This window comes from Anolis sagrei, chromosome 3 (genome assembly GCF_037176765.1).
Source record: "Anolis sagrei isolate rAnoSag1 chromosome 3, rAnoSag1.mat, whole genome shotgun sequence".
Lineage (NCBI taxonomy): Eukaryota > Metazoa > Chordata > Lepidosauria > Squamata > Dactyloidae > Anolis > Anolis sagrei.
In genome coordinates this window covers 234,274,303-234,345,301 of record NC_090023.1, presented here as the reverse complement: position 1 = coordinate 234,345,301, position 70,999 = coordinate 234,274,303, and the positions used below count along the sequence as shown (strand labels likewise).

Genomic DNA, 70,999 nt, shown 5'->3' with positions numbered 1-70,999 from the left:
GTGTGGAAAGGCCCCTAAAAATTCTGGAAGTCACCATCTAAAAGAAAAGCAACTTTTCCTACTTCTGGACAAACTGTGACTGTAAGTAATGAGACAAACTAATCCCTCTTATTCTAGTACAAGGGGGCAACTTGTGGCCCTCTGGGTATCATAGGGCAGCAACTACCATCAGCCTTAGCCAACATATATTTAAAGGGCCACTCATTTTGATCACTGATTAATTAGACCAGGGGATAAAGCAGCCTTTCCCACTCTGGTGTACTCAAGATATTGATAGATGACATGTCATCCCAACAGTTGGCCATGTTATCAGCTGATTATGTGAATTGTAGTCAAACAATGATAGATGACCCTAGGTTGAGAAGGGCAGATGTGAAGTATTCCAACTCTCTTGTTAAACTCAAACATAAGATACCCCAGAACTATTCCAATTGAACAATGCAATTAATCCTCTGCCATTTCACTTTCTGTTAAAATATCCCAGAGTTTCTTTCTCCTCTTCCCACTTTCCCCCTTATCCTAGCTTATTTCAATTGCTGCAAATTATATTCAAAGTTCAAAAGTGAACTGTTGCAGTTTCTCCTAGTTTGTGTGCTCTTCTCATTAATAACATTGGCATCTGGATCACACTCTGTTGCCTGACCATTCATGTCCTGGTTTCATCTATGAAATGTTAGAAGGTATGACAAGTCTTCACAGCCCAAATTCCCAGTCTTTCACATGAGAACCATAGCAATCCAATGCACATAAACTCTTGTGATGATGCACATGCTAAAAAAGTAATAGAACTTCTATGGCATAATAAAAATCCATTAAAATGCTGTAAGTATTAGGCAACAATCCAAAGGTTATTTAAAAATTACAAAAAGCCACCCACAAATCAATATCTGGCTCACAATTAAATTAGTGTAGCTTTGAAAACACAATTATCTTGAGTACAATTTGAAGAAATAAGGTACCTTAGTTCCAGTGCTTGTTTGTTGATAATCTTATATTCCATCTATTTCCAAGATAGAAGACTCAAAGTAGTAAAGAAAGTCTCCATAATATTTAAAACAGATTTTAAAACATTGGTTAGTAAGTATTCTCTGTCAGCTACACTAAGTAATTAAGTTACGTCATCTGGCCCAACCTTCACAAACCTAATAGAAATGTCATTCATCTGTGCTCCATGTTTCCAACAGGTCTGGGGAGGTCAGTCCAGAATAGTTAACTTACTTAGGTATACTTACTTATATATATTTAACTAGGTAGCTAACGGAGAATATTGGTCATAAAAACAAAAAAAGGTTTGAGGGAAAATTGTTAAATTACATCCAAGGGCTATTCTTTTCTTTAAGAACACAAACTGCCCTAAAAGTTTTATCAGCACTTAGAACAATTACTTTTGGGAGGATTATGATTTCAAGAGTCCTCCAACAGTTATGGGAATATAGGACCCATCCACACAGCCCTATATTCCAGAATATCAAGGCAGAAAATCCCACATTAACTGCTTTCAACTGGAATATATGGCAACATGGACTCAGATAACCCAGTTCAAAGTAGATAATGTGGGATTTCCTGCCTTGATATTCTGGGATATAGGTCTGTGTGGAAGGGCCCTCAGGTTACCCTAAGTAACTTTTACAATTCAGAATCTATTACATAAGACAATGGGCTCTTTCTAGGACCTGATGAATCTGTGTTGTCAAAACAGCTTGCAGAGTGGCATAGATACTGAAGAGTGACAATAACTAAATATTATGAATGCACACCTAATACCATCGGGTCAGAAAATCTGAAGTCAGACTGCAGGTTGTGACAGGAACACTTTGGGAGCAATGGATGGGAAAATTATGTTCTTAGGGTACTCATTTCATAATCTTTTGAGGTTTTAATACTTAAACTCTGTACTGAAAATGGAGCCCATGAACAAAATGGCTACCAATTAACTGAACTAACATAGGGGTAACCAAATCAAAGTGGATATAACATGATCAAAATGGCACACCCTTGGCACCAGCCCAATAACTATGTTTTGCCCCGTTGCTATTTCCCAAAACATCTCAAGGGAAAACTCATCTTGACCGTGTAGTGTAACCTGAAGAATACCAGTGAATTAATGACAGTGGAAAAGTACACCTTTGCCAGATAAGTAAAATACATCCAGCAAGTGTTCTGAATCATTGGTATACCCTAACAGAAATGCCAAAGCACAAAAGACAATGCACAGCTGATCTTTTTGAGAGAATGTAAGATGGGTTGTATACTGAATCCCCAGTCAGATAACATACCTACTCGAAGTATTTCTGTCTGGCTTTTATCAGGATTAAGTTTCAGTGTGTAGCATGTTGGCTCCAGAAAGTCTAGATGCTACTAACCTCAACATTCAGCTCCCTTGAGGCTTCACCTAGTGGTTTCATGTATATGTTAATAGAAGGGAGGACAAAGTAATACATTACACAACATCCTATAAACTTCTAGTCAAGAAAAAAGCACTGGTCACCCACCACCACTTTCCGATTCTGTTTACTCCAAACCAAATGAAAGCTGTGCACTAGTCCCAATTCCTTCAAAAACTACATCATGATTGTTGATATCAAATGCTATAATCCACACCACACTAGAGCATGGATCCACTTTAAATCTTATTGCTGCCTCCTGCAGAATTCTGGGGTTTGCAAATTAGAGAGGGGCCTTTAAACTGCTCAGCCAGGCAAATCCTGGGAGTCAACTACAAATCCCAGAATTCTGCAGGAGACAGCAACCAGATTTAAAGTGGATCCATGCTCTAGTGTGATGAGGCACTTACCACCTTATCACCCAAGGGGCTTTTGGCCCATTGCTACTCTTCAGCCACGTGGCCTGCTGAGCACCATCACATGATGCTGGCTGGGTCCCACTCCATTCATGGCTGAAGTAGCGAGGAAGCATTGCAAGATGCTTCCTCACCAATGACGCTAAAGTAAGTGACATTGGAGCTATCCACATTTTTGGGTCTTTCCTCCATGAGATGGGGGAAAGTGCAACATGGCAATGCACATTGCCACCCTTTCCCCATTCTGATGGGTACAGTGTGCTGTGTCTTGTCCATATGCCCCCGTGTGATAAGGGAAGGAGGGAGGGTGCTCGGGCTGTCGCAAGGTGCCCCATGTACCTCCTGCTTGCCGGCAATCTCTGGCAAAACAGAACAAAATGGAGGGAACATCTGTTTCATGAGATCTTTTGTCATCTTCAACAAAACTGCCATCATGATGCACAAATTGTGAATGATGTAATTACTTAACACCTCCATCCTGATCCTAGTGTTGCACACCCCAATTTCATTCAAAAATGGCAACCTAAAATGTGATTATCAAGATTCACTATAGCAGGTATGCATGCATAACCAAGAGTCATGCATTCATAACTGCTTCCTACTCAAGATTACTATGTATTGTCTAGTTTATGGGATATGTAGAGAATATGAAAGTCCCCCATTCCCCACTTACTAGACAGCAGCTGCTACAACCAATAGGGATCTGTTCTCCTGTTCATTGGGAAGTGACAGACCAACATTCCTATCCATCCTCGCATGCAAACTATCTGTATGCGAGAGGGAATTTCAACAGAGATATTGCTTCTGGCTATCACATTGAAGAGTGTTCATGGAGGAGATAGAAATGTCAGTCAGCTGCTTCCTGACTGGCAGGGGAACAGACCCCCATTGATTGCTGCTTCTGCCTGCAAAGTGCAGATGGGAGGAATCAGATTGGGAGATACCTTGTAGCTATAAATCTAAGGTGATTACATATTCATACCTGCCTTAGTGAATCCACTAAGGAAGAAAAGGTAAAGAAGACATCTATGTCAAGAGTAGACCAAGGGCAAGATGGATGGATGGCATCCTTGGCATGACTTTGTAGGAGCTGAGGGTGGCTGTGGCCGATAGGGAGCTCTGGCGTGGGCACGTCCATGAGGTCACGAAGAGTTGGAAGTGACTGACCAAATAAACAACGTCAAGAGTTCTAGATGTTCGCCTAAATATATTAATTCACAAATTATTGCAAGAAGTATGCCAAGCAAAACGTCATGTACAGTTTCATTCCTCTAAAGCTGTGGTTCTCAGTCTTAGGTTCCTAAATGTTGTGAAACTACAGTAAAATTGCCTACGCTGTTGAAAGCCGATATTATATGGAAGTTCATTGATGTACCATTACTGCTATAAAGTTCTCTGCATCCAACAGGTTTTTTGCACTTCTCATCTCCAGTCAATCTTAATTATTCCACATAACTAATTTATGGCTGACTTATTTTCATAACTTTGGATTTGGGGCTACATTTAATTTCACACAAACTAATCTTCCTATACATCCCATTTTTAATGGGATGTTCCATCCTTGAGGGGCCAATATCTGATCCCATACTAAAGTTATATGGATGCACCCATACTATTAATTACATTCTTTGTACAGGTAATATTATGACTGTCAGACGTTATTCCATCTCTTCATCTGTGCCTTCACTTACTGGCAAAAAGCATTATAAATCCGAAAAGAGGAATCCATTCAAGGGAGCTCTTGAAGTAAAGGGTATAATCAAACCACCAGCCTTTCCTACAGATGTGCAAATAACCAACAAAGAAGAGAAAGGATATTCAAAAGTACCATCGGATTGCCTCTCCAGTATTGCACCAAATAAAAGGCGATCTTTCCAAGACCATGTTTACAAATGCAGGTAAGCCAAATGAATGCTGAAATAATAATAATTAAACTGTCAAGAAAACCTCTTTTAATATTATTTAAGAACATTAAAACCTTGTTAAGTGGAACAAGGATCGCTATTTACATTACTTAACTTTATGTGTACAGTTGGCCCTTCACAATGGCCAGCTTTACTTTTGAGATTGCTTAATATGTTTTTTCAGTGTCCTCCAGAATGACTCATAAAATCACCTTGGAAGTCCTAGAGCAATGGGTTAAACTCTTGTGCTGGCAGGACCGAAGACCAACAGTCAGAAGTTTGAATCCAGCTCCAGCTCCCCATGCGGAGACATGTGAGAAACCTCCCACAGGGATGGTAAAACATCAAAACATCCAGGCGTCCCCTGAGCAACTTCCTTGCAGACATCAAATTCTCTCACACCAGAAGTGACTTGCAGTTTCTCAAGTTGCTCCTGACACGAAAAAAAGGGGGCCCTTCCAGACAAGCCCAAAAATGCAGGATCTGTTTACTTCTATCTAAGACATTCAAACAATTCCTCAGGTAGAAGCAAATTAATTCAGAACAAAGCAGAGTTTACCTGCTTTTTCCCAAATTAATTAGATACCCCATTAGATCCAGGTCTTCCTGAAAGGCCTGGGCCTACTGAGATATTGGGTCTGTGGGGACTCAACCCCGGGTAGTCCTAGGACTACCCAGCGGTAAGTCCCAACAGCCATCTTGCTTCTTCCGGATTCCTAAAATCCAGGGGAGTGGGATAGTGCTTACCTTTTTCCCCAAGCTCCTGGAATAAGCCTGAAAAGTCTTTTAAAACTTACAGGGTCACCATTATGGTGGTGCTTCCATCCTCCTGGCACATAGAAATGATGCTCCTCGCCCTGTCTCCTGGCGAGTTTTAAAAAGGTTTCAGGCTTGTTTTGGGGGCTTCGTGGTGGCTGGATGCCATCCTGGTAGTTACTGGGATGGCATCTAGACACCCCACTCGGGAAAGCCTGGGATTTTTTTGGGGGGGGGGTGGATTTAAACCCACGCTGAAGCGGGTTTTTAAACCCGATTTGGCACAGGTTTAACTCTTGTCTGTAAGCACCCTCAGTTTGATACTAAAGAACACTTTTCTAAGAATCTCTAGGTCCTACAGTGCAATTCTGTAGTCAGCTTCCCACAGAGGTTGACTATACAGTCACGCGAAAAGATCTAGTGAGTAATCCTGGAGGACCTAGAGAGTACTAGAAAGTTGTTCTCTTAGGTATTTTTCATGGTGATTCCATTTTTGTTGGGACTTTGCACTGCAACCCTCAGGAGAGTAGAAGGCTTACTATACATACCTATGTATAAGAGATCCTAAGAAACCCTATTAATGAATTGTAAAGATGCGGAAAGTACACTGGTGCTCTATTTTTTTAAACAGACACAATTTTAGGCCCAAGAGTGGTCATGGCTTCACAGAATTGATGTGTTTATTTAAAGGACTTATGTCAGGGTGGGAGATAAGCACTCCAGTGTTCCATGGATGGCCAATGTAGTCCCATATCCCTGGCAGTTGCCTATTCCATGTTGATACAAATACGTCAGGACAATTTTGCAGAAACTCAGGAGTGTGAGGGAGAGATTTTGACCTTCCAGATGTTTTAGCCTTCAACTTTAATAAATGCTAACCAACATAACCAATCGTAAATGATTATGATACTTGTGCATTAAAACATCTGGAAAGCAAAATGTCCACCTAACCCTGGTGTAAATCATTGGAAGTGTGCAAAATTCTTTGTCATTATTATGGGAATAAAATGAGCTACAATCCTAACAATATACCCCACTGACAATATGACTTTCTATAAGGTAAATACATAGAATTTTCAACTTCAATCCTGCATCTGGATACATATGAAGCTATGAGACATAAGCTACAATAGAAAACCTACGTATTCTCTTCTCAACTGATATTGCTAGGTTGTTGTTAGATTATGTCTTGTAATTTGCACCTTATTCTCTCCATGTTGTACACCGCTGTGAGTCGCCCCTGGGCTGAGAACAGCGGTCTATAAGCACAGTAAATAAATAAATAAATAAATAAATAAATAGCTGCCCCCCCCCCCCGAACTTAAGCCATTTCTTAGTTGCTGGAGAGTGAAAGAACATGGCAGATAAGCATCCCTCTATTTTCCTATAGCTGAATGCACAGTGACATGCAACCACAGGGTTCTCCAGAGATCTCTGCAGATAATGTCATTGTTCTATGTCCAGTTGTACAAAAAACAATTGGATGATTGTTTGCTCTGTACTTGCAATTTTCCACTAACTAGGAAATCACCAGGTTCCGGAGGCTTCAACTGGAATAAGGTATGTTTTGGTGGGATACCATACCAGCAATTACATGACCAACAGTGGATTCTGAGCTCTGCATTGACCAAAAAAAGGAGGAATTATGATAGTGCATCTAGTTTATATCAGAGTAAATTTATAATTATGCCATTGTAATTCACCAACAGGATACTAGTCTCCTTTGCTGAATGGCATTTGAGAGAATCCTTCAATCAGCCCTGGTGATTCTGGGAAGTGTAATCCAAAAAATGAACTTTTTTCAAGATCTAGAATGGCAAGATGACTTTATGGCTAGAAATAACTATCATTATATATATTGCTTTGTCTTTGGTCTGTCTATTAAGAGCATTGAGAGACATTTCATCTTAGTTTATGCTAGTCTGGCCAAGGACAAAGGAATATATTCCTGATTATCATGCACCCATGTGTGTTAGTTATTTAAATTTACTACACATGTCACATTCATTAGCTGGCTATAGAAAGCATATGTGGATCCTCTTCAAGATTAAGAGCATTTGCTCGTACTCTATGTGGACCTGTTGGGATACTTCAGTTCATTATATATTGTACCAATTATATTGTGTGGTTCTGTTGAAATACTAATGCTACTGCAAACACTGGAAGCTACATTTAGAATAATTACAGTCTACTCAGAGTTAATGAAAAAGGAATCATTCATGTTTCCCTTGAACATTGTTGCCTAGATTACAGACATGTTTCCAAATTTTGTTTTTCTCCAAATTGTGGCTGACACTCAGGAATGCAGTTACAGATTAATGACCTAGAGTTAGGGATCTGTAAACGTTCTGTACTCAGGTAAGTCTATGCAGTCTTATATAAAACATGAATGCTATGTCAATCCAGTTGGTACCAACATTATCAACAAATGGATTTTGTTTAGCTTCCAATCAGGGTACAAAGAATGGCATTTCCAGAACTCTCCCATCAGTGAATGAGGCTATGACAATCAGAAGTAGGACCTCTACTGTATCTTCTTGCTTATTGTTACTATTTATTTATTTATTTTATCCCACGTTTCTCCCATGGGTGGAATTCAAAGCGATGTACGTTCTGGCTGGTAGGAGGGGTGAGAAATGTCATCCTCCTTGTGTCCTGAATGAAAACTCCTCGCCGAGTCCACCTGAGAGCTCTTAACATGGGCCAAGGAAGGTCAAGTCAGAAGACATTGCGTAGTTATGCAGATGTAACTAAATAGCCAATGTATAATATTAGTGTGTGCCACTCACTAGACTGTACTACAGCCTTTTACTAGACTCTACTAGAGCCTTTATTTATTTATTTACAGTATTTGTATACCGCTTTTCTCACCCCGAGGGGGACTCAAAGTGGTTTACACATAAGTAATGGCAAAAATTCAATGCCAGTATAAACAATTACAATTATACACTACAATTAGACATAAATTAAATTAAAAAATCACTAGACTGTACAGTTCTTATATGGGTAGATTTACATTGATAGGCCACATTGTGCTGATGTGTTTGCAAACAAGAAAGAAAAACATTTTATCAAAGGTTGTTCTGACAATATTTTGTATGTTTTCCCCTTAGGGGTAAAGTAAAGGCCGTCAGTTTTCTGTTACCAGTGGACATGTCACATTATTCGGAAAATCAAGGTTCTTTCACATGCCCACAAAATCAGAACACAAAACAGTTAAGCACCATTATTGAAAAAGACATGTGATCTGGTGAATTTTTAAAGGACCATCGTTGACTCCAGAGATAAACTAGCCTCAACCAATAGCCCTGCCTAGGATTACATTTCTGTAAAGTGACTTGGCAGAATGCCTTCGGAGACTCACTCAGGCAGCATTTCAGATCACTCATTCATTGCTTAGCAAGGAAATAAAACCTGTGTCAGCAAGATCATCAAAAGCCTATGCAAGTAGTATTGGAAACCAATAATAACATATACCTCTCCATTGTATATTTTTGTTAATTCCATAGTTTTTCTCAAAGATTGCATTAAACAGCTTTTAATATAACAGTCTTCACTGTGGTCTTTTTAGGTGTGCTTAATATAATATATCCTCTTCATATTTTAAACTGCCAGAAATATAGAAAGTATAAAGACTATAAGAGAGTGTTCATGAAAAGAATATGAAAAAATTATTTGAGCAAATCTGTTTAAAGGTTTACAGTGCACATTAAACGTAAAGGTAAAGGTTTCCCCCTGAAATGAAGTCTAGTCGTGTCTGATTCTGGAGGTTGGTGCTCATCTCCATTTCTAAGCCAAAGAGCTGGCGTTGCCCGTAGACACCTCCAAGGTTATGTGACCAGCATGACTACATGGAGCAACGTTACCTTCCTGCCAGAACGGTACCAATTGATCTACTCACATTTGCATGTTTTTGAACTACTAGGTTGGCAGAAGCTGGGGCTGACAACAGGAGCTCACGCTGCTCCCCGGATTTGAACCTGCGACGTTTTTGTCAACATGTTCAGCAGTTCAGACCTTTAACCCACTGCACCATCAGGGGCTCCACAATGCAAATTAAAATATAGTAAATTTCAAGTACCCAGTTTTCATTATGTACATTATTCAGTCTAAACCAGGTGTGGGGGAAACACAGCCTGCATTTTGTGTACAACCCCCGGGGTCATTTGGGACACCAAGGGCCCATTACGAGCCAATAAAAGTTGCACTAAAATGCCTCAAAGTGACATCTATAAAGTGCATTTCCACTGTATTTGAAAACCTCTTTGGTCAAAATTATTTTAGCACTTTTAATGCCTCAACATTTTTCAAAATACCCTTTAGGAACCCAGGAAGGACCAAATACAGGGAAATAAAGTCCCCACAAGGGCATGTGGTAGGCAACTATTTTGAGGATCTCCCCAGTCTTGCAGAGTTGCCCACTCCAGTCTAAAAACTGGTAACCTGTGCATTTTATATGCTATCTTTAAAATGTTAATTCATGGAAATAATTGTACCTGCGTAGATGAATATGTATATTTAATTGCTTGTTCAAATGGAGTAATTCACTGCAGGTAATAAATGAGCCTCTATGCAAAGATGCCTCAATTTTTAAAACATAACATTCCATGATTAAGATCACCTGACACAGTAGTGAATATTCATAAAACTGTAAGAGCTTCCCTCAATTAGAGCTTGAATTTATCTAGAGTGAGTTGAACTATGATCCTTACCATTGAATATGTTGTGTAAGTTCTGTTGGGAATTCCTGGCCCCAACATTTAATGGGTGATGGCTATAAGTCAATGAACATGCTGGCTGGAGGAACCCTGGAAATTTAGTTGGTAACATTTCCAGGTTCTAATCAAAGGGATACAATCTTCATCCTGAAGCTAAGCTGGCAATTTCAAGAAGCTCAGCCAGGAAGATGGTAAAGAAATGGATTTCTCTTGTTTCTCCATGATATCTGTTGATAAGAGACACACAACATCTATATACTGAAGTTCAATTTACAGCTAATAACCCCTGACAGTTGGATCCTTTATTATGAGCCTTCATCAGTTACTCTAGTGACCACACTTTGTATAGTTCATTGTCTCTCTAGGCAAGAAGTTCAGTCATTAATAATTAAAGATATCACATCAACCACTTTAGACAATGTATGAACTAAATCTAAATTAGCTAAATGAACCCTAGGGTGATGTATAATGGATACAAACATTTAAAACATTACATATACAGCAAAAATGCAGTTATGTGGAAGAAAGAAGACAGATTACTATTAAGGTAAGGTTAATCCCTCTCAATGTCCAGTCATTTTGAATCAAACTTGCAGTTATGCACCTGGATCTAACTTGACAAGAGTATGATGGAATTATTGAAAACCATTCAGCATTGACCACTTGGTGAGATATTTGGGAAGTCATGATATCCAATTTACCACAGCTAGACCGGGCTGTGGCACAGCTAGTTAGTAGCCAGCTGCATTAAATCATTACTGACCAAGAGGTCATGAGTTCGAAGCCAGCCCTGGTCAGAATAAGCTCCTGCCCATTAATAGTCTAGATTGCTGTTGACCTATGCAGCTCAAAAGACAGTTGCACCTGTCAAGTAGGAAATTTAGGTAACGCTTTATGCAGGAGACTAATTTAACTAATTTATGACACCATAAAACCTTCCAGCAGCGTGCGGAAGAATGAGGAAGTACTCCATCAAGGACTCGGTGTCATAAGTGGATAGTGAAGTGACAGCTCCCTCTGTGCCCGGAATCAAACATATCCTCATGAAGCTGGAAACCTGGAAAATTAAATTGCCTCTGTATGTCTATATATGTTGTATGTCTATGACATTTAATGTTTGCCATGTATATATGCATTGTAATCTGTTCTGAGTCCCCCGAGAGTGAGAAGGCCAGAATATAAATACTGCAAATAAATAAATAAACCTGAATGTACCTTTGACTTAAACCAGGTACAGTAACACCTGGTGGTCTTTCTAAAACAGCTCTTCATAAGTAACAACTGCTTGCTTTCATATAAAAATAATGCTAATACAATTTCATAAAAAACATTTATTGCCCAAATATAAATGATACATACACCATGAAGGTGCATTCACAGTGACATTCATACAGATAAGAAGACCATACCTGTATATACTGAAACTTGTTGGGATCTACACTAATCCCATCCAGTCATCTACACATTACAGGTAGGGCTGCTGATCTTCCATGACTTTTACTGTCATTGGTTAAAACTAAGTTGTCAAACAGCTGTGGATGCAAACAATCTATTCACCTTCAAGATGAACCACGGTTATTTGTAGTTCTATTTCCATCTCAACACCTGTTTCCATTATCATACAAAATTGCAGTAGGTGGTTCGAGTCTTATTGGAGGACTTAGGAGGAGATGGAAACTATTGACTCTTTATTTCCCACACTGCTTTTCTTCCTGAAACACAATAAACATAGGCCCTGTATTTTGTTTCTTTCGGTATAAAAGTATAAGAAAGGAAACTATTGACACATTGCTGATCTACACTGAGAACAAGATCCTAATTGAAGTCGGTGAATCATAAAGTTGATCCATCCTAATGTGGATGTTTGGGAAGAAAATAGTGGCTATCTGGATGGCAGGCACATCTACTCACCCTTTGGCCAACCAGTTGCTATTTGGGAGCCGTACCTGGGAATTATCCAATGGCCATTTTGCAGCCTGTATGAGAAGGTGCGGAAATATAGAAAAACATCAGAAAAAGAGTCATCTTAACATAGCCCCTGGTTACATCAGCAAAAAAAAAAAAAAAAAAAAACCAAGGGCTTCTGACTGAAATATTTTCTCCACTAGTCACGGAGAAGGGTCAGAATCTGGAGGCCGGTGGTCCTGGACAAACCTTAGCCAAGCTCATATGCACAGTTGTCCTGATTGCATCCAATCACGCTTTCCTGAAATGTCGACACAACACACTTTGGGATAAGACGACCAACCTTTTTTAAATATGCTGATGTGTGGAGGACAAACCTCCTTCTCTCACACATTACTAGATGTCTCAAGTTCATACACATAAGATGAGTCAAGACTGATGGTCAAAATGCCAGCCTTTCTTTCATTATTGCTACCAGTGATTTCAAAATATTTCAATATCAGGAGCACATGCTGTACTACTTGTACACAAAGTCAAGACCCCAAGAGAGCAACAGCAAAATACAACATCACAGAACACACTTCCACCCTTCAGTTTGAAAATTCAAGAGCTGTTTAAAGCATAGTGCAGAAATTGGATCTGATGTTCCTGATCCGTGGTGTTTCTGCTGCTGGTTTGCTTCTTCCTTGCATATGATGAGGATGGGGCTCTTGGTTTGACAGCTGGTCACCTTGAAGACTTGCATAGGATTCAGCATCAAGTGCTCTGACTGTAAAGACACAGTTTTATTCTATAAGAGTGTACCAAAATCATGAATGTCATGAGGGAACATACTAAAGTTTTTGAAACCTGAGTCGCTGTAAATAATGGAAAGGATAATAACTGAGCCCTCTTCTACACTGCCATATAATCCAGAATATCAAGGCAGATAATCCAAATAATCTGCTTTGAATTGGATTATCTGATCCCCCTTCCATACATCTGTATAATATCCCACATTATCTGCTTTTAAATGGATTATATGGATTATATAACTCAGTTCACAGAAGATATTGTGGATTATCAGCCTTGATATTCTAGGTGATATGGCTGTGTGGAAGCGCTCCGTGTCTACACTGTCATATAATCCAGTTCAAAATGGATAATCTGCCCCCGGTGGTGCAATGGGTTAAACCCTTGTGCTGGCATGACTGACAGGTCAGCTGTTCAAATCAGGGGAGAGTGGATTGAACTCCCTCTGTCAGCTCCAGCTCCCCATAAGGGGACATCAGAGAAGCTTCCCACAAGGATGACAAAAAAACATTTGGTGGTCCTCTGGACAATGTCTTTGCAGATGGCCAATTCTCTCACACCAGAAGCGACCTGCAGTTTCTCAAGTTGCTCCTGACACAGAAAAAAAGTCTGGATTTTATACAGCTGTGTAGAAGGGGCCTGAGGGTTCTTCCACACTGCCATATAACTTAGAATATCAAGGCAGATAATGTGCAATATATGCTTTGAACGAAGTTATCTGAGTCTCCACTGCCATATAATCCAGTTCAATGTGGATTTTATACAGCTGTGTGAAAGGGGCCTTGGTGTGATGGTAAGCCCTTCTATTCATGGCTGAGGAACTTCAAAGTTGTGCTATCAGAAAAGACACAAAGGACAGAAACACAACTAATACTCTCAACACAGCTTTTATGCAGCAGCACCTTGAAACATAGACAGTGATAAGATAAGTTCTAGACCTGGTTTCCAAACTGCAAACAGATATGAGACCTTACTTGAAAATCTGAGTGTTGGGACTCCATTTTGCCTTTTGTGGTGCTCCCCTTAGGCTATAGGAGACTAAAGGCACCCTAGGCCCAATCCCATTGAGCATCAGCCTTCTTGATACCTGCTAAATCCTTTGTTCTTGTTTCATTCTTTTCTTTAATGGTGGTATGTGCTTCTGTAGAACTATCTGCATATTTCATCGCTATGATAGGAAGCGATTCTTCATTTGAATTTGGCTGTATATCTTGAAAAAGAGCAGAAAACAAAAGAGCGTAACTATAGAAAAAAAGATTTGTAATAGAATATTGCAATGGAGTGTTGTAGAGGAGGCATTCAGACTGACTGGAATATTAAATATTATTTAATATTCCAGTCAGTCTGAATGCCTCCTCTACAACACTCCAGAAGAACATAAGAAGAACATCCTGGATGAGACCAAAGGCCTATTTATCCTGACATACTATTAACACTAGCCTCTTCCACACAGAGGTATAAGATCTACATGGAACTGGATTATATGACAGTGTTGACACAGATAATCCAGTTTAAAGAAGATATTGTGGATTACCTGCCCTGGTACTCTGGGTTATATAGCTGTGTGGAAGGGATCACAGTGAGCACGCAAATTGCCTATGAAAGCCAATTTGTGAGTGCAACTGCAACTGCCATCTCATGCTCCCAAGCTACTTATATGAAGAATCATAATATTAGTGAAGGTATTATACACCATTCCTGGCTTGTGGTCATTGATGACCCATTCCTACCTGTATTTATCCACTCTCCTTCAAAAACCATCCATACATGTGATTGTATCTTCAAGTTGCTTGTTGACTTATAGTGATGTCACAGGCCCCTTCCACACAGCTGAATAAAATCCCACATTATCTGCTTTGAACCACAGTCCTATATTCCAGAATATCAAAGCAAAATACCCCACAATATCTGCTTTGAACTGGGTTATCTGAGTCCACACTCAGATAATGTGGGATTTTTTGCCTAGATATTTTGGGATATAGGGCTGTGTGGAAGGGTCCTCAGATAACCCTGTTTAAAGCAGATATTTTGGGATTTTCTGCCTTGATATTCTGGGTTATATGGCTGTGTGGAAGGGCCCTAAGACAAGGAATACTCAGAAGTGATTTTTCCCGTTCCTTCCTAAAATATAGCCTACAGTATCTGGTCTTTATGGATGGTCTCCCATTCAACTACCCTGAACAGCTTCCAATTTCAGACAGGATTGGGATCCTTTATGGTATTTAAGCCCCATCATCAACAATTTTATGGCAGTAGATTACACCTTTTATCTATGAACTGCGCAACCCAATATAATTTCCTCTTTCTGCTAACTTTCCATCCCCTATGTAGCTTGCTCAGTATTGGAATGTTTTGTGGATTTCTTCCAGCTTAGAATTTGGACACTTCTGCAAATATAAGGATGCCATCAACCATGTGCAATCATTGTGAAAAGATGGTGGTATAATAAGTTATGATGTCATTCGCTAGACTGCAACTGTTTTCTATTTGCATTTATGATTTTGGTACCATTGCCACAATCACACGTGTCCCTAAAACCCATTTTAAAAGCCAGGCAGCCACACTGAGTGTTGTAGAGCTCATTCACTTGATGCAGCTGCCTGGCATTAAAGCTGTGTTTTATGGGGTGAGATTTGGAGAAGAACTATAGCTATGACATCACAGCTGTGTATCCCATAGAGAATCTCAGTTGTCCCAACACTGATATAAAAATACTAGGAAAAACTTGATGTTTTCCATCCTCTACCTTGTGGATACAACTTCTGAAATTCGTCAGCTTTGCATTCCTGAATCAGTTGAGCAGATTCATGGCTGAGGTCAGGTTCCCTGACTGGCCTCCCCATAATTTCATTCTCTGTTGCAGTTGAATTTTGAACCAGGAAGTAAGTGTGCATTTTTCCTTTGCCCTTCACATCAATTTCTCCTCTTTCCATCATCTCAAAGTTCTTGTCCTTTAAGCACCTGAATCATACAGAGAATAACACGTTTCAGCAGAGAGCATGAAAAACACATTTCAGAGAACAACACATTTCAGCAGAAGGTATGAAAAACGTTTAATATAAGCAACTGCACCAATATGCTTTATTAAAAGTTTGCTTATTACTACACCGTGCACTATGACATTGCTAAGATTTCAGATTTGATTGTCATTACTTTGAAACATTTCCAGTATCGTTGAAGAGTAAACAAATACAGTGTGATGTAATACTGTCAATGGAAATTGGTAGCTTTCATATCTGTTCTGGCTGACACTCTGAAGTGCTCAGCATATTGGGAGATTGGCCACAGCACCTTGAATAACTCACTCAAGCCCTAACTTGAGTCACTTCTCCACTGACTTTAAAAAAGCCCATGAATGCACAAAAAAGGGAGGGGGAGGAAGGAAGGAAAACAAAAAAAAAAGAAAGCCATTTTTGGTTTTGGAAAATGGGCATTTATTTGTTAAACAATGCTAAGGAGTACAACCTATTTCTCAGGTGTGTTGCCATTCTCGGAGACTTCCAAAGGAGTATATTCACAATTTTGTGAAAACAAGGGCAGTCTGGAAGGGATTGTGAGTTGCAGGAAAATAGTCCCTTGGGGGATAGGCTGATTTCATAATTAGTACCAAATGTACTGCCTTTTACTGCTCTAAGGATATTTGAACCACATTCAAATATCTTTAGAGCAGTGCATTGAAAAGTCATTCATGACAGCAGTTCAGTAAAGAGGGATTGCTATGTCACAAGCTGCATGAGCCTAAGGCAATATTTTTATTGGAAAAATGTTAGAAAAGAATGGATTGCATAGAAAGTACTTACTGGTGAACATTGGCACTCAGGTGAATTTTGTTAGGGACTCCATGGCTCTCCATTCGGGATGCTATATTTACAGTGTCTCCAAATAAGCAATAGCGTGGCATTTTTTCTCCAACAACACCAGCAAGGACAGGCCCAGTGTGGATCCCAACTCTGATCTGAGAGAGATTTAATTTTTTTTAAAAAAAATCTTATCTACAACACCTTTAAATTCAAGTGCAACACATCCATTATCTCTAACATGCAAAAAAAATAGTGTCGACCCATAATCCGGAGCTCCTTTTGGTGAAGTCTTTTAAAGCAAAGGCAAGCAAAAAATTACTGAGATCTACTGGTAGATCTTTGAGTACTTTAAACAGACTAACAGAGTCCCTAACTACCAGTAGTAGGAAATGAAAAGTGACTCTATCCCAAATTAGGACACATGGAAAGCAGCATGTTTTAGAGGGCTGAAAGATGTTTGCAAGAGGAATGACTCAGCCATAATTTCTGAGTAAATTCTACTTTTAACTCCGCTAAAATGTTGCAGGAGCTGGGGAGATGTTTAGCTTTTTAAAAAGTAGGGTAAAAAAACAGGTGCTATGCCAGCATTTGTATGTGTATGTACATATGCATGCATGGACCCATTTGTCTCTGATGTTTTTTCTGCATTCCAAGAAACCCAAGCACGACTGCAAAGAGTGAATCACAAGATTATTCTCAGACATCTCATGAGTTCTGAACATCCTTTACAGCTTTGATAAAATCCCATTAAATCCTACTTCTCTACAGTGGATTAATGTGCTGAGGCTACTCAGAACTAATCCTGCAGAGACACTGGGATGCTTGTTTTTCTATTGATGTAGAAGCATATATCGATACAAAATTGGAAAGATATGTGCTGGATCTCCTAGTTCCAGATCCAGATCTCTGTGTGCACTTTGACACTCCTGGATGATCAAAGTTCACTGTAGCTTTTAAAAGAAAGGACAACATTCTTGATACATCCATTTGAATTCAAAAAGCTTCCCTTTGAACTAGAATGTGTACATTAGGAATGGGGAAATATGTGCCCCTTCAGATGTTATTGGATGACAACTTCCATTAACCCTAGTCAGCATAGTGAGTGATGAGGGATTATGGCAATTCTAACCCAATGAAAACATGTAGAATACTGCACATTCCCAAATGCCTGGAATTAGTTATCTTTGCCATGCTTATTGAAACTCTTGTTATTATAAATAATATAATAATAAAGATTATATAGCTCTGGAGATTGGTGCTGGGTCATTTCTGTACATTTTCCCAGACAAACCATGATGTATTTCAGATGCTGGTTTGTTAAGATAATGGAGGACTCAATGAAATTAACCTAAGGGACATTCATTTTGTTGACTTTGCTCTCTAAGTATGGGTGAATTTCTGCCTATTACTGCAGAAAAGTATGAGATTGCATCCAGGGCAAATCATCTTCATTCACAAACAATAAGCAGAAAACATATTACTTTGATACTCACTTGAATGGGGCTTCCAGAAATTGGATTCTTGATGTCTTTGGCTGCTATGATCATTCCTAGAGCAAAGTTGGCAACCCTTTCAGCATGTGTTGATACAGGCACAGGGACACCCCCAACCACCATGTAGGCATCCCCTATAGTCTCCACCTTTAAAAAAGAAGCAGAGACATTCTAAAATGGCAATAATCTCTGTTTGAGCTTCTTTGAAATCATCAAATCTTATTAAAGTGACATCCTAGTCATTTTGAGCTTTGGGCAGAGCAACTCCACCTAGACCTAATTTTCTTATCATGCAGAATGTAACAGCTGGTCAACATTTTTGGGTTGCATGTGCTTTTAATGTTGACAGAAGGATTTATATTTCAAGGCTGAAAGCTGAACATTAATCATCTATCATTCAATGGTCACATCTTACAGCTTCAGGTACACAATAAAATGCATTTTATAGCTGTCAGCTTCAAAAACAAATGTAGGTTTGAAAATACAGTAAGTTTATATCAATGGATATGCCTAAGCCTGATTCATGTCTAGTGTAGTTCCACATCTCTTTTTGCTTCCTTACTCACTCTTTTTGTTTCTTTTCTTTGCAAAGTTGTCCCCAAATTGTATGCATTTTCTGTTACTACCATCACAATTACTATTACCATTATAGCAATTTATCTTCTGGAGATTTTAAAAATCATTTTGTTAAGCTATTGCTATCTCTCGTTGTGGTTTAACTAAGGGTAAGTCATGGACTGGGTGACACAGAAGATGTCTTAGAGGACATCTAAGGACAGTTGGACAACAGGCAAATGATCTAGACAAGGTGAAGGGGAGAACAAGGGCATAACAAGCCAAAAACAACCTATTTCCTTTACTTGTATAGACATTGCTAGAACCTGAAGCCAAAGAAAATAGAAAAAAATACCCCCAGATGCTTTTCAAGATGTAGAAAGGCTACGAAGGAATTATTTTTGACATCTGTTCCCCTTCCTGTATTCATGTTGATATCATGAAATTAACCAGCACAAGAGGCAAAACAAATACCTTATAGACATCATGCACGGTGGTCAGCCTGTCGAATCGTAGATACATTTCATTTAACATGAGGACTATCTGAATAGGTTCACACTGGGCACAAATGTTGGTGAAAGTTACAACATCACTAAATAATATTGTGCATTCTTTGAACTCTCCTGCAAGCAAATATATATAGATACAGATCTATATTAGAAGTCTTTTCATAGTACTATATTCATTTAATATTCTAACATTGACTTATAATAATACCTACTTGTAAGCTATTTTTACCATTGTTTACACAGCTTATTGGTTACTTTGCCAAGGGAAACAGCCCAAGAAGACATAACAAAGGATTATTTAAATACCATTCTGCAGTAAAGGGATCAAAACAGCATATTATCAAATATTTTGTATAATAGCACATTTGAGCCAAATTGACTTTGATCTTGTCATGAAAATTAAGCAAAATTTCAACATTCCATTAAAAAGAAGAGCCATTAGATGACACAAACCATAGACAGAAGGTTCCAAAAGCTAGAAAGAAAGACATGAAGGTAAACACTCCTCTTTTAAACCTGAGAATATCATATTCAACAGTTTACTTCTTCTGGGAATCAAGTTCATCAATTTTTCTGAGCTCCTGTATTCAGATCAATTCAAGCATTTGATATTGGACAGCACACTATACAGTGATTCCCAAACTCTAATTTTCCAGTTGTTTTTGGACTCCCAGAAGTCTTAGCTGCCTTGGCTAATGACCAGTGATTCTGGGAAATGAAGTCCAAAACATCTGGATGATTAGGGTTTGGGAAGTATCGTGCTAATGTTTTAAATAGAATCATGGACAAAGCCTGGGGAAACTATATATTTTTACACTATATTTTCCACAAATTGCACTGCACCACACTCCAGTGACAGTATTAGAGAAAAGGAGAGAATCTGCCTGGACCAACTTGGCTCTGAGTCCCATACATTTTCTCAGCCCTCCCTAGATTCTGAATTTCATTCTTACAACATAAGCAAATTGCATATCATAGCTCTACACATCTCCAAGTTTTTGACCCATATTGTGTGCATTCACCTGCCTCGACTCGTTTCCCTTCTTTGAGCTGGTTGGCCACATGCTTAGGGAGCATGGCATAGAGAAGGGCTTCCGTTTTCTTTTTCTCTTCCTCCAGATGCTTTGACAGGATCCTCAGTTCCTCTTTCTTCCTCTCAAGTTGACTGGACAGCTCCATCTCAGCCAGTCGCTGTTGATTGAGAAGGATCAGATCTCTGGTGACATCATGGGGAGCAATGTCCGCAATGTGCATGTGCCGCTCTTCCAGCTCATGCAATGTGCGTAGGAGAGGGGAGCAGAGGTACAGCATACACTGGACAGACTCCATCCAGATCATCTGTCCTGATTCACACAAAGGCATAGTCATGGGTAGACTTCCTGTACACCATTCTTTTTAGTTTAAATACTTTTAGTGATCTTTTTTGTCATTTCTACATGCTCAGTGGTCTAACCCTCCCCTCCCATTCTCTTCTACTCCATCCAGAACAGAAAATCAGCTAACCCAACTACTGTGAGGAGGGCACCATTTCAGATTTCACAGGGAAAGATTTGGAAGGGGAAAGAGCAGGTTTTTAGCAAGATGATACTTTAAACGCATTTATGTAGAATCTAAACAGCAATTTTTCAAGTCAGTGGCCTTCCTGCAAGGGAGTTGAGCTCACTGGCCTACAAGATTTTGTCCAAATTTATGAACCTCTGATTCAATAGAAACAGTTGTTGTGACTTCTAAAGATTGTTATATGCCCTCTTTTCTTGAGCAGAAGAATCTTGCTTTTGGCAGACATGCCCACTAAGCAAAATATTTCATTCTCTGTGAAAATAGTTGGCCTTGTGGGTATGACCAAAAACAGAGACTGTGTGTCCTGCAGACCTTAGAATGTTATTACCCACCCAATCCCATGACTGAATGTTCATATAACAAATAAATTAAATGCACACAAAAAACTAGCATTTACAGAAGAACAGGCTGAAACCTTTTCCTCTGGTATCTAGCTTTCTCTATGCAAGGTATTTGGGGGATAAAAAAGCACTAGGCCACATGAGTACCCAGCTTTAAGCTGAACTGGTATAAATTTCCAAAGTCAAACAAAGATTTAGCCCTTCAGCGAGAAACAGTTGTGTTCCATAATTACTGCTGAAGCCTACATAGTAAACTTTGATTAGTCACAACAGCATCTCCCAACTGTAAAATTTATTGAGAAAACAAGCAACTACCTCTCAGCTCTAACATTGGACGCTGCTTCCAGGATTCTGGCATCATCTCTCTCTTAGTTCGGAAAACAAATTGGCTGTTGATAAATTTCTGAACACTGGAGATGGTGAATTTCACTTCAGGGCGCACAATACTGAAGTACTGATTAAGACGAATGCCCATAGTTTGAAGGCCAGGAACAATCTTTTGAATGCTGACTCCAGCCTGCTTTACTTTCAGCTTTAAAAAATGTTTTGAAAAAACAACACAAGATTCTTGAGCATTCCTGGAAGATTTTCATGCATGTCCTACTGGAACTTCATTTCATAAATACCTCTGAAACAGATGTTGTTTACATTCTTTTTTCAATGCTTCCGCTTTTGACTATATCCTTCAAGACCACTATATTAATTTCAGTTTTCTCAATTACTCCTTGTTCTGTATCTTTCCTCCCAACACAGAAACTCTTCTAAATCATAGAATACCATGGCCAGGTCCTATTTTTAGTCCCAAACAGAATAGACCCATTGAATAATTGTTCAATAAAAAAAAGTAGTCTATGAGTATATAGTTGGTAGTATTTCAAACAAAAGAAAGTGTGGTATACAGTTAGAGTGTTAGACTAAGACTAAGAACATCGGCTCAAATAAGAACAACTATAAACTTCACTTAATTACCTTGGACTGTTATTATCTTCACTAGACCTAACGTGCAGAATTTCTATGAAGACGGAAATGAAAAGGCACATCATCTATGCAAATTCAGTTCCTCGAGCTATGACAGTATAACAAACAATAAGAACAAATGTATTTGGCAACATTTCTAGGGACTATTAAATTAAGAGTACAGACCACATAACATTCAACAGGTACAAGAAATATTCTATTTTTGTGATTGGTGTAAAAATCACTGTGTATATAACAGTCTTACGTTCTCTGTATATTGCTCAATGCTGTATTATATAAGTTGCATATACGTTCAATGTTGTATTATATAAGTTGCAAAAACATTTACCTCTGTGATTTATGTACTACTGCTTGTAGTGGATTTGTGTCTTTGCAACATCCAACAGGCAACAGTAACAATGAAGTATTTCTAACAATCAACTTCAGGGGGTTTTATTTCTTGGTAAACGTATAGGATTGTGCAGGCATGGAACTAAACAGATCTGGGAAGGCACTCTGCTGAACAACTAGACAATTAGTGATGCTACAGTTTACCCAAGCCTCTGGAAGGAGGAAGAAGGGGGAATAAGAAACACAACACCGGTGCCTGCACACTGCCCAAAAAGAAGTGGGAAGGGACAATGTGGAGTGTGGCTATTGCTTTGAATGCCTGATGGACCAAAGGTAGCATGAGAGAAGAGATCATCTACCACGCTGGAGCCCCAAGTGGCACAATGGGTTAAACCCTTGTGCCAGCAGGACAGGTTCGAATCCGGAGAGTGGAGTGAGCTCCCGTCTGTCAGCTCCAGCTTTTCATGCGGGGACATGAGAGAAGCCTCCCACAGGATGGTAAAACATCTGGGCATCCCTTGGGCAATGTCCTTGCAGACAGCCAATTCTCTCACACCAGAAGTGACTTGCAGTTTCTCAAGTCGCTCCTGACATGAAAATAAAATATATTTTAAAAAAATCTGCCACAACCCAGTTCAAAACAATAGCCATGCTTCATGTCACCCCTGCTTCCTTCTGTCTTAGCATAGTGTAAGGAGGTTGCTGGAAGACCTGTTGTTGCTATTGTCTTCCACAGGTAGAAGTGTGCCTGAATGCATATTTATATGTTCACATGAAGGGAGGTATTAGCACTGAAATGTAACCATATTAGCTGTATTTTTTAAGAACTGAGACAAAGTTTGTGAATGGGGGGCCATTTCTGGACTGACAACTTCTAAGCTTTGGGCATTTTAAGTGTCTGTATATCTGGTTCACATATAACAGGAAGCATGTTATCATTAGTTTGACATACCTCTTCATCAAAAACAATATGGAAAGGAAGCCCGTTGCAGAATGTCTTTGGATCTATCCAGAGGTTCTTAGGGTAGACAGGATCAAATGCTCTTAGAAGCCGTCCTGCAGCATGGAAAGCAAGGAAAGGGTTAGCTCTTCATATAATTTGCTGATGAAAACAGCACCTGTGATTAGCGTGATTTTGCACAAGGTTTAATCTTCATTCATAAATAAATATCCTTTGCTGTGCCAAATGTGCTTTCAGTTGGAGCCCAAAAAGGCATGAACTCTTTTATCCATTGAACTTTAATGTGCCTCTTTTTCCTTCCTCTAGCACTGCAATTTCTAATCATATGGATATAATAAAATTGCAAGTACTGTATTCTTTAGGTACAAGCTCATCAATTATTCATTGGAAATTGGAAAAGACTAAAAAGATCTCAAATTTGGTGGGAGGAAAATGCTTGCATGAGAGATTTGATATCTTGAAGCAATTAGACTTAAGTCATTATTCTTCAAATATACAAATATAAACATATTTGTATTAAGCAGGTTGAACACAGCATGCATAGTAAATACAAATAAAAATATTTTGTTTATTATAGTTGATAGTCGGTGTACATAGTGATGAAAATGAGAGAGAAGTGGCAAGAAGTGCTGCCATACACAACTACATTGCCGACTTAATGCAACATTGTACCATGCCATTCAGGCTGCCTCTGAAATCCCAGTAAATCCAGTGACATCAGTGACAAATGGGTATGCAATGGCAGGTGCACCTGTAGTGGTTATTTATTTATCGTGTCATCAGCAACCATTGAATTACAATTCTGACAGAGCAAAACAAACACACAGATTAAAAAGGAAAAGGAAAAAAAAAACACAGATTTTGCAAATTTGGTATTTGGTTAAATGTCTTTTGACCAGTATCTGGCCACTTGGAGTGCCTCTGGTGTTGCCGCAAGAAGGTCCTCCATTGTGCATGTGGCAGGGCTTAGGGTGCATTGCAGCAGGTGGTCAGTGGTTTGCTCTTCTCCGCACTCGCATGCCGAGGATTCCACCCTGTAGCCCCATTTCTTAAGATTGGCTCTGCATCTCGTGGTGCCAGAGCGCAATCTGTTCAGCGCCTTCCAAGTCGCCCAGTCTTCTGAGTGCCCAGAGGGGAGTCTCTCATCTGGTATCACCCATGAATTGAGGTGCTGGGTTTGGGCCTGCCACTTTTGAACTCTCGCTTGCTGGGGTGTTCCAGCGAGTGTCTCTGTAGATCTAAGAAAACTATGTCTTGATTTAAGTCGTTGACGTGCTGGCTGATACCCAAACAGGGGATGGGCTGGAGATGTCTCTGCCTTGGTCCTTTCACTATTGGCTGCTACTTCCCGGCGGATGTCAGGTGGTGCAATACCGGCTAAGCAGTGTAATTTCTCCAGTGGTGTAGGGCGCAGACACCCCGTGATAATGCTACCTGTAGTGGTAGCACTTGTAAAACCCTGCTTAGGCCACTGTGAACTGAACACAAAATTGCATAGCAACAAGATCTAACATATGTATATGACACTGTGGTGATAGCCCAAAATCTATCTAAAATTAGAAAGTAAATAATAGTCTTAAGACCAATGTGCTTCAGTTGAGAAATACTAATATCTCTTTCTTCAAGAACCATTAAAGGGGGATACGTTTTTAGTTGAATAGACCCAAAAGGTGCCTGTATCCATAAATCTTGTATTAACTTACAGATGAAATAAAATTTAAAAAGAATATTAGAGTAAACTAAATGGAGCTACATACATATTTTATACATCCCGAGAATTCTCTCTCTCCTCAGAAGCCACCCTTTTTTGCTTTTGATTTGTACAATGGCCAGGTCTAGTCCAAGTCATTTTGCTGCCTGATTCCCAAAGCAAGCTGACATCTTAATTTAGCACTTTTAATGAAACCTTATTCAGCCTTGACAGCAGTGGGCCAAACTTAACAGGCACATTTATTCACCATGTTTTCTCTACCATCATCTGCTCCTTCGCCTAATAATAGCATCAGGATGGGATGTCACAGAATTTCATATGCCAAAATGGACCTGTCCAAGCCTTCTGGGGTTTTTTTTTTTATCATGTCAGAAGCAAATTGAGAAATTTGCTTTTGACATGCTTCTGACACAATTGGTTCTGGTGTGAGATAATTGGCTGTCTGCAGAGACCCAGGGGACGCCCAGATGTGGGAGGCTTCTCTCATATCTTCTCTCAATGTATGGGAAGATGGGGAGGCTTCTCTCAATGTATGGGAAGATGGGGCTGATAGACGGGAGCTCACCCTGTTTCATGGATTTGAACTGCCGACCTTCAAGTCAGCAGTTAGCAACACAAGGGTTTAACCCACTGTGCCACCGCAGTTCCATAAACCTTATGTTTATAACTTAATATAAACATATTAAGATATTAGGAAGACAGAAGACAGGCAAAGGAAAAATGTGACCCTATTTCATCTCATGTCTTTAAGCTTGCTTATAATGAGGAATAAGAATTCATGGCCTAATAAACAAAAATAAATACTGAGGAGCAATATGAACAAAGCATAATTTCAAGAAGAGATGCCTCAATAACAGTTAAAGAGAAGCAGAATGCATGCAGAGCCCTGATTAATCAGACTAAAAGGCTCTTATCAAGCATTCTGTTCACACTGTAACCAGCCAGGTAACTATGGCAAGCCTACATTCAGGACATGAATGCAATAGCATCCTTCTGATCATGCTCCCAGGCAACTTTTATTCAGGGACGCACTATCAATCACACTAGGGTAATCCATCATGGCTATTAGCTTCACCCCCCCCCCCCCCCCCCGAAATTCTCATGGTGGTTCGTGAAAAGGCCTTACTGGTGCATTATTTAAACTGTTATGTTTATTCATATCATGATCTGATCACCATACTCAATATATCCCATATGCATGGGGGTATTGGGGTAATGATACAAAAGGTTTGCTAGGCTAGACCCTCTTTCACCCAGACTCAGCCCCCCCGAAACTCAGCCCCCCCCCGAAACCCCCCCCCCTGAAAAAATTCACACCCCCCCCCCCCAAATGAAATCCTGGCTACGGCCTGCTTCAGATAACAAGATCTTGGCAGGAATTCATAGTCACAATTACAAATGTGTAACCTAGAGTTCATAACTGATTTTTTATTCGTGATCAGTGACATATTCAATACTGCATGGAAATAACAGGGACTGTAAAAGTCACCCAATCATCACTTACTGGACAGCAACTACTGCAAGTTATGGAGGTTTGTTCTTCTACCAATCAAGATCACTCGTGTGAGGAGACACTGCAACAAGAAATCCTATTTTCAACTGTTGCACTGAAGATCATTTGTGGGAGAGAGAGAAAAGATCAGTCTCCTTCATTCCAATTGGTAAAAGAGCAGACTGACATTTTTTGCAGATGCACCTGTAAGTGGGAAGGAGCAGCATATAGGGAGAGCACAATTTCCATTATGTCATCTCCATTGGCTGCTAGTCTGCTACTACTAAGATCTACAGAGACACTCGCTGGAACACCTCAGCAAGCGAGAGTCCAAAAGTGGCAGGCCCAAACCCAGCACCTCAACCAATGGCTGATACCCAATGAGAGACTCCCTCCTGGGCACACAGAAGACTGGGCGACTTGGAAGGCATTGAACAGACTGCGCTCTGGCACCACGAGATGCAGAGCCAACCTTCAGAAATGGGGCTACAAAGTGGAATCCTCGGCATGCGAATGTGGAGAAAAGCAAACCACTGACCACCTGCTGCAATGCACCCTGAGCCCTGCCACATGCACCATGGAGGACCTTCTTGCAGCAGCACCGGAAGCACTCCAAGTGGCCAGATACTGGTCAAAGGACATTTAACCAACTACCAAACTCACAAGATGTGTATTTTTCTGTCTGTTTGCTTTGTTTCTGTTAGAAATGTAATATATAATGGACTGGTTGCTCTGACACGACAAATAAAAAATAATAAAATAAATACTGAGTACAATTTAAAGTGCTGGCTTTAGCCTATAAAACCCTAAACTGTTCTGGTCCAGCTTACCTGTCTGAACATATCTCCCTTTATGAACCAGTTCGAGCATTAAGATTGGCCGGGGAGGTCCTGCTCTTGGTGGGGATGAGAGACATGGCCTTCTTGGTGGTGGCCCTTGGCTGTGGAACTCCCTCCCCAGCGATCGGCTCCCTCTCTCCTGGGGTTCAGAAAATAACTCAAAACCTGACTATGCAAGCAAGCATTTGGTAAGTGATAGCACTACTGAAGCAGCTAAATGACAATCACGGGGTTGATGCAATGTCCAATATGGCTAATATGTTGATGTTGATGTGTTGTTTAGTTTTAACAGTTGTAATTCATAGTTATATGTTATGTTTTAGATATGTTATGTATTGCTTTTATATGTTTAGCATTGAATTTTTGCCAATTATTATGCTGTAAACCGCTTTGAGTCCCCTCAGGGGTGAAAAAAGTGGTATAGAAAAAAGAACTTAATTAATAAATACATACAGAAAAAGACCATCTACACTTCCTAAAGCTCACTTGAGAAATGATGGCATAACAGTCATATACATATATAAATACATCACTTTGTTTATCCAATGAGAATAAACATGGAACTGGTGTAGTTAAATGTCAAACTATTTTTTTTACTGACTCATATTTTGGAAATATATGTTTGTTTACCTTTTCCTATTGTTACAATTCCTCGGATTGTTTCCCAGTGACTTTTCTTCATAGGACAGGGAGAAAGGAGATTTGTTTTATCTCTGATTTTATTCATGGCTCGATCAAGATCCTGTGAAATAAATAAATCCAAAAGTATGATAATATATTATCTTCAAAGTGATTTGGATATCTTTAGTGAAGAAACTTAACAAGGATTATACATTAGCTAGGAAATAAGACCAAAAAGAAAATAATGTTTTGTATTCCCTCCCTCATGTTTGGGGTAAGTTTGGAACCTGTGTAAGTAGAATTCATTATTTCAGACTACTCCCCCCCTCCAAAAAAATCCTTTAAAAATGATGGATTTTACTTTTACGTCTTTTTTATTGTACAAATCTTTGGGGAAATATTTATAATGCTAGGGGTACAGTATAACCTAATTTCTAAAATATTATGCTGGAGAAATCACAAGTGAAACAAAAAAAAATACTGTAGGTGCTACATCCTAATGACAGCATCAACTAAGTTCAAATCAGTTCATTTGTTTTCTTAGATTACCATCTCTAAAATAAAGAAAGTTAAAGGTTTCCCCATGACATTAAGTTCAGTTGTGTCTTACTCTGGGGGTTGGTGCTCATCTCCATTTCTAAGCCGAAGAGCCGGCATTGTCCATAGACACCTCCAAGGTCGTGTGGCCAAGTGTCATTACCTTCCCACCGGAGTGGTACGTATTGATCTACTCACATTTGCATATTTTTGAACTGCTAGGTTGGCAGAAGCTGGGGCTAACAGCAGGAGCTCACCTCACTCCCTGGATTTGAAACGTGACCTTTTGGTCAGCAAGTTCAGCAACTCAGTGATTCAACCTACTGTGCCACTGGTGGCTCCATCTCTACCTGAGAGTAATCTATACATTGAAATCAGTGAGACAATAGTATTGAAAATGCATCCAGGATTGGATGAATGCTCATTTTTGTGGGGCAAAATTTGAACTGGTCAGAATATTTTTAAAATAAATCATCATAATTGTAAAAGTAATGCTTCCCCGTTGATTTTAAATGGGTTCTTGTACCAATGAGAATCCTAATGCTGATTATAATGGCAAATGCAGCTAATGCACACTACAGTAAGACAAGAAAAATGTATTTCTGCTATATGAATGCCACTATCAATATAGGCTCCAGAGCAAAACCGAAGCTTTGTCTCTACTGTTTTGGTTACAATTATGAAACACCTTTCATGCTTCATTTTATGTATGCATTGTTTCTAATGTTTTTATTCAGAATAAACACACAGTACCTCTTTATTTAGTTGTTTCTCCACCTGGGTTCCTGAACTTGAAAGATATTGTGGAGAGGTAGAGAACCTATTTCTCCTTTTGTATGAAAACACAGGTTTTTGTGTTACTAGGAAAACAATATGTTCCTTTTTTCCAGTTCTTTCTTCTTCTTCTGTTTGGTTTACTATTTCCATGGAAATTTCAATGTTGAAAAAATCCAAGGCCGCTGCACCAATTATGCCTGAAGCAGAGGAAAAATATTACATTCTGATTCTTTTCTAATATTACTATAATGACTTATGGAGAGCAATTCCAGCGCAGAAGTAACCATAGTAAATGTGCTGAAGACTGAAAACCTATTTAGGATTGTAAGAGTGCTTAAAACTGTTGATCGAATGACTACTGCCATTTTTAACGGTATCTAGGCATTGCTAGTTCAAATCCCATAAATCTAAGCAATCTAAAGTTTAGATTAGAACTATTAAACAAGTAAGACGTCAGTTTAGCCATCTTAAGCTTATTTCGGTGGATTTATTCTATGCACAACACTGGGTCAACATCATAAGGAATAAAGAAGTCTCTTTAGTGAATGGTTTAATCATGCAATCAATTAATGAGTGCATAAATAAAGGAAAGTATAAAGGTGTGAAAAAACACCGGAAAGGCGAAAGCATGATGGGTGCGGGAAATTTGGGAGTATTGATTCAATGGCTCTCAATTAGCTTTCCAACATTTACTACAGAGAAAATTACATACCTGGAACAATGTGGCACAAGCCTCGTCTGTCTGAATAATAATGCAAATGCATTGACCCGTCTCCATTCTTTTCCACCCTAAATGAGGGGGCATTCATTTTCTGAAAAACACTCAAAACATCAGTTTGAAAATGACACATCCTGCATCCTCAGACATTTCCTAGGTGGAATCTGGGATATGTGTGGCCAAGCAATTTCAGAGAGTGGTCAAGATGACCAAAAAAAAAAAGATTAATTAGGAAGATTAGGCAAACCAGAAGAAAAAAATCTTAGACCTTTCATCTCTTGAAAAATTGGGATGACCAAGGGTGAATCAATACTGTCCCTCACCAAACTGGGGCAGTTGGAGGGTACGCATATTTGAAGGTCAACTCCACAGTGTGCGGAAACAGCAACTGCCACTGCGCTATCTTCTGGCCACATTAAGCCAAAGAACTGAGCTTTGATGGCTTCACCAAATTAGAATTATGATATGATTAAAACAATGCATCCTGATAACAATATTATTTTCTAAAGCCAAAGCGGCAGTGCTGTTTCAGATGCATCTCTCTTAATACCCTGAATGTGATGACTAAGTTCTCTCGCTTCAGAAATATGAAGCCATCACCAACACATTCTGCTAATTATAGGACACTAGAAAATTTACTTAGCATTGCCTACGCTGAGGATTTAATTTATTTGGGCAATACAAATAAAGTGATTTTACTAATTAGATCAATCTTTTATAGGTGCATCCAGGCATGTAGCCAGGGGGGGGGCTCGGGGGGCTTCAGCCCCCCCCGAAATTCTCATGGTGGTTCGCGAAAAGGCCTTACTGGTGCAATATTTAAACTGTTATGTTTATTAATATCATGATTTGATCACCATTCTCAATATATCCCATATGTATGGGGGTATTGGGGTAATGATACAAAAGGTTTGCTAGGCTAGACCCTCTTTCACTCAGACTCAGCCCCCCCCGAAACTCAGCCCCCCCCCGAAACCCCCCCTGAAATTTTTTTAGCCCCCCCCGAAACGAAATCCTGGCTACGGGCCTGGGTGCATCCATACTGCAAAATTAAAGTGCTGCTACAGGAGTTAGATACCACTTTGCTGTGGCTCCATTCTATGGAATCATGGGATTTGCTGTATGATGACTTTGAATTTTTAGAGCATTCATTTGAACAACAGTATTTTTGCTCCCTGGAAGATAATCCTAAATATCTCAGAAAACTACAAATCCCAGAATTCCAAAGGATAGCTAAAACAATTAAAGTGAAATACAATGATGTAATTGTGTGACTACACCTTATATCACTGTGTCTTTTTATTACTCCTGAGATGGATTCCAATCACAAAATTTCATAAAAGATTGAGCTGTATCCCTCATCCTTAAAATTTGTTTCATATCAGATTCAGTGCAAAATGGACCCCAAAAAGGCACACATATGTACCACACACACTTTAAAAAACCTGTTTTTGAATTGGTCTCAAACTTTAGCATTTTTTCTCCCAAAAAAGAAACAGTGGCAAAGAGCTCATAGCAGCTATAGCTGTAGTACCTGGGGAAAAGAGCTTAATCCTTTGAGGACCTGCTACAATCTTGAGGAAAACCTCCTTTATGAAGATGGATAAGGGGGTTGGACTATACTTACCTGGTAAGATAGACTCAGGTAACTATGCAAGGCATCCAAATTCTCTATAAATTCATAGAGATTTCCTCCCAGAGTTCTCAGCATATGGTCATAACCTGACCGCTTACAGAATTCAAAGAAATATTCTCCAAACTGCTTCAGGACCATATCTGGGGGAACATCTGAAGAAATAAATGTACATTAGCATAACAAAACTAGCATGTTTAAAAAATAAAAACTTAACTGAATTCAGATAAATGAGAATACTTTGATTCACATCGCTTTAGGCAATAAAGTCATGATGTATCAGCATTCTTACCTTTAATTGATGTGGGATCTATCTAAATTACACTTCAGTTAAGGTAAAACATACAGAATCAAAGCAACATGGAGCTTTTTGTCTGTAAAGGGAAGCATGTGGGCACAGAGAAATTATGCAGTATTTTGGGGGAAATGGCTGTATTTTAGATGATATTTCTCAGACTCTACTAACCAACGTGGTCACTGAGGATTCTGGAAGTGGTAGACCAAAAAATAAGTATTCCAAATTTCAAGCTAAAAGAGGTCCAATTGTTGCCATGGCTCCAAGAACCTGATGCCTTTGAACAGCATGGATACCTCATTATTTAGCTTCAATGTCTACCCAATATGCTCCCCCCCCCCCCCCCCCCGTATGTACTATTTTCATACCTGGAGTTAGCAAAATCTGAGAAGAGTCTGATATTGAACTTCAAACATTTCTTAAAGTGTCTCCCTGCCTTCTTCTTTCCATGATAATTGGAGCACAGGTTGAGGCTATCTTAGAAATTTTCAGATCACTGCGATTCAGATGATGGCTGAATTATAACCATTTGCACTTCAGAATTCATGTCCAATGAGGTCCACCAAATTTTTTATATTATAGGTATATATACACACACAACCACATTATTGGGGTGATAAATATGTGGTCCTCCAGCTGTTCTTGAACTAGATTTCCCAAGTTCCTTCAGCATTGGCTAGGGCTGGAGGGAGTTACAAGCAACTAGAGTTTGAATGCCAGCTCAACCAGGAAGGCAACTGGGTGGCCTTGGGCTAGTCACACTCTTTCAGCCCCAGGAAAAGGCAAGGGCAACCACCTTCTGAACAAATCTTGCCAAGAAAACCCCATGATTGATTCATCTTAGTGCCACCATAAATCAGAAGCAGCTTGAAGGCACAAAACAACTAAACATCTAATTTATTTTCACTCATTGGTTCTGATGCTGAAATTGGCATTTTACAGTATCATAAATAAAAAGGACAACTTTTAAAAATCAACAGAAAATATGTTATATTGCCCCATTCCCTCAAAATGCATACCCAGAATTTTGCATGCCTTGTCAATGAGTTGCATTGTGATATCATCTCTGTAAACTTCAAAAGTCAAAAAAGTATCCTCTACTCCAGTTTGAACTCTGTAATAAAATTACAAATATTGTCATTAGTAACATATAATTAATATTATAATTACAGCTGGTAAAGGATCATCAAGCAACCTCAGTGAAATGGGAGCAGATTAATTCAACCCAGATAATAGTTTTTCAACAGAATAATAGCCATCAGGTGATTTTCTACTCCTGAAAAACAGAATTTTGAAATAACATCCCCCTCATAAATGGAAAGCATGGAGACTTAATAGAATGTGCATATGCAAAAATGAGGGCCACAATTTCCCTACATTTCAATAAGAAAGGGCCCTACATCCTTAGCACTGTACGGTATATTTCAAAGGAAGGAACTGAATCTACTGTACTACTGAGTAATTCTTGAAATTAATGGGATCACTTGAAAAGATACACACACACACACACACATATATATATATATACACTGTATATATATCCATCAATAGTGTGCCACCAGCAAACTAATTTACATATTTAATCAGTAAGAAATAGTAATCACTAAGAAATAATTATGATCAATCAGGGCGGCTTCACAACAAGCAATCATTCAAGTGGTAGCCACAATATTTAAACATATTTTAAAACAGTTCATTAAAATACATTACATTAAGAAACATTTGATTAAAATCATGCCGGTTTAAAATCAGTGTCTTGGACAGTCCACTGTCATACATATCACACTGAGTCTTATTCCTGATTGCTACTGCTACTGTTCAAATGCTTGGTCACATTACCAGGTCTTGAGTTTCTTTCTAAAGGACAGGAGGGAGGTCGCCAATCTGATGTCACTGAGGAGAGAGTTCCACAGACGAGGAGCCACCACTGAGAGGGCCCTGTTTTTTGTTCCCACCAGTCACATTTGTGATGGTGGTGGGATCGAGAGCAGGGCCTCTCCAGCTGATCATAAACTTTGTGATGATTCATAGGGGGGGGGCGGGGGGGGGCGGGGGGGGGGGGGGGGGGGGGGGGGGGGGGGGGGGGGGGGGCATATCTTTGCCAAATCTGAACTTTATATTTAATCTTCAGAACAGTCAAGCGAATGTTTCCTTTGTTATCTTTAGCAAATAAAGGAGAAAGTGAGTGGAAACATATTTCTTTTTGCTTACAGTTATTGACACTTAAAGCTGTCAGCTGTAATAACTCTGAGAAGTGATGAAACTTCATTCCTGTATAATGACTCTTTTGCTACTAGACAAGAAGTCAACATGCAGTTAGAAACATGTTTACCCAGAAACAGCCATTTGGAATCATGAGATGAAGCAATTGCTGCCTTTGTCTCAGTAATTATTTTGAACTATCCATACCATGGGGGGGGGGGGGCATTTTGCTACAGTGATATGTCATCTGCCACTATAAATTCTTTGTTTAAGTATTGCTTACCAAAAGGCTCTTTCACTATGGGGTACCATACTGAGTCAATGTTGAAATTTACTTAAGGTATTTTCAAATCTTAGCAGTCCATGTGTGCATTTTCCTTTTAGAGGTGTTAACATTCCTTCAGTTTGAAGCAGTTTATATATTTATTCTATCAAGTCTGGGGAAGTCTATGTTTCCATTGTGAAGACTGAATTTTTCCTCAATAGTGTTACTAGTCTACTTCCAAAATACATGTAAGGTTCCCCTCTGAGTGCTGGGAATTCTAATGTAGAAGGGCTAAAATTAGAATAATGCATCTTTAGCCTGAACCATAGGAAAGTCCCTGCCAGACAGCAAAAACAACAGTGATATGAGTGAGAATCAGTGGCTAATGATGGTCTAACAGATCAGCTCACTACTGCACGCATAAATACATACAATACATTTTCTTATTCACTTAATTAGAGAATGGGAAACATGACGTTCACCAGATGTTGTTGGGCTGCAGCTTTTGGCAGCTCTCATTACTCACTATGCTGACTAGGGATGCCACGAGTTACAATCCAGAAACACCTGAAGAACATTCAGATCTAGATAGTCTTTGCTCAACAATATCTTGAGGTGGCAAAAAAAAAAAACCAATGGAATTCTAGGCTACAAGATTACAGTGTCCAGACTGAGTAGTTCTACTCTATTCTGCTTTGGTCAGACCTCACATGGAATTCTGTGTCCATTTCTGGGTCTGGTAGTTCAAGAAGAAAGTTGACAGAGGAAGGCAACCAAGATAATCAACGATCTGGAAACCAAGCCCATAGAATCTTGGTTATTACATGCAGTATGTGTCCACGTAGGTGAGCATGGATCAGAAAGAATTATTCAATGACTTCTGAAATTCTTCTAGCCCTGAAAGACAATAAATAAATTTTGAAAAGCTAAAGTACCTTAGTTTTTCCCATATCTCTTCGCCATACTTTTCAACCACCAGAGACTTCAGGCATGTATTTATGAAGCCATACTGCAAAAGTAAATGAAAGAAAAACAAGGAGAGAGATTACAGAAGGGCAGTTTGTTCCATTTGAGTTTACTGTATTGGAATTTATTTATTTATTTATTTATTTTAAAACATTTATATTCCACCCTTTTCACCCTGCCAGGGACTCAGGGCAGAGCACAACATATATACGGCAAACAGTCAATGCCGGAACGTACAATAAATTATAAACATACATAAACATTATGTATAGTTTTTTGGTTATTTGTTTGATTACTCGGAATCATATACTATATCCCTCCAATCCTTTTGCATGGTTATGGACAGCCCTCTTTGTTTGTAAACACATACATATAATCAAGACAAGTGCAATGGATTTTCTTCCCAGCTGATGTTTCCAGTACACAGCTGGAATGCAACAGCATTGTGCACAATATTTGACTGACCATCTCATAAAATGTCTCCCATGAATGTTTTAGTTCTGAGTGAATTTAGCAATAAAATGTGATTCTGGGGACTGAAATATGAAGTTTAATTTTGTACAATGTACAATGGTTGTGCTAATATAATTGCAAACACGTTTATGTGATAGGGGACTTGTGCAAAAAACAGGTCTGCCTTGCAATAAAATGGTTGGACTCAGGCTGTTACACATGTACTCCACAGCAAAGATACGCTGGACAGAACCACACAACTTGTTTTGATTGGAATGAGTCATATCCCTCACAATTTCTTCCTGACTATATCTGAATTTCTTTTATGCGTTCTAGTTTGTTGTCTGCATTACATTTCCAAATATATCACTTCATGGGAAAAATGCAGTTTATTCCAACATGACTGTATCATTCAAAATATGTCATTTTCCTACAGTGCAATCCTACACATATTCATTTGTAGTACATTTTCTGTGTAAGCATGTCCTCTATGTTTTTCATGAAATGTTGTGTGAGTCCCTGACACTCTGTATCTCATATTCTCATTTCACTATTTCAAATGTGAAATATATACCATTCATTCAGGTTCAGTAAAATCAGATATATTTTTCCAGACCACAAACTAAACATGGAACAATAGCGTAATGTGGCAGCCAAAAAAAAAAAGGCAATGCAATTTTGGGATGCATCATCATGAATACAATCTCCAGGCTAAGGGACAGAATGGCAGTATTTCATTCTGCTGTTGTCATACCTCACTTAGAATAATGTGTCCTTGTCTGGACACAACAGTTTGAGAAATATACTGACAAGCTGGACTATGTACAAAGGAGTGAAAAAGATGAAGATAGGCTTGAGGGATTAGGTATGCTTAGACCAAAATTAGGAGGTGATATGATAGCCATGGTATGGTGTGGTTGAAGCATTGGACTATAACTCTGTAGACCACAGCTCAAAACTCTGTGCAGCTGTGGAAATTGTTGGGCTTCATCCCTGGTCTGCACAAGTCTCTTGTGTCATCAATTTTCCAGACCTCAATTAGTAGCTAGACTAGAGGTAGTATCAGGTTGAGGAATTCCTCCCCCCACATACCTAAGCATGTTTTCCCAAAAGGGCTTTGTCTTCTCTCTTCCTGCCAGCCACTGTCTCCTTTCTCCTTTGATGATGGAGCAATGGAATTCTTTGAGGGAACTTCCTCTTTAAGTTTTATTGCCCTGAGTTAACCATGCGGTTTCCATTGTCTCTTCTGCCTTTTCTTCCTTTCAGTAAGGATGCATTTTGCTTCTCTCTAGGCAAAATGTAGCTGCATGGATCTTTTTACCTTTTACCGCCTTTAGAAGGCAAGATTTTGTAAGCTAGCTAGCTCCAAGACCTTTTCTATCAAGAATGTATTTATTTTACTTCAATAAATATAACCTATAGTTCTGACTCTGAAATAGTGGTCTATCCTAAGATATAGAAGGCTATCCTACTTTGCCACACATAAGTTTCTGCTGGTTATGAAGTTTACTTCTAGTACTCTACTATATTTATGGCAGAGTCACCCCAACTGAGGGTTATTTTGAGTGTAACAGCTCAGATTCCCCAACAGAATCTCACTGGGTTTTCTTGGGGAAGTCACACACTCTCAGCCTCATAAAACCATGTGATAGGTTCATGTTGGATTGCCATAAGTTGCAAATGACTTGAAGGCATACAACAAGGATAGCCATGTCATTAGAACATAGAATAAGCTTGTTTTCTACTGCTTCAGAGATTAGGACAAGATCCATTGCACTCAAATTACAGAAAATAATTTCCACCAAAATATTTGGAAGAAATTCTTGACCATAAGAGCTGTTTGCATGGAAGAAACTGCCTTAGAGAATTCTTCTACTTTAGAGATTTTAAGACTTGGATCGAATGGCCATTTTTGGCTTGTATTCCTGCATGGTTGCAGGCTGGACTGCATGACACTTGCAAGATAGTCTTTTAAAATAATTTTTATTCAAGGCCTGATAGAGCAGAAATGACAGAACAAACAAGACTTTTGGGGCGGATAAAAAATACTAAAAACTACACAACTACATTTTATCTATAGCTGAATAGGTAAAGGTAAAGGTTTTCCCCTGTCATTAAGTCTATCGTTTCCAACTCTGGGGTTGGTTCTCATCTCCATTTCTAAGCCGAAGAGCTAGCATTGCCCATAGACACTTCCAAGGTCATGTGGCCAGCATGACTGCATGGAGTGACGTTACCTTGCCGCCAAAGTGATACCTATTGATCTACTCACATTTGCATGTTTTCAAACTGCTAGGTTGGCAGAAACTGGGGCTACCAGTGAGAGCTCACCCCACTCCCTTGATTCAAACCTCTGACCTTTTGGTCAGCAGGTTTAGCAGCTCAGTTGTTTAACCCGCTGTACCACCGGGGGCTGAATACCCTTATAAAACAACAACATAAACACAATTTTGGTTATTTACTCTATTTGTATTTTGCCTTTCTCTACCCCGAAGGGGACTCAAGGTGGCTTTACATATGGCAACTATTCAATGCCTTTGGAAAACAAACAGTTAAAACACACTTAAGTTAAAAATTGAAATTAAAATTAAATGCACATTAAAACATATAAAACATTTCATTCATGTTTAAAATCACGTCATCCTCAAACATGAAACACACACGTACACAAACAAATAAAATTAAAAATTGAATGAAAAGTCAGCTCTGCAAATCTCTCATTATCTGATGGTTTCTATCCCCTTATTAGTCTCCTCCCTTTAAATTATTACACTTCTACTTTTGATAGCACTCTAATCTATACCTGAGATAGTCAAATGTGTTTGTGTCCAGCTGCACCCTGTCTGGTTTGCCATGTAATGGGACACATTAACAATATCCCACTTTTCCTGCAAAATTGGAATTCAAAGACATCCATGAAACCTGTATCTGTTACCTACATCCACCCCTTTTTTAGCTCCCCCTCCTAAAGAGTTGGTCAGTCATTAAGTGCAATGAAGGATGAAGCTCAACCCAGTGAATTTAAACAGAAGTGAGTGGAACTGTGTTCAGCAGAGCTTGGTCTCAGATAAGAGTGTCTCATGTCTATACAGAAGTGCAGCCATAGTAACCGACGCCGCTTAGCAGAGCTACGTGGATTTATCTCAATGTCCACTAGCACCCCACTCGCATTCCAAGTAGTATATCGGTGTCAGAAAGACCCTCTTATTTCCAGGTGACATTTTCTTTATATCTATATACCTCTGTTTATGTATTCTCTGTCCTTGTTAATTGTATAACGGCATTGAGAGTTTGCCGTATATGTGTTCTGTAATCTGCCTTGAGTCCCCTGGGGAGATAGAGTGGAATATAAACTAAGTATGTTGTTGTTGTTGTTGTTGTTGGCAATGATAATAATTGGAGCACCCAGTGGTGCATTGGGTTAAACCTTTGTGCCGGCAAGACTGCTGACCGACAGGTCAGTGGTTCAAATCTGGGGAGAGTGGGTTGAGCTCCCTCTGCCAACTCCAGCTCCCCATGCAGGGTCATGAGAGAAGCCTCCCACAAGGATGGTAAGCATCAAACATCCGGGCATCCACTGGGCATCGTCCTTGCAGACAGCCAATTTTCTCACACCAGAAGTGACTTGCAGTTTCTCAAGTCACTCCGGACATGGAAAAAAAATATTGTATTATTATTATTATTATTATTGGCAATGATAATAATTGGAGCCCCCAGTGGCACAATGGGTTAAACCTTTGTGCCAGCAGGACTGATGACTAACAGGTCAATTGTTTGAATCCAAGGAGAGTGGCTTGAGCTCCCTCTGCCATCTCCAGCTCCCCATGCAGGGACATGAGAGAAGTCTCCCACAAGCATGGTAAACATCAAACATTCGGGCATCCACTGGGCAATGTCCTTGCAGACAGCCAATTTTCTCACACCAGAAGTGACTTGCAGTTTCTCAAGTCGCTCCTGACATGGAAAAAATTATTATTGTATTATTGACAATGATAATAATTGGAACCCCCAGTGGTACAATGGGTTAAACCCTTGAGCTGGCAGGACTGATGACTGACAGGTCAATGGGTTGAATCCAAGGAGAGTGGGTTGAGCTCCCTCTGTCAGCTTCAGCTCCCCATGTGAGGACATGAGAGAAGCCTCCCACAAGGATAGTAAACATCAAACATCTGAGCATCTCCTGGGCAACGTCCCTGCAGATGGCCAATTTTCTCACACCAGAAGCGACTTGCTGTTTCTCAAGTCACTCCTGACATGGAAAAAAATTATTGCATTATTATTATTATTATTGGTAATAATCAAAAGAAAAAATGTGCAGCTTTTGAGTGAAGAGGACAGCAATGAAGAGAAAGAGCAAGGAGGCAATCTGGACTTATACTTGGACAGCAAATGCTCCTACTACTTGGAGTATCCATTTCCTCTCTCTTAAAGCATCCCCACCTGGTATTGATTGACTCAACGCGAGGTCAGTTTGGTCACTGAAGTCTGGAAAGGAGAAGCTACAAGTCGCAAGCCTTGAAGGAGCCCCTGCAACCTGATCTCAAGGCGATAGTGTCGAGTTTTGAGCCTTTTGGTCGGCTTTGTGGTTTGCATCTCATTCGTGAATGCACTTATTCTGAGAGCGCTCTTACCAAGTTAATAGGGTTTGCCTGAGACCATAAACCATGTTGCATGGGTTTGAATGATCCCCTTTTTTCCTCTGACGCGGGGGAGGGGGGAGCAAGCAAGAGATGGGGTTTCTCCCCTGTCCTCTCTTCTCGCCTTGACCCTCTTCTTCCATCTTCTTCTATTGACGCATCCAATCTTAAAACGAGAGGAGCAGAAGGGGGGGGGGGGGACACACAACAGCAATCAACTCACCATTCTGGCGCATGACTCAAAGAAGCCAATTGTACAACATGGTGCGGCGCCCAAGATCCTCGCTTTAAAGAGCGGCAAACCCCATCCTTCTGGGCAGCCCTCCCCTTCGCGGAGCTACTTAGGGGAAACTGGGGGCCAGCTCTTTTCCGCAGACCTTGAGGAAGGAAGGGGTCAGGAATCCGCTCGGCATGCTTCCAGCCCTCAAGGCTCAGCTTCCCACCCGTGCCCCCAAGGTCTGATGTCGGCTGTAAGGTGAGATCGGCCACGACCAAGCCGCCTGCCGCTGTTTGGGATCCGACTCTCGGAGTCCAGTTACGCCGACGCGGAAAGAGCGCCCCCCTCGGCGCCCTGAGGGAATGCCGCCCTTCGCTTCAGCCTCAGCTGCAATGGACCGCTAAGGTCGCTGTCCAGGGGCCCGTGGTGCTGAAATGCCACCCGCTTGAAAGCCGTTGCCTTCAAGCTCTATTTATTTGTTTATTTGGGTTGTTGTAGGTTTTTTCAGGCCATGGTCTAGAGGCATTCTCTCCTGACGTTCCGCCTGCATCTATGGCAAGCATCCTCAGAGGTAGTGAGGTCTGTTGGAACTAGGAAAATGGGTTTATATATCTGTGGAATGACCAGGGTGAGACAAAGGACTCTTGTCTGCTGGAGCTAGGTGTGAATGTTTCAACTGACCACCTTGATTAGCATATAATGGCTTGACAGTGCCTAGAGCAAACTTTTGTTTGCTCTACCTTGGGAAGTCTGACTTGGCCACGGTGGTCAACGCTTTGGTTACATCCCATTTAGATTACTGCAACACTCTCTATGTGGGGTTGCCTATGAAGACTGCCCGGAAGCTCCAACTAGTCCAATGTGCGGCAGTCAGAATGCTAACACGAGCAGGGTACAGGGAGCACACTACTCCTCTGTTGCGCCAGCTCCACTGGCACCCAATTAGCTTCTGAGCACAATTCAAAGTGCTAGTGTTAACCTATAAAGCCCTAAATGACTCCGGCCCAGTTTACCTGTCCGAACGTATTCTCCCCTATGAACCATCTAGGTTGTTAAGATCGTCTGGAGGGGCCCTGCTCTCGGTCCCACCGGCCTCTCAGGTGCGTCTGGTGGGGACAAAGGACAGGGCCTTCTCGGTGGTGGCCCCTCGACTCTGGAACTCTCTCCCACTGGAGATCAGAACTGCCCTCTCCATTCTGTCGTTCAGAAAACGGGTGAAAACCTGTCTATGGGGTTTGGCTTTCAACGAGTGAAGCAATATTTCTGTGACTGGTTGGATGACGATGAATGATGGACAACGAATTCACTATGACGACTGACCATTGTTATTATGTGATTGCATTTTGCTGTTATAAGGTTTTAATTGAATATGTTATATGATGTTTTTAATTATTGTTTTGTGATTTTATTGTTGGAAACCAGCCCGAGTCCCCCGATAGAGGGGAGAAGACAGGTATACAAAATTGCTAAATAAATAAATAAATAAATAAATATATAAATAAATAAATGTTGAGAGGTGATTAGATGTCCTTGTTTGTTTCCTCTCTGTCATTGTGCTGTTGTAATTTTAGATTTTTTTAATACTGGTCGCCAGATTTTGTTCATTTTCATGGTTTCACTGCAGACTACTTCAACCAGAGAAATCAGCCATAGCAGAGCACCTGATGAACCAACCTGGACACAGCATTTTATTTGAGAACACAGAAATGCTGGACCACTCTCACAACCACCATGTCAGACTACACAGAGAAGCCATTGAAATACACAAGCATGTGGACAATTTCAACAGAAAGGAGGAAACCATGAAAATGAAGAAAATCTGACTACCAGTATTAAAAAACTCTAAAATTGCAACAGCACAACAACAGAGAGGAAACAAAAAAGGACATCTAATCACCTCTCAACAAAAGTTTGCTCTAGGCACTGTCAAGCCATTATGTGCTAATCAAGGTGGTCAGTTGAAACATTCACACCTAGCTCCAGCAGACAAGTCCTTTGTCTCCCCCTAGCCATTATAGTTCACCTACAATCAGAGAGCATTCTGAACCCCACCAATGATAGAATTGTGCCAAACTTCCCACACAGAACCCTGATGATAAACAGAAAATACTGTGTTTTCTGATGTATAAATAGGTGAGAGGAAGTCACAGGGAGGAGGGTGCAAGCTTGTTTTCTGCTTTTCTGGAGACTAGGACACGGAACAATTGCTTCAAACTACAAGGAAGGGGATTCCATCTGAACATCAGGAAGAACTTCCCGACTGTGAGAGCTGTTCAGCAGTGGAATTCTCTACCCCAGAGTGTGGTGGAGGTTCCTTCTTTGGTAGCTTTTAAACAGAGGCTGGATGGCCATGTGTCAGGGGTGCTTTGAATGCAATATTCCTGCTTCTATGATTCTATGATGGTCTTTGGCAACCCCCCTGACACCCACTCATAACCACCCCCCACGGGTCCCAACCCCCACGTTGAGAAATGCTGCTTTAAGCAGTTCTGCACCAGTTAAGACAAAAAACATTCTGTCCTCCAGTCTAGGCAAAGCTCAGTTTTTCAAGTGACCTTCAAAACACATTCTAGAATCATAGAGTTGGAAGAGATGCCCAAGGGCCATCTAGTCCAACCCCGTGCCATGCAGGAACAGCCAAGAGAGATGACTATCCAGCCTGTGTTTAAAAGCCTCCAGACATAGACACTAGGCTACCTCCCAATGTGGAAAAATCCACTGCCAAACAGACCTAATGATGATGATGATAATGATGATGATATCAAACAGATTGATAGCAACAGCAAAAACAACTCAGGAGTACCTGGAAGTTCCCATTTGCTTTTGAAAAATCTTCCTTTGCTTTTGAAAAATGCCCCAATACAACAACAAACACAAACATGATAATGCAAAATAACCCAACACATTATAACATGACACCTGAAATTCAATAAAATATAATCTTATAAGATAAATTATATCTCATCTAAAATAAGAACATCAAACATCCATATCAGTTTACAAAAGCTGATGAAAGTTCACTAATATATTTAAGTTGGTTATGTGGCCACCCAGTGATGTTAACTATGCTGACAGGCTCTACAATCCTGAGTGCAATAACAGTTCTCAGTAAGAGGTATAATAGTGGTATATCCTCCTCTCCATATGCTAATGAGCAAACATAAGTTTTCAGTTGTTTTTTGAAGGAGAAAAGGGAAGGGGCCATCTTTATTTCTTTAGGGAGGGAGTTCCAGAGGTGGGGGATGATCATGGAGAAGGCCCTCTCTCTTGTTCCCACTAGTTGTGCTTGAGATGGGGGTGAGAGCATAATGTTTAGGTGGAGTCCTGGAGTATTTTCAAATCCTGGTATGGAAGAGTGGTCTAATCTCCTTCATTAGTTCCCCCCAGGAGAGGCTTGTTGTTGTTGCTTTTGTTGCTGTTGTTATTTACATGTACACAACAACACAGCACACATGCACATTAGGTTCAAAACAATTCATCTCTGAATATCAGTCTCTTTCCAAGGGCCTAAGATATTAAAGGTATTTTCATAGAATTTGTGCCTCCTGCAGTATGTGGATTGATGTTCTGCCCAAATAAAGTTTTTTTAGGTGCTTTCGAGGTTTCTTGGAATGCCTTTAAGAGCACAAACCGCTATTGGTACTGTTGTTGTTGTTGTTGTTGTTGTTGTTCTTCTTCTTCTTCTTCTACTTCTTATATTATTGTTGTTGTTGTTGTTGTTGAAATCCAAAATTGGCTCATGACATTAAAAACAATGTAATTTAAATCCTAGAAAATAGAAATATTACAATAGAATTAAACTTACTGAAACAGACGATCAATTTTAGATTGTATCAACATGAGTACAATGTCCTGGAGTACATCTACACTACTGAAATAAAGTAGATTGACACCACTTTGACTGCCATGGCTCAAACCTGTGGAATTATGAGAGGTGTAGTTTGGTGAGGTACTGTCACTATTTGACAAAGCAAGCTAAAGACCATGTAAGGCCACAATCCCCGTGATTCCATAGCATTGAGCCATGGCAGTAAAAGTGATGTGATACTGCATTAATTCTTGATATACTTCATGTTAAGGAAAGTAGCAGCAGCACTCAATTCAGCTGTGGTTATACCTCACTCAGAAGAGTGTGCTCTGTTTTGGGCACCACAGTTCAAGAAGGATGTTGACAAGCTAAAACATGTTAAGAGGAGGCCAACCAAGATGGTAAACAATAAGGATAGGCTGGATGTGTTTAGTCTGAAGAATGCATAGTCTGTATAAACTATTACAATAAAACACTATGCACAACTCCCTGGGTTGTTCTTTAAAATGTACTTTTTTAAAAAACCTGCTCAAATAAAAAGGTTTCAGCCTACCATCAGAAGGCAGAGATTTCCAGAATCCAAAGACAGCCACTGAGAAGGCTGTGAAGCTAGACTGCCTAAAGAATCAACTACTCAAGCTGCCTCTAGGTTCTTTAATTTTTTTTCTGCCACATACAGAACTCAAGATGACATGTATAAATGATATGAACCATAACAGAATCTCATGATATAATATAGGTCTTTTATAGAACAGCAAAACAATAATTTTGTGTGTGTTGAAAGGATGACATGACTAACAGGAGTGTCAAGAAGGAGGAACAAAGATTAACCATTGACTTTAGAGAGTGCGGTGAATTATTTGTTTAATTAAGGGTCTGAGGAAAGGAGAACCCAAAAAAAGATAGAAGAGGTAATCTGGAACTGTGAGATATGGAACGCAATAAAGCAATAGTTTTTCTTGTCTTTTTAATATAGAAGTCTATGCTTAGAGGCTAGAATTCAGAAAAATAGGATAAACTTGGAGTGCATCTACATCCTATAATTAATGCAGTTTGACACCACTTTAACAGCCATGGATCAATGCTTTGGAATTATAGGAGTTTGCTGAGGGCTCTTCCAGACAGACCCTATATCCCAGGTTCTGATCCCAGGTTTTCTGCTTTAAATCTGGAAGAGAAGAAGAGAAGATTAAAGACCTGTAAAACTACAGCTCCCATGATTCCATAGCATTGAGCTGTGGCAGTAAAAGCAATGTCAAACTGCATTAATTTTACAGTGTGAATGCACCCTAAGAGTTATTTCAAATTAGACTATTGGAACAACCACAACAATGGAGGATAATCAAGAAAGCTACAAGAAAAGGTTTTAGAATTGGAAACACAGTTGTAAAATGCAAACAGCACATTAAGAGAAATGATTTCCCTATTTTGTAAATGTGGAACACAATCAGGACAAAGTAAAGATAATTTTGAGCAACTTCAGAAACTGAAATAAAAATTTATAGATACCAGACAGGGGTGAAATGAATTTTAAATGGCATTCAAATAAATTCTTGCAGATCTCTGTCCCTGCATCTATCTATCTCTAGCAATTATCTTTCATCTATCTATTGTCTATTTGTCTGTCATCTATCAATCTATCTATCCAGCTCAACTATCTTTCTATCTCATCTGTCTATCTTAGTCCTGAGGACAAGGATTTACATAATTTGATTATAGAAACTTTTTTAACTTAAGAATGAAGTAGGTAGCTTTCACCCTCACTATCTCTTCATAGCATATATCCACTAAAACAGCATTTCTCAACCTGACCCCCAGGACCCCTGGGAGGTTGCGAGGGGGTATCAGAGGGGTCACCAAAGACCACCAGGAAACACAGTATTTTTTGTTGGTCATGGGGGTTCTGTGTGGGAAGTTTGTCCCAGTTCTATTGGGGGGGGGGTCAGAATGCTCTTTGATTGTAGGTGAACTATAAATCCCAGCAATTACAACTCCCAAATGTCAAGTCTATTTCCCCCAAACTCCATCAGTGTTCAAATTTGGGCATATTGAGTATTCATGTCAAGTTTGGTCCAGATCCATCATTGTTTGAATCCACCATGCTCTCTAGATATAGGTGAACTACAGCTGCAAAATTCAAGGTCAGTGCCCACCAAACCCTTCCAGTATTTTCTGTTGGTCATGGGAGTTCTGTGTGCCAAGTTTTGTTCAAAAGGCTTTTTGATTGTAGGTGAACTATAAATCCTAGCAACTAAAACTCTCAAATAACAAAATCAGTCCCCCTCCAACCCCACCAGTATTCAAATCTGGTTGTATCAGGTATTTGTGCCAAACCTGGTCCAGTGAATGAAAATATATCCTGCATAACAGATATTTACATTACAATTCATAACGGTAGCAAAATTACAGTTATGAAGTAGCAACAAAAATAATTTTATTGTTGGGTGTCACCACAACATGAGGAACTGTATTAAGGGATCGTGGCATCAGGAAGGTTGAGAACCACTGCACTAAAAGGAGATAAAGGTGTTCTTAAATCCTGCTCCAATATTTATGGAATGGGTAAAGTCATAGGATGTGATGACTCCACTTTCATTTTGCAGATGGAAACACAGAGAGAAAATTATCCAGAGAAATCTGCAAAGCAATATATGAAGAGCTGCAGAAGAGGAAAGCCAAGTAGCTGCATAATGGGATGCTTGTAAGACTGTGATTGGTGGTTTTCATTTGCATTATGGTCGCTAAATGGAGAAGAGAATCTTACATAAATGAAGTTCAGCGATAACAGACAGAATATTATAAACCAATTTACTGATGAAACGAACCATTACAGCTGCACATGAAAAGATTTAACAGAGACACGATAAGCCCAGAAAGCAGTGGTCTAATGCAAACAAACATTTTTTTAGTTGGCGAAGGGAGCTAAATAGGAATGGGCATTGCCTTGCTTTATTCCTCTCCATTCTAAAATGTATCTTAACTGCTGATTCTCTATAATGGCCTATATCAGGCTTTCTGTGTGTATCTACCAGAGATAGGCAGCTGTGGAAGGCTAGCGAGGCACATCAGTCTCCTAAGAGACTTGGGGGGGGGGGTGCACCTGCTCTTGCAAAGTATTTTAAAACTTCCCTCTCCCAAATGCCCATAGGGGTTATGAGGTCACTTTCACCATGTTTTGAAGGGAAGGTTAGTCATTTGTGCAGGTGTATGCACAATATGATGTTACAGCAAACATTTTGGATGTTTTGAGGGAAAACACAATTTTGGCCTCACTTTACCCACCCTGTTCTACACAATAGCATTAGGTCCCCTGGGTAGTGGGTGATCACAAGGGGGTTTCAGAGGGGTTGACAAAGATAATTAGAAAACCTATATTTCTGATGGTCTTAGGAACCCCTTTGGCAGAGAAGGCTGAAGATCTCTCCACCTGTCCTTCTCTTCCTTTTTGGAAACAGGCAGCAAATCCTCTCACCAAAAGCCCTCCACCTGCTCTCTGGATGTAAGTGAACTAACACTCCCAAACTCAAGGTCAATGCCCACCAAACCCTTCCAGTATTTTTGTTGGTCATGAGAGTTCTGTGTGCCAAGACTGGTTCAATTCCAGCATGGTTGAGTTCAGAATGCTCTTTGGTTATAGGTAAACTATAAATCCCAGCAACTACAGCTTCCAAATGTCAAGGTCTATTTTCCCCAAATTGCACCAGTGTTCACATTTGGGCATAATGAGTATTTGTGTCAAGTGTGGTCCAAATCCAACATTGTTTGAGTCCACAGTGCGCTCTGGATGTAAGTGAACTACAACTCCAAAACTCAAGGTCAATGTTCACCAAATCTCTCCAGTATTTTCTGTTGGTGATGGGAGTTCTGTGTGAAAAGATTGGTTCGATTTCATTGTTGGTGGAGTTCAGAATGCATTTGATTGTAGGTGAACTATAAATCCCAGCAACTACAACTTCCAAATGACAAAATCCACTCCCCCCCCCCCCAAACCCCACAAGTATTCAAATTTGGGCATATCAGGTATTTGTGCCAAATTTGGTCCAGTGAATGAAAATACATCCTGCATATCAGATATTTACATTACAATTCATAACAGTAGCAAAATTGCAGTTATGAAGTAGTGACAAAAATAATTTTATAGTTGAGGCTCACCACAATATGAGAAACAGTATTAAGGAGTCATGGCATTAGGAAGGTTGAGAACCACTGCTTTATGTGGTGAAGCATAAATCTATCACCTATTATCCTATTCTGTTCCTTTTATCAGGAATCATAAAGTAATCGTCTGCCAGATGACAGTTTGGACCTTCCTATAGTAATTGTTGTTTTCCTCATACAAGTATTTATGCTTTCATAATTTATTTATTGTATTTTTAGTCCAATGCCTGGGAATAACACTAAAGATTATGAACACATTGCATAGTAAACAGCCACAATGGTCAGCAAAACATACAAGTACAATATTATAAAAATATATGTGAAATGAGCACTTTCAAATGTGTGAGGACAACATCAATGTGTTGTCTATAAAACCCAGAATATTAAATCTTGTCAGAAGAGGAATGCATTTGCTAGTTGCATATTTGCCTTGAGGAGGGTTACATAAGTAATCTCCCGCAACAACCAAGAAGATTTCTTTTTTCCATCTAACTTTAAGCATGAAGGCACTCAGTGCATCCATATTGGACTGGAAAGCACTTTATGTCTTCAAATATGTATCACAAGTACATATTGAATCAACTGAATCAGTTTCAGACTTAGTTTCTCTATCTTCGGAATCAGAACTTGGAGGGGAAATACTGAACAGCAAGTAGTCATTTTGACTGAGGAGTATGTATAGTAGTGGTAAAGGTAAAGGTTTCCCTTTGACATGAAGTCTAGTCATGTCCAACTCTGGGAGTTGGTGGTCGTCTCCATTTCTAAGCCAAAGAGCCAGCATTGTCCATAGACATTGTCCAAGGTCATGTGGCTGGCATGACTGCATGGAGCGCTGTTACCTTCTCACCAGAGTGGTACCTATTGATCTATTCACATTTGCATGTTCATGTTTTCCAACTGCTAGGTTGGCAGAAGCTGGGGCTAACAGCAGAAGCTCACAGCATTCCCCAGATTTGAACCTGCAACCTTTTGGTTAGGAAGTTCAGCAGCTCAGCACCACCGGGGGTAGTGGTAGTAGTAATGGTAGTAGCAATTAAAAAATAACTTTCCCAATCTCTAGCCTAAGTAGAGTGCAAATTCTGCTTGTGCTGTACTTCTGCAAAAGATTCCAAAATAGCCATGTCAATTAAATGCTTCCACAAACATGTTAGTTTGCATATATATGTGAACAAGGACATATAGTGAAAAGGTTTGCCTGCTTGTGCCTGAAAGTCCTTATACACACACCATGAATAAAGAATGTTTCTTTTAAAATACAGTAATCAAAATAAAGGCAAATAAAGGCAAATTCAGTTTAATGTAACACAGTGTTGCTGTATTATACAAACAGTATTATGAATGTAGTACACAATGTTTTCAAAATGGAAATCAATAAACTTTTCAACTTAATGAACTTGATTAACAAAAATGTGGGTTTACTCGTTGCATAGTACATCAAGTTTAAAGTTCAAGTTACTTGATTTCCAGTTAATTGAGAGTCTATCATATTTGGGGAAGTACAGTGTCTGAAATACTTTGGGGAAGGAGTGGTGGAATTTTTGTATTTTTGAATATCGGGGGGGGGGGGGGGGCTTTCTGAATGAGCCAAAATTTGGCCTGATGACGTGGACAAGATACTTGGAGCTGTGAGAGCAACTACGTGTGTTCTAGACTCTTGCCCTTCCTGGCTTATCAAACTTGCCAGTGGGGGATTGGCTGAGTGGTTTATGTCAAGACCCAGGCCAGGCAGGAACACAAACGGCACCTTTAGAGTTAAAAGAAGGTGTTTAATGTCTATTAACAAAACAAAGGAGACTCTTGCTTCAGAGATGTAAATTAGAGAGGCTTGCAGGCAGCAGAGAAGTAAACAAAGCAGTCCCAGTCAGCTTGGCCGACGAAAAGGAAAGTCTTTCTTAAACCAAAACAAACAGCTTGAATTCAGCAAGAAAACATAGTCCATTCCAAAAGCCAACGAAACAGCATACAGCAATCCTCATGAGGAGCGGTTCAACGAAGTTAACAGGATTAAGCAGGGGCGTAGTCAGGCAGTCCGAGGGTCAAAGCACAGAAGACTCACGAGTCAGGAACCAGCAGGGTTGTTCACAGGATCAGGTAACACGAAGCTGTAACAAGAACTCAGGCAGGAGTTAACACAAGGCACACGGCATGCGACACTTTGAACTCTGCGATTAGTCTGTCCCCAAGCTGCTGCTTAAATCTCATCCGAATCGCTGGAGTTACTGTCAGCTGGGTCCAATTCCTCAGGTGAATCCATGCTGCGCCATTGTTGCCAGTCAGCACTCCGTGCTCCATCCTGCAAGGAATTATCTACATCCCAACTATCCTGAAACCCCTGGAATTCATCGCTTGAGGTGGGGGCGTTAAGGACATCCATGACTTCTTGCACTTTAGTCCAATCCAGATTTTCCTCTTCACTGTCAAAGTCCCCACAATCTGCTACATCTCTCAGGCGTTTAGCAACAGATCCTACATCGCTATTTGAGCTGCTGGCTACTCTTTTTACACCTCTGTAATCATCCAGCTCCATTTCCTCGCGAGTAAAACCTGCAAAATCTTCCTCATCGGTCGTCTCTAGGAACAAATCCCTGATCCTTTTCAGCTGCCGCTGAGCTTCATCATTCTCTAAGCTACGTTTCCTCCTACTACTAGTAGTAGGTGCATGAGACAGACGCTGAGTCTCAACACTATCCCCCCCTCCAAGGCCCCCCCCTCCACAGGCGGAGCCACAGGGCGCGAAATACTCTCAGTCACTCGAGGCCGAGACTCAGAGGTAGCTAACTTGAGCATCGAACGATGAAACACCGGGTGCACTTTCAAAGAAGGAGGCAATCGCAAACGAAAGGCTACAGGCGAAATCTGCTTAACAATACAATAGGGACCCACATAACGAGGCGCAAACTTGCCCCCAGACGGTTTGAGATGCTTGGAAGAGAGCCAAACCAGATCCCCCTCCTTGAGCTCAGCACCCTCCTGCCGATGTTTATCAGCCTGCGCTTTCTGAGCATCCTTGGCCTCTACAAGAATACGGCGAGCAACATCATGTAAAGCAAGAAATTCATTGGACCGATACACTGGATCTGTGGAAACAACATCATGCGCCGGAGCTGACCCCCACCTGGGCTGCCTACCATAAACCAATTCAAATGGAGAGTAGCGACTGACAGCATGCGTCGCATTGTTGTAAGCGAATTCTGCCACAGGCAGCCACTGCACCCAATCCCCAGCTTGCTGTAAACAAAAACAACGCAAATACTGTTCCAAAAAGCCATTCACGCGCTCCGTCTGGCCATCCGTCTGTGGGTGAAAGGCAGAGGAGATATTGAGTGTGGTCCCCATCTGGGCTTGGAATTGCCTCCAGAATCTTGACACAAACTGAGGGGCGCGATCCGAAATTATAGTGTCCGGAGCCCCGTGCCGGACACTATAAGAAGTCATCCCTGGACTCCTCAGTAATAAATAACTACTGTACCAGCCCATTTCAAATATCCCATTTTTGGGCAAGGTTCTAGAGCTAGTGGTGGCTTCTCATCTCCAGGGATTCTTGGATGAAACCAATTACCTTGATCCTTCACAGTCTGGTTTTGTGCCTGGTCATAGAATGGAGACAGCTTTGGTTACCTTGGTGAACGGCCTCTGCAGAGAACAAGACAGGTGGATGTCTCGAGGCTCTGTCAGTGGCTTTCAGTACCATCAACCATGGTATCCTTCTGGATTGGTTCTCTGGAATGGGTCTTGGGGTCACTGCTTCCTGGAGGATTGGACCCAGTTGGTGGGTCCAATCCTCCAGGATTGGACCTGGAGGATTGGACCAAGTTGGTGATGCTGGGCAGCACCTGCTTGGACCCCTGGCTATTGACCTGCGGGGCCCCGCAAGGTTCTATCCTACCCCCTACCCCCAATGCTCTTTAACATTTACATGAAACTGCTGGGTGAGGTCACCTGGAGTTTTGGAGTTGGGTATCTTCTCTACAGAAATGACATGCAACTCTACAACTCTTTTCACATTCCAAGAAAGCTCCCCGGATCCTTGACCAGTGCCTGACAGCTGTGATGGACTGGATGAGGGCCAACAAGCTGAGGCTTCATCCAGACAAGACAGAGGTCCTCCTGGTCAGTCGCAAAGCCAATCAAGGTATAAGTGGCAACCTGTGCTCGATGGGATTACACTCCCCCTGAGGGCACAGATCTGCAGTCTGGTGGTCCTCCTGGATTCAGCAGTTGAAGCTCAGTGTTCAGCGGTGGCTGGGAGGGTCTTTGCAAAGTTAAAACTTGTGCACCAACTGCAACCGTACCTCAAAAAACTTGACTTGGCCATGGTAGTCCATGCCTTAATTACATCGAGAATGGGCTACTGCAATACACTCTGTGTGGGGCTGCCTTTGAAGATGGCTCAGAAACTGTAATTAGTGCAAAGGTTGGCAGCCAGATTATTAGCTGGGGCTGCTTATAGGGAGCATACCACGCCTCTATTAAAGCAGCTCCACTGGGTGCCGACAAGTTTCCAGTCCCAATTCAAAGTGCAGGTTACTACCTACAAAGTCCTATACCGTTCAGGTCCAGCCTATCTTCATGACTGTATCTTCTCCTATAAACCAGTGCGGGCTCTAAGATCTGCTGGGGAGGTCCTACTCTCTGTCCCACCTCCATCCCAAGTGAGGCTGGTGGGGACGAGAGACAGGGCCTTCTCGATGGTGACCCCCCTGACTTTGGAGATATTAGGCTTGCCCACACACTACAATATTTTTACAAGGAGATGAAAACATGGCTCTTCAGGCAGGCTTTTGGAAATGATTAAGGCATCGCTAATCTAAGGACCAAACAATATAACATTGAAACTGGCACTTTAATGGTTGAATTTGGACTGTGGCTGGGATGTTGCACTATTCATTTTAGTGCCAATTAATAATATGTTTTATTGATTTTAATTGGGGTCGTTTTTTAATTTTTGTAATGTGCCATTTTTATGTAAACTGACATTGTCATTGTCTAATACGTTGATGTGATTTTACCTGTATTTTATGTGGTTATGGCACTTGTATGTGTTTCTATAAGAAACCGGAGTTTTTTGGGGGAAATGGTAGTGGGGAATAAATAAAGTTATTATTGTTATTGTTATTATTATTGTTATTATTATTATAAAAAAATGTGCCAAAAATTGAGGGGGGGGGCTTTCACGGTGTAGTGGAGGGCTTAAGGGGCCACAAATGTAGAGTCCAGGGATGATACATGGCTTGTGGCAGTACTATGCCCTCACCAATTGAGGAATTAAACAACCCAGAACTGTTTTAATAAACATTTCTAGATCAGGTGTGGAAACCCCAATAATTTGTTGGATGTGAATCATAGACGCAAGAACTGAAATTGGTATGGGAAAATAAAGTGTTACACTAATACAAACACTGGTAATGGAAGAAACACAAGTATTTTTGTGGCTCAAAATCACTGTCATTAAAGTACTATGTTAGACAATTATTATATCCCCCCCCCCCCCAACCGAATATGGTTTATATTTTGCTAAGTGGTTTGAAGTTTCCACTTTCTTGCTTACTTTTTAGAGGAAATAGGAAACATATTATCTTAAAGAGCAGACCATTCAACTGTGAAACTCATGTCACACTAAGGTTTTATTCCATTAAGGATCTTTATTTTCAAAATCTATCAAGGATAAATCTGTTTCCTAAAATGCACCTAATGTTCATCTTCAGTGTGCACATCTCAGATTCCATCAAACACAATGGGATTTACTTTCAATTAAATATTTATGTTAGTGCTTTGTACATTTCTCTTTGACTCAAACATTTCCTTTGATTCAAAATATGTAGCAGTCTTTCACCTCAGCATTTCTGCATAAGACCTAAAAAAAGTAAAACATGAATCTTTCCATTTATTTCTATAATCCAAAAATTCCATGAAAGCTTATATTCTGGTGGCAGATACACTGTTATTTCAGTATATGAAATAACACATAAATAGGCTGCAGCAATATTTCCCCCTTTAAATAAATCATGGTAAAAGCCAGATTTTTTTTCTTTTTTTTGGTCATGAATGGCATTTACAACTGAAATGATTGCATATGCCTATAGATTTGGCACTGGGATTTAGAGCAATTTCATGCCTTGCATCTAAAGGTTTTCCTTTTTTGCAAAAAGCTGCTGCTGTGTTCCTCTGGATAGCAGAGTGCTGTGTAATTTGTAGGTGTCTGGACTATGATAAAGTGCATTTTCCTCATAATTTATCTTGATGACTTCAAACATAGTAAATAGAATTATTCCTTTGCCTGGTTGGAGAAAGCAATTTCTTAGTTCCTTACCAAAATGGAAACACATCTGACAATGCTATGGATGTTATCCAGCCATGAATCCGGTTGAAACGAGCCAAGCATTTTCACTGCTAGCAGGATGTGCCCTGTGTGTTCTCACAAAGGTCTCTGTGCCAGAGCAAACAGCAGCAGCTTTGGCGTATGAGCCCTGGATTTAAGCCCTTTGCTGTTGTCATCTGCCTCATTGCAAAATAACCATTCATTTTCAGAATAACAACAATTTCATTCTCATTATATCATGGCATATATTTCCCCAGAACAATTTCAAGATAGGATAAAGGACTGTGGTAAGGGGTTAATTTTCACCTGTATTCCACTTCAGCAGGTCATCACTCCTGGTGTTTGGCCACAAATAGGACAATAATAAGCCCTGGAAATGTTCTGTCTTCTAGAGTCTGGGGGCCAAATTTTGCACTATGTAAACATAATGAAGTAAAACCCTTAAGAGCTGAGGTTTTACCACTAGAGGGTGTTCTCTCCAAATGTACATTTAGATGTATAACACTGGCCAACACATATTTTGATGCCTTAAATGTTACGCCTGTTTCTGGGTATATTTGATCCGCAAATTATTTTAAAATGGCACCAGTTTTCCCCTATAAGCGTTTATTTTTGAGATATAGAACATATGACATATGTTCATTGGCTCACCCATATAAAATCATGATAACCATATCAAAGAAACTAGAACTGATGTGGTCTGTGATGCAATTTTCAGAATCAGCACCCCAGAAAAAAAAGAGAGCAGGCCTAAAAACCAAGATACCAAGAATTTGTTTTCTTTTTTGACCGTGTAATGAACCAGGCAATATTTCTAACTGCTTGGACATTCTTCACTTCAATATATGATAGTCTAAATTGATTGGAGGAGCATAGGAAAATATTTACATCTGTATATTTGTACTGAAAATTATGACCACGATTCTGTATCACCTACCTAGCTACACCCCCGCTTCCCACTTAGCAGCCAGCAGCCAGTGTGAGTTATGAAAATGTGTTCTCCATTCATTTGGGAAGAATCTAATTAAAGTTCTGACTCCCTTCCTGTGAGCGGTCTCCAATATGGAAGTCAGACTCAGAATTACTATCAGATTTCCCCCTCACACCAGAGATTGCTTGTGAGAGGAGATGAGAACAACAATGAATTGCTCCCCTATTAACAAGGGAATGGGCTCTTATTATTTGCAGCAAGTGTTGCATAACACATTGGAACTAAGAGGCTTCCATGATCCCTATGTACTTCCTAAACTAGTGAATACATAGGCTATGGACTGGTGATGACTATGTAACTCTAGGTTGAATTTGAGCCAAAAGGCAACAGTGAATTCCTATCTGATATTGGAAGCTAATCTAGGATAAGCCTGACTTATACTTAGATGGGAGACAACCAATGAATACCAGGTCCTATAAGCTATATTTCAGAAGAAAGAATGGATAAAACAACTTCTGAATATCCTTTGCCTAAGAAAACTAAGGAATTCATGGAGTCGCAATAAGTCAAAATGGGACTTGAAAGCACATATACATAGTAAAACTTCCAGCTCTTACATTTCAAAACTAAAACAAAATATTAGACATTGAATTGCTGTGAGCTTTTCTCAGAAATTATCATGCCTGCCATAGATGTGGGCAAAACGTCAGGAGAGAATGCTTCTAGAACATGGCCATACAGCCTGGAAAACTCACAGCAACCCAGGGATTCCGGCTATGAAAGCCTTCAACAACAGATTAAACATTTTTGGCCAAAATCTCATTCAATGCTGGCAAAGTAAACAGTTCTACTAGAACTCCAGAGAGCAAAGACTTCTTCTTCCATAGCTTGACCTCAGCAGGATGGCGCTGTGCTTTGATTCCATTTGACTTCATTTGTGCTGCTAGGGAAGAACAAGAAGCTGTCATCTTCTAGATTTCCAGTGTACATCTGGATATACAGCCAGGTTGCGGTCATTGCCTTTCCCCCCACTGTTCACAGAAACCGAACAGTATTATATGCTCCTCCACCCTGTCCAGGCAATATTGCCCACAGGAGTATGTCCATTGTTCAGGCAGTGTCTGGCTGTCATTATATGGCTGGGGAAAATATATTGCACGGGGGGATAATAGATACTTTCCTGCCCAGTGCCTGTCAATCATGTTGGTGTATACCAACAAAAAGATTCCAGTCTTAAAATAGCTAGCCTAGTCTATCTTTGTATCCAGCTTAGGCTTGGATCCTAATTTTCACTCCAAGAAAAGAAGCTGAACTCTGCTTGAGGGAAAAAGTCCCTTTGTTGATGCAATTCTCTCCTCCCATTTCTTGAGTGAAAGTGTGAAATCTAACCAGTATGTAATAAATACCACCTCTTTTTATAATGTCTGATGACTTTCACTCTCCCAGATTAGAATTCTACTTCAAATTCATCTCATGAACATTATTTTAACCTCTCATTATTAGCTCAAAAATTACTGAAGAGGAGCATATACATTAGTACCCAGATCATCACTTAGATTATATTTAGTGTGCCACCAATCAATGAACATTTTAAAAATAATGCATTGGCACAGTTGTGAGCTAAGAGTGCACATTAAAGCAGCCACATGGCCAGTTCACTCTGTTCTGAATTCTGCATAGGCCCAGTCCACATTCATTATTCTACTGTGTGATTCACCTTCCTCTTGAGTTGGAAGACCATTTTTGGCATGCAAAGCATGTATCCTACCACTCAACTGAAGCGTTAAAAATGCAGGATATAGTAATTAGTGTAGAATTCAATTTCCTAAGGACCTCAGGCTCCTTTCTTATTCTTTTAGGGGTCAAATTTCTAATCCTTTTTGGCCATGAAGAAACACTTGGAAGTATAAGGGAAATGATAGCTGAAATGTACGAATCTTGAGAGAGGGAGATGGCGAGACAGTTGCATGAGATTTCTGTGAGTGAAGGTAGAGATTCAGTCAAAAAATCAAAATAGAAACTATCATCAAGAAATGAGAAGGACACTCACCCATTTTAAACCGAACTCAAATTAGTCTTGAGAGCCACACAGTTCCTTCACCATGAGGTCACATTCGTATAAAGGGGAGTATCATTTCACATGTTTTTACTGTATCAGTTTATGTTAGGTCCAACAATCATGAGCTTATTACACTGCAAAAACTGCAAAACTTTCTCTTTGCACAAGGGACATTGCCATATATATATAGAGAGAGAGAGAGAGAGAGAGAGAGAGAGAGAGAGAGAGCACATTGTTTATTGAGTCTCCACCAATTTAACAATGATTCAGCCACAAAAACAAAATTTCTAGAGTAGAGCAATGACTTTGAATTTACTTTGAATGACTTTCGAAGTAAATATCACACAAGTAAACAGGAAATAACACTTTCAAACCAGGAACAGATTTCCTTTATTATTCAAAAAATGCTTTTTATAAAAACTTTGAAAATTTGCCAAAATCTGTTGATAATTCAAACATTCTGAAATTTGGTAAGCTAACAAAGGTCAATGTGCTCTACCATTGTAGCAAGTTTCACCTCAATATCTTTAAGAATGAGGGAGATAGGAGCCCCTGCATTTTCCCCACTGGCAGTGATGTCTTCCTTATTGAGCATATGTGACCACCATTAACGAAGTATGTAAGTTGCATTAAGTTCAGAAATTTTCACCACCCAAAATTTGGAAATCCTTTAGAAATGAAGTGTCAGTGCCCCCTATTTTTGGAAGGAGTTTAGAACCATTTTTTAAATTGATCACACATGCCTAGTGGTAAGTGTTAGAAACACAGATTTAGCTATTTCTGTTTTAGGGCCTAGGAATGTTCCAACACCCCCCCCCCCCCCCAAAATACAGGTTTCACAACTGCGCCCATTGGCCATGCTGGTTGGGGGATTCTGAGCCCTCTGCTTTAAGCAGTAATATTTTGACATGTTGCTCTGTTCTCACTTCCCTCCTTTGTGTTCTGGATTTATCTTTCCTCCTTCCCCCTACGAATAATCTGCACACTGCTCTTCTTTCTCCTTACATTTCTGTTGCAGTAATAAAAACTTTGGCTAGACAGTACCATCTGTTAAGCTGTAATAGTTACTCCCAAATCACCCAACTGTCTGAACACTTCACATTTTCAATGCTTCAGGCTGTGGCCCAAAATGCTGGAGTTGTAAGGGAATATTTCCTCCAAATGATTCCCAGCAAGCACTTCAAATGGAAAACCAACAGTCATTCTGCCTTGATTTGACACATTCCACTTTCAAGACAATTTAAAGCAGACCTGTGACAGATCTTATATTCACCTTCATATGGAACCACTATTCATGGTTGACACGTTGAGAGTCAAAGTATTCATCTTACTATAGTTTAATATCACAGCAGTGGAATAAAAGCAGAATATAGAAGAACCTTTCCAACTGTTCAGGCTGCTCAGATTTCAGTATTAGAAAATGCACATTCAGGAGTATGAAAATATGCATGAGAATTTAAATATAGAAGGTGAATTGCTCACAAAGAAACCTGGTGTGTAATTTTTAAAAAAACACACACTTCTACACTTTTCTTAAGATAACTAGACAACACTGGGAAAAAAAAGAAATATTTTTCAGCAAGATTAAAATATGAAAGTTCTTCCTTGGATATATCTCAGTGCTAACAGTGTCCTTTAAAAGCACTTGTATTTTCACTTTCAAATGTAATATATGTTGAACAATTATCAGAGAGATAGTAAACAATCAACTCTCTTTGCAACCAAAGTGATTGGACATGCAAATCTTGTACAGGTTATTGTTTTACATTGCAACAATAGCCTATGTGTTCAAAGAGCTCTTCACACAGGGCCATTGCATGATGCACAGCAGGCCCTGCCCACTTTCTTCCCAAAAAAGGTAGGATAGCTCCAGTATGACCTCCACTATGGGGGGGGGGGGGTAATTGTGAAGGTAGCTCCAATGGACTTTTGGCCCCACAACTCTGTGTGATGTCAGAAAGGGAACCCTTTCTGCCATGTGATGGGGTGGGGAAAAGGTGCCAATACCCTCAATCTGTGATGAGGGAGAGGGGGAAAGGCACACAGGGTGCCATGAGTCACACCGTGTACCTTCCCATTCACCAGCTAGGCCATGTGACAAGGTCCCAAGTTGGAGGTACAGAAGGTGCCCAAGACTTCTCAGCTGTTGTCTAAAATGGTGGGAAACTTCTGCTGACTTCCATGTTAATACGATCTAACATGCATTAAGCTACGGATCCTTAACATGCATCAATTCAAGGGGGTGCTCAGGAGCAATTGTGTCTACCAACCTAACCATTTCCCTATTCCAGACATCAGCCAAGACCTCAGTGGGATCACTTGCCAAGGCAACATTAAACTCCCCAAAAATGGCCAGGAGCTCATAAGGCTCTTGGAGTCAACCATCTTAATCAGCCTCTCATCCCTACAGAGGTTCTGAGTTTCAGTAAGTCTAAATCTCACCAAACAATGATCAGTCCATGTCAACATAACTACAGAAAGTTCCATCATCCCAACCCAAACTAGTGTGTCCTACAGCACGAGTGGCACCAGATACTACCTGGAACAGACCCCTTTGTAGTCATGGGGGACATGGTCCTGAGTTGCTTGTGACAGAAAGGTCTTTTCATGGAGGTTGAAATCCCCCTGCTGAGGGGACATCAATACTACTACCAAGACCAACTTAGGCAGGGAGACTATTGAGCTGGGTGGTACACCAACAGAATCCCTCTTCTGTCTCAGTTACCCAATCTATAATTCAAGATAAGATGGGATCAACTGCCTTAGGGTATTTAGGCTGTACCTCTTTGCTATTGTATAGCAGTTTAATGGAGGTTTTAATAATAATAATAATAATAATAATAATAATAATAACAATAACAATAATAATAATAACAATAATAATAACAATAACAACAATAAACTTTATTTATACCCTACCACCATCTCCCCGAAGGGACTCGGGGTGGCTAACATGAGGCCAAGCCCAAACGAATACAATGGAGCAAAAATACATATAAACAAGACAATAACATCAAATAAAATGCTTAGTAATAACATAGTAAAATAAAAATAAAAATCATAATAAAAACAAACAATAAAATGATAATAGAATTAGACAAAGAGATTGAGGCCCATGACTAAAAGTGGATAGAATTAATAAAACCCATAAGTGAGATAGGTAGAAGTGCTATGATATGTGAGAAGGCTCAGATGGGATAACAGTGGAATTAGACTTCAACTGAGAGATAAGGTGAAGAGCATCAGAAAGACAAGTTGGATTTGGGACGGGACATGGCATGGAAATTGGTTGTTCAATCCCCAAAAGCACACCAGAAAAGCCAGTTTTTTTAAACTTTTTCTAAAGGCTATCAGGATGGGTGCCTGTCTAATCTCCCTAGGGAAGCATGTTCCAGAGCCAGGGGGCAACCACGGAGAAGGCCCTCTCCCCGTCCCCATGAGCTGGGCCTATGAAGGAGGTGGGCGCAAGAGAAGGGCCTCCGCCGAAGATTGAAGAGATCACACAGGTTTTCTCCTCCATCTTCCTATCACCTGAGATATACCCCCATGAACCCAAAACAGCACTTCAGAGTTGTTGTTCTAGACTGCCTGCAACTTGAGCAGAAAATTAAACTTGTTAGGGACTTTGGAAACACTAAAGCATTTCACTGAAAGTTTCTATTTGCATTTGCCTCCTCTATAAAATGTCTTGAAATGTTACAAAATGTCATGCCTAAGATCAACAGAAATGTCAAGCAGTATGAGCACAGCTCTAATACAATTGAACATCTGAATTTATTTTGGCAAATTTCATTCTCTTTCCCTTTCTCCCATCATTCCATTCGGAAGTTTGAAGTGTGAAATTCCTTTAGTACTCCCAGGAATTTATTCTCTGTTCTGAGTTAAAGACCATAGAATCACACACATTTTAAGCTGACTCAGCACACCTGGGAGTATTCCTTGGTCAACAATGAAAAGGGTTTTCTCTTTTTCTCATATTACTCTACTGAACTGTTACCCACAAAGCTGCCCGGTTCTTTCACAGTTATTTCAGCTAGACTCTTCTTACTCACTGGAAGAAATGTATTAAGCTTCATTTTAGTATTGGTTGCAGGAATAAAACTCTTATGTCAAGCTGAGTCCCCAGATTTTATGGAGTTATCATCAGAATTTAAGTAACATAAGTTTATCCCCACTGAAATGAATGAGAAATAGACTTATTGTGACAAAAAGCAGTAACATTTATTCTTGGGTTCTGTGCAGCAATTATAATTGAATATTGCAGGCACAATCACAGTTTTAAGTCCAAATATATATTTTTCAATAATAATACAATCCATTAAATACTACATTTGACTCCTAGATGTGGTCTCAAAAGTATTTTACATGTAAGGCATCATGGACATTGCTAATGATAAATGATGCTGCTGCCGCTGCTGTTGCTTAGTGTGAAAAGTGTCTACTCCTGACAAGTACTCCTTTCCTCTTTCAGATCCCCTTCTTTTTTTGAATTCAGTTAGTAATTAAATCTCCTTTTGTAGAGTTTCCACATGTACTAGTTACACTACACTTTACAAAACATCACTTTTTATAGATCTTTTATGTATATTATCACCTAGTTAAAATACACAGTTGGGAAGGGGTTTTTTTTAGATGTGTGTCTAGCTTGGTGTTGCTCTAAAATGGAAAAATGGAACATCTCAACATTTTTCATATCAGATGATAGATTATTACATCATCCATTTATGATGATTCTGAAAATATGTTACATAATAACCAACAGATCTATGAGAGGTATTTTTTAATTTCACCATCATCCTCCCCTAACTAATTTGCCTTTACACTGGATGACAGGAACATTGTCATGACACCACTGATAGCTATTTTAGTTCCTACTGATATAATCCATAATTATTCATGTGCTTCAAAAAGCTCCCCTGAGGTTCGCAAGAGTGACTGCAGTGCTTGACATGCCACTCAAGATGCTCAGTTAGCAGAAGTGTGCCAGCTTTCATTTTAACTTCCCAATTGTCAGGTAATATTTCATTGTAGCATACAGTATATACTCATGTATAAGTCCAGACAAAATTTGGGCAACTTATCTACAAGTCATTTCAGTCTTGTTTCAGTCCTGGTTATGAAATGGTGACATCTTTGGTCACTTTGTGGATTACCTACCCAAGGAACTGTGTATTATACCTTAACTCTTATAAAAAAAAAGGAACTATTTCCTTATCTGAGTAGAGTGACAAAAGCTAAAAGCTTAGGTCATCCCAGGAGAACCTAAAAGAAATATTGAGTCATTTACTCTTTCCACTGCAGTACCATTTCTGGCATGTTTGAATGCCTGGCCTGGAAAAAAATCCCATCACAAAGAGGTGACTCAGAAGGATATCATGTTTGATAGTACTGAACGCTACTGAAAGGTCCAGTAGAACTAACAGCGAGACATTCCCCCTTACCAGTTCCTTCTGTAGGTAATCCACAAAGTGACCAAAGGTATCTCCAGTTCATAACCAGGACTGAAACCAGGCTGAATGGATCTAGATAATTTATCTCATCCAATTGAAGTTGAAAAGCCATTACATTCTCTAGCACGGGAATGGGCAAACAGCCTACTAGCCAGGCATGTAGCCGGGGGGGGGGGGAGGGGGAGGGAGCTTGGGGGGCTTCAGCCTCCCCCCCCCCCAAATATTCTCATGGTGGTCCGCGAGAAGGCCTTACTGGTACATTATTTAAACTGTTATGTTTATTCATATCATGATCTGATCACCATGCTCAGCCCCCCCCCCCCCAAAAAAATCCTGGCTACGGGCCTGCTACCAGCTGTTAAGAATTGTGGGAGCTGAAGTCCAAAACATCCCGAGGGCTAAGTTTGCCCATGCCTTCTCTAGCACCTTGTAACAAAATGGAAGCTTAAAGACCCTCCACTTTTGGGCAAAGTACTAAGCATGTGGTTCTTGTTTCACTCAACAAAATGAGTAAGAAGACTCCTAAATACATCTGGTCAGGCTGAATACATATTTATATTTTTTATATATATTTATATTATATTTACTACATTTATATCCTGCCTGTCTCACCCCCGCAGGGGGACTCAGAGTGGCTCACAAAAGGTAGCAATTCGATGTCGTATATATACATAAATACAATAAGAATGAACATATGCAATTAACACTCAAAGAAAAATAACAGCAGTATTAAAACAATTATTAAAACCACATTATCCAGAATCAAATCCAAGGCCACTCCATTAATCATTTCACAATTTCATGTTCTCATACTGCACTAGCTTGCTAGCCAAAGGCTTGACCTCATAACCAGGTTTTAACTTTCTTCCTGAAGGTCAGGAGGGAGGGGGCTGCTCTAATTTCTCTAGGCAGGAAGTTCCATAGCTGAGGGGCCACCACTGAGAAGGTCCTGTCTCTCATCCCTGCCAAATGTGCCTACAAAGAAGGCGGGATTGAGAGCAGCCCCCCCCCCCCCCCCCAAAAGACCTTAACCTCCATGGCGTATCATAGAAGAAATTGTGCTCAGTAGAAGACTGGCAGCCAGTGGAGCTAATGTAACAGTGGAGTTGTATGCTCCCTGTATGCTGCTCCTGTTAGTAACCTGGCTGCTGCCCGTTGGATGATTTGAAGTTTGCAAACAGTCTTCAAAGGCAACCCCACGAAGAGCATGTTGCAGTAATCTATATGGGATGTAACAAGAGCGTCCACCACTGTGGCCAAGTCAGACTTGTTGAAGCAAGTTCCTAATACACTTTACTATCGAAAATGGGGGCAAAGAGGGGAGAGGATAAAATTATTAAATCAAGACTGAAGTCCTTATTTAAAAAAAAAGTATTGCATTCTGCCTTTCCACCTAAAAATGGTACTCAAGGTAGCCAACAATCAGAAAATTCAAACAGAAAGGGTGAAAAGGCAATTCAAATACATCAACAGAAGAAACAACTATTATCTATTGTCCCCAGTTTAAATGTCAATGGCCTATCTGAATTTTTAAAAGTCTTCACAAATTAACTTTTTAACTTTTTAGTTTTTTTATCTTATAGTTACTGTTTTTGGGAAAGGGGTGGAATTTGTTTTAATGGGTATATTGATGATACAAGTGATGCAATCGGAAATAACTGACTTTACATATTTTATAATGATACTCATATTGCTGAATAATAATGAATATACATTTACCAAACTGTAAAAATCTTCATTCTGACATGTAATCCAAATTATCTATCTTCACCAGTGAGAGAGATCAGAACGATAAATGTACTGGGACAAAATAATACTACGATGAAAGCTATAGGAATGTTTTAAATGATAATTGTGTCATATCCATACACACAACACACACACACAGAGAGAGAGAGACGGGGCATGGAAGAGAGAATGTAAACTGAGCTACATCTTCCTTCCTGTTTTGAAGTCTTCCTCCTGAATTTCACAGAGAAATTGATGAGTAACCTGACCTCCTTTAATTCCACTGCTACCAACCACTAAAAGGAAATGAGAATATTGGCTGGGCATGCCTCATAGTCTTAATTGACATGGAGTGCTAATTTTAAATTAGCATGCTTGGAAGTGAGAAATGAGAGCACCTTCCATTCTATTTCATCATCGACAGGTTAAGAAATGCACGCATCCTTGTTGCCTGGCAGGTTTTTAAACCAGCCTGACAGGGCTATTGTTTTGAAGTCCAGTCACAATGTGGTGCAATTTGAAACCTGAATGTAGTTTGTATTGAATTAGCATATACAAATGAGTAATCTTACAGCAGCTTGCTGTACCATAAACCAAGCTATGCTTGAAAGTTTGTTCCATTTCAAAGCCAATTCTCAGGATGGAGTTTGCTCTATATTACATTTAAGATGGATAGAGTGCAGCCTGTGGCCTCGAAAACCAAGAGCCCTGAAATCCTCCTTCCTCTATGACCCCATCCTAAAAAGATATTCAAGCTCAAAATGAGGTTGCTGATCCCTGTTGGATGTTGTAGATATAAACAAATAGAAGCTTTACCACAATTTCTGAATCAAAATATATCCTGCAGTATAATAAAGTATCTTTACTTCTGTTCAAAAGATCAAACAGGGCAACAATATATACAACAGACTCTCTGAAGTCACACAGAGAACAGAGGGAAGAAACAGTTCTTTTAAACAGTCTTTAAAATATGCTTCATGCCTTAGAAATGATCAGGCTTCAGAGAGTTGACAGTCATTTCCTTCCTGGCTGTTTCTAGTCAGCGCTCTCTTCACTCTCTGAGGTGAAAGTAGCAATTAAAACCGTTTGTGTCAGCAGCAAGCTAGAGACAGTAGCCAATCAGAATTCTGGCTCCTGGCATGCTCAGCCAATCAGCTACCAACACATGTCTTTCCAGTCAACCCATTAAATCATAGTGGCTTTTTATAAATCCCCACAATCCCCATGGCTTCTAAAAAAGATGAATGTTATATTTAAAATATTGTAGCTCCTCTCTCCAGTTAACCAAAACCTTGGCAATGAAAACTGAAAATGGATCTCAAACCATTTTTGGTTCTGATTTTTCAGGGATTGCCTGGTACATAGCGAGCAGGTTGTAGGTTGAGGAATCCAGGGAATCAGTGTTGAATTCCTCACTCATGGCTTGTCTACAATAGCCTTATTATCCTAATCAAGCCAGAAACATGCCTGGACATCCATACAGCATTCAAGAACTTCTGATCCACAAAGTTGTGAGGGTGGGGTTGCAACCAGTTAATCTAATTTTGCTCCATGTTAGAAGAAGTTAGGGAATGCTAGGGAGTTTCAACTCTGGGGTTAGTGTGGACAGATAGGCCAGCGCCAATTTGAACCAGTACAATGTTCACATGGGCCAGCACCACCACCACCCCCATTTCCCTGCACTAACAGTGCAGAAGAAGTAGAAGAATCAGGTCTGCATTGCCCCCTACCCATGGCTGGCAGCCACTTTGCAGAACTCCTGGTCATTGTTGGTGACATCAGCAAAGGTGTCTAAATCATCAGGGGAAAGGAGGAGGCAATCTTTCTAGATACATGGGTATCTTTGCTGATGTCAGGAGCTATCTGGAGTTCTGTGGTTGTCTGAGAGATGAAACATGGGACATTCAAAGTAAGTTGATCATGCAGTGGGGCTGAACCAGTCAACTGCCCATCCAGCTGCATGATTTTGACTCCATCCCGCCACTACCATGGAACAGAAACAGGCAGTGTAGGACCCATGCTCAGGACACATACAGAGTATTACTTCTCTGGACTAGCCTTCAATAGGTTGCTTTTGTAGATGTGCTCTATGCGATGGAAGCCACTGGATGGCCTTGAGGAAGTCACTCTTTTTCAGCCTCAAAGGCAGGTGATGGCAAGCATCTAAATAAATCTTGCAAAGAAAACCCTAGTATAGTGTTACCATAACTCAGAGTTGAATTGAAACCACATAATAACAAAATTCCCTTCAATGCTATTATTGCTAGATCTGTTACAATAGAGTCTCGCTTACCCAACCTTCCTCATCTAAATTCATAAATATAGTAACGTTACTGTGTATTGGACTGCTTTTTTCTGTCGATTTGATGTAAAACATGATGCTTTGGTGCTTAATTTGTAAAATCATAATGTAATTTGACGTTTAATAGGCTTTTACCTAATTCCTCCTTATTATCCAGCATTTTTGCTTATCCAATGTACTGCTGGCCCATTTATGTTGGATAAGAGAGACTACTGTATTTGCATTTTGCACTTTGGAAACAATTTGGGTGGGAGCAGAAAAGGAATCTATTGGAATGAGAAGGCATCTCCCCTTCCACCACCGCCCCCAACCCCCTTATCCAGGATATGACAGCTTGAGAAATATGTTGAATTATTGAAGAAAGTATAAAACTAAGAGGACATGATTAGAATCCAATAACTAAGTTGGGAAAATGCCAGTTAACTACATTGTTAAACTATTTAGTGTACATAATTGTTTCCAATGAATAATGATAACATTCTAATTAGTTTTTTAAATACTGTATCATTGGTGGAAAACATAATTGATGTCTCCATTGTCTTCTGTCCTATATTTTAGTTTTAATCAGAATCTTATTACGATGTTTCTTCTTTTTGTCATACAATGCTGAACATGCTGGTTCAATATACATACATACCTAACTTGTTTTCTAAAAATAAGGGGGAAACACATTGGGGGTGGTTGGATTCCTTTTGCAGCATTGTGAACTACTCAACAGAAATCAGGTTAGGTTTAAACCTCCCTTGTCTGTGCATAGTGGATCAGATCCATATTGAGGTGTCATGCAATCTACTTATTATAAAAAGAATATATCTTCCAGCTGCATGGGAATTTAAGGATCAAAGTGACCTGTTTAGCACATGTTTGAGATGCTTTTTCAAGTGATTAAGACATTTGGTTTGTCATAATAAATTATTTTCCTCACCTATATATCTTACAAATATTGAGCTTTGTTTCGTGATTGGTGATTGTAAGGTAAACACAGGATGAATTTGCATGTCTGATCCCTTAAGCACATGAAACTCTGTTACAGGATGGGCAACAGAGAACAGGGCTTAACTGCAGGGAATTCACATTCCTCTTGAAAGGCTAGTTTGACCTTAGAGGTCTGAGGTTAACAACCTAGGGGTTGTTTGGTCATTCCACCATATTATGCACGTCCTGCTCTCTGTCCTCACAAATCACACATTCCTGTGACGTTTTCAAAGAACTAAATGAAGTGGATGAAGTTGACATGAATGGCTGGATTCTTCTTTCAAGGCATTGCTTTATATTATTTGTTGTAGTGAAGACTACTTTACATTGGCAGTTGTGCTTGATCAGTGAAATCATTTTATTTGCACAAATTCTAAAATTGCAGATTTCTGTCCCTAGATGTATTATTTTAAAGTAAGTCCAGATTTTAAATTAAACATTAGTAATACTATAACTAGTGTTGCTAGTGAAATAGTCTTCTTACAAGACAATCCTATGTATACAGGAGTTAGTTCCAGTGAGACCAATGTATTCAACCCCATAAGTGGGAAAGCATCACATTCCTTGCAGAGAATCCTACCTGGCAACAATAAATCTATACGTATTATTTTGCAAAGCTTACTTTTTTTTTTGTGTAAATTAATTTTTATTGGTGTAATATATAGTTACATGGAAAGTGGGGAAATATTGTGAAGAAGATAGAAAAGTAGGAAAAGAACTAGGACATAAAATGGCTAAATATATATATATATATATATAAAAGAGAAAAGTGAAAAAAAAGAGAAAAAAGTGAAAAACTCAGTTGACATGGTCATATCATGGTCATATCAGTTGACATGGTCATCAGAATAGCATGCTTTGCCTATAATGTGTCTCAAGTTTGTTCAGATTTCACTCCTAAAAACAGAGGTGGGGAATCATACACATTTCTGGATGTTGTTGGACTATATTTACCAACAGCCCCAGTCAGGCCCGTAGCCAGGATTTCGTTTCGGGGGGGGGGGGGGCTGAATTTTTTTCAGGGGGGTTTCAGGGGGGGTTCAGGGGGGGCTGAGTTTCAGGGGGGGCTGAGTCTGAGTGAAAAAGGGTCTAGCCCAGCAAACCTTTTGTATCATTACCCCAATACCCCCATATGGGATATATTAGGTATGGTGATCAGATCATGATATGAATAAACATAACAGTTTAAATAATGCACCAGTAAGGCCTTTTCGCGAACCACCATAAGAATTTCGGGGGGGGGGGAAGCCCCTCAAGCCCAGCCCCCCCCCCCCCCCCCCCCCGGCTACATGCCTGGCCCCAGTCAAGATAGTCAATACTGAGGAATGCCAGAAGATGCAGTTCAATAATATCTGAAGGGCTACAAATGCCTATTATTTCCTTCAGGGGAATCTGTAATCACAGAACTAATATCTTTGTCTAAAGGCTTTACCAGTCAGATAATGGCTCAGTTAAAGCTTCTGACAAAGAAGCTACCTTTTACAAAGGCTTTTTACAACCATCCGCTTCCATTTTTGTTCCTCATTCTCTGTCTAGCTTGAGAGTTTTTAGCAGCATTGGCATTGGAAGCATGGTGAAGGAAGGTTGTAGAAACATACATGTTAAGTGTTAGGCAGAAGCCATGTTTATGCTGTAATCAATGTCATAAACAAAATTTGAGCTGAGAAAGAATAGGATGTTGCTCCAGGCAATTTATAGCCATGTGCTTATTTTCTACTGGCAAGGTAAACAACAGATGCCTTCAGAATCCCTTGCTGATCATGTGAGAATAGCAGAAAAAGGGGAAGAGTAGTAGGACTTACAACCCATAATATGTTAAACATGCATAGTTATGGACATTTTGCCATCAAAATTGAAATTGTAAGAAAAGTGGATTGCGAGCACATCATCACTAGCTGAATTTTCGAAGAACCAAAGTGGTCTCTAGATTCAAAATGATGTCATTTATATATGTAAGACTTATTTGACTAAAGAGTTTCACTGCACACATGCACAATGTTAGTTTTGTATTTCAAACTTACCGAAATGTGCTGAACAGCTCTCTTTTTATGTATTATAAGAACCTATGTTTAATGTTTACATGTTTTTTTCTGCCTCTGGTACTGAATTTTCTATTAAATTATCTGTTTTGCTCACTGAAGCATACCTGTACTATAGTTGTAGTAGATTAGCATAAAACATTTTTCGTGTGGGCCTATGTTCAGATCTCAGTAGTACAACAACACCCTGTTGATTCACATTCCCAGAATCCTTTTGGTGACTTAAGTAACTCCTTCTTCAGCTATTGGATATGGAGATACCTAATACCATCTGATATTTCAAATCAGCTTTGTGAGTAAAACATTATTTTTATTTTTCTAATTCAGTATTTTTTTAAAATCATGATGACAAAAGATTCTGTGCACTATTTACCAGATACCAAGGTATCACCTGCAATTGGCAGGAATGGTTACTAGCAGGAATAGGATGGAGTGAGCAGCAAATATGCCATCGATTGCCAGCCT

General features: G+C 39.9%; 2 protein-coding genes across 2 annotated transcripts in view; one reads left to right on the top strand and one right to left on the bottom strand.

The window, feature by feature from the left end:
- CCDC195 (coiled-coil domain containing 195) overlaps positions 1–9,109 on the top strand; it is a 9,800-nt gene extending 691 nt beyond the window's left edge. Inside the window, exons 2-3 of the mRNA XM_060766997.2 lie at positions 4,437–4,698; positions 8,574–9,109. Coding sequence (XP_060622980.2) covers positions 4,437–4,698; positions 8,574–8,706 — 395 coding nt within the window. The 3' untranslated portion in view covers positions 8,707–9,109. The remainder of the gene's footprint in view (positions 1–4,436; positions 4,699–8,573) is intronic.
- Positions 9,110–11,491: 2,382 nt separating this feature from the next.
- Positions 11,492–41,077, bottom strand: LOC132770668 (guanylate cyclase soluble subunit beta-2-like). The gene is made up of 16 exons (XM_060767880.2): positions 40,772–41,077; positions 35,428–35,501; positions 33,045–33,139; positions 31,725–31,885; positions 30,092–30,191; positions 29,356–29,576; positions 28,075–28,186; positions 23,394–23,497; positions 21,449–21,665; positions 20,255–20,575; positions 19,198–19,346; positions 18,169–18,315; positions 16,676–16,830; positions 15,622–15,836; positions 13,963–14,085; positions 11,492–12,852 (listed from the first exon to the last, which is right to left on the bottom strand). Exons 1-16 carry the CDS (start codon positions 40,772–40,774, stop codon positions 12,698–12,700), a joined length of 2,352 nt encoding a protein of 783 aa, XP_060623863.2. The 5' UTR covers positions 40,775–41,077; the 3' UTR covers positions 11,492–12,697.
- Between the last annotated feature and the right edge of the window lie 29,922 nt (positions 41,078–70,999).

Excerpts from the sequence above, each read along its gene's own strand:
- LOC132770668 (XM_060767880.2), bottom strand. Across the intron at positions 33,140-35,427 it reads GAGATATGGGAAAAACTAAG|AGTTCAAACTGGAGTAGAGG; the intron begins GTACTTTAGCTT and ends ATTTTATTACAG. Across the intron at positions 19,347-20,254 it reads AGGGAAACGAGTCGAGGCAG|GAGAGTTCAAAGAATGCACA; the intron begins GTGAATGCACAC and ends ATTTGCTTGCAG.